This window comes from Parus major, chromosome 2, assembly GCF_001522545.3.
Source record: "Parus major isolate Abel chromosome 2, Parus_major1.1, whole genome shotgun sequence".
In the NCBI taxonomy this organism is placed as follows: Eukaryota; Metazoa; Chordata; class Aves; order Passeriformes; family Paridae; genus Parus; species Parus major.
This window is the reverse complement of record NC_031769.1, coordinates 51,780,910-51,839,921: the sequence shown is the minus strand read 5'-3', so window position 1 is coordinate 51,839,921 and position 59,012 is coordinate 51,780,910. Positions and strand designations below refer to the sequence as shown.

General features: G+C 42.9%; 1 protein-coding gene across 8 annotated transcripts; it reads left to right on the top strand.

The window, feature by feature from the left end:
* Positions 1 to 2,995: 2,995 nt before the first annotated feature.
* Positions 2,996 to 54,936, top strand: LOC107200204 (cytochrome c oxidase assembly factor 1 homolog). 8 transcript variants are annotated; one of them, XM_033511983.1, is made up of 9 exons: positions 3,502 to 3,627; positions 23,800 to 23,998; positions 24,083 to 24,233; positions 31,059 to 31,262; positions 40,290 to 40,368; positions 47,113 to 47,215; positions 49,963 to 50,114; positions 51,994 to 52,070; positions 54,601 to 54,936. In XM_033511983.1, the coding sequence occupies exons 6-9, from the start codon at positions 47,122 to 47,124 to the stop codon at positions 54,695 to 54,697; spliced, it is 420 nt and encodes a 139-aa protein (XP_033367874.1). In that variant the 5' UTR covers positions 3,502 to 3,627; positions 23,800 to 23,998; positions 24,083 to 24,233; positions 31,059 to 31,262; positions 40,290 to 40,368; positions 47,113 to 47,121; the 3' UTR covers positions 54,698 to 54,936. The 8 variants fall into 8 exon arrangements, with proteins under 8 accessions (XP_015473835.1, XP_015473831.1, XP_015473829.1 ...); XM_015618343.3 differs by lacking the exons at positions 3,502 to 3,627; positions 40,290 to 40,368 and adding an exon at positions 3,009 to 3,088; XM_015618342.3 differs by lacking the exon at positions 40,290 to 40,368 and having other exon boundaries at positions 3,503 to 3,627.
* Positions 54,937 to 59,012: the final 4,076 nt, after the last annotated feature.

The following is a 59,012-nucleotide window of genomic DNA, read 5'->3' as shown; positions in this document are numbered from 1 at the left end:
CTGGGAGTCTGGGCTTGTGAGCAGTCTCCTTAAACTCATCCAGACTTACAGGGCTGAATTGGTTCTCATCAGAAATTAGGCCCAGCCACCCCGAGCCCCTCTGATTCCAAAGTCATGGAATGGATTGGCTTGGATGGGTCCTTAGAAATTGTCTTGTTGCAACCCTGGTGCCAAGGGCAGGAACCTGTTCCACCAGGCCAGGTTGCTCCAAGCCCCATCCAACGTGGCCTGAAACACTTCTTGGGATGGGTCAGCCACAGTTTCTATTTGGGAGCATGGGCCAGGGCCTCACCAGCCTCAGAGGCCAGAAGTTCTTCCACATCTCTAGCCTAAGCCTGCCCTCTGTCAATGGGTAGCCACTGGCCCTGGTGCTGTCCCTCCAGGCCCTTATAAACAGCCCCTTTGCACACCTCTTCTGGGCCCTGTGCAGGTACTTCCCATACAGGGGGGTGCCTCAGGAGAAGCATTGGAGAGCCCTGGGGGCCAGTAGCCCCACCATCAGGGCATCAAGTGTCTCCTGGCACGGCCATCAAGGGAGGAGGGCACAGGACAGGCGCTGAGGCCCTGCCTGCTGGAGCTGGAAGCTCTGGTGTGCAGCCAGCAGAGAGCCACGGGCCCTGCAGCTCTGCATCCCTCAATGCTGAGGGCACTGCCCTGGGACAGCTGGTGGCCAGCCCTGTGCCACCCTCAGGATAGTTCCTGCTCTGGGGCCAGAGTTATTTGTGGCTGTGAGATGAGTGGCCAGCATGACTTGGGTCCCCAGGGTGTTGCCAAGTGCACAGGGGAAAATTCCAGCACAGGAAGAAGCAACAGCAAATAGGCCCCAGCATAGCCATAGTAATACTGGCATTTTACACCAGCTGTCTCTCCTTCCATGTGGAAATAGCAGAGGGGGCATCTATAAATAATAAGTACCTTTCAGTACCAGTAAAGCTTCATCAATATTAGATGCGTACTGCACAGTTTTCATAATTTCAAAATTACCAGGAAAAAGGGCCAGCTGGGGTAGATAGGCCCACACAGGCACAGCTGGGAACTGAAGACAAGATTTTGGCACAGAATCTTTCTTCAGGTCTGAAATGTATGAAATAGATCTTTCAGAGTATAATTAGGTATGTAGGAGTCAGACCACCCTGACAACTGATTTAAAGGCAACTGATTTCCACAAAGAAGGGACAGTTGCGGAAAGGCAGGAGGAGAGAAAAAAACCTGCAGCTTTGCGTACAAAACAGTCTCTTAACAGGGCTCTTCAGGAATGTAAGAAGAGGCTGGCTTATTCACTCCTTTTTTGTTCTCTATTTCTCATTGTCTCTTTTTTGGTTATATCTGCCTGTCCTTTTCTTCCACTGATTGTCTTTCCATACCACGTTTCTCCCTATTTCATGTTCCACAATTCCAGCAGTGTTACAAGTCCTAGGAAGCAGATCTGTTAATTAATTCAGCTACAATGTAGAAATCTCTCACTTTTCAGTTTTTTTTTGTCAGGAAAAACTAAGAAATGCAATAGTGTAATCAGCTCCTGATGGTAGAAGTTGCCTGGAAACTGCTAGAAGCATGTCATGGGAAAAAGCATTTTTATTTTGGAGAATGAAATAGCAGATAGTATTTCACTTAATCACAACAGTAAGGCAAAAGGTGTAAATAAAAAGCTGGAAGCTACTTGGATAACAGAACAAACTGGCTTCGCAACAGCCCTGAGAATAATGTCCAACTCAACTCAGCCAGGAAACACATACAATAAATATCAAAGCAGGTAGGGTACACTAAGGAACAGCAGCAGAACACACTCTGATGTTATCGGTACACTCATAATTTAATTTCAGATGAATCAAAACTGTGAGCCAAGTCTGGGGACCATGTAATCCAGCACTGCTAACACACACACTTTACAAGCACCACAGCCTAAGTGCTGAGCTCAGGGACAGTGCTGGACAGCTCGCTTAAATAAACTCCAACAGGGACACCAGCTTACATGGAACAATGGAGAGGGATAAATCTGTTATGAAGAAGATGAGCTAAAGACAGCAGCAATTAAATTAAATTAAATATTAATATCACTATGTGGAATCAGATAGCCAAATTAGAGCCGGAATTTTCTTTGGGAATTACTGGACAGACGCTGTTATTTTTTTCAATTTTATTTGACTGCACAAGAGTTAAAAATAATAAAGCACCACAAAAGAGAGTGGTTCTCTGGCAGCAAGCTCAGGTGTGGCCTGGATGACCAGCATGGAGCTGAGGGAATGTGGGTTGTGGGGAAGCCTGTGCAGCAACGCTGCCTGGGGACTGCACCTGTCTCTTCACAGGCTCCCCCCAACACACCCCGCAGCCGAGGCCACGATTGCAGGACATCTGGCACCTCCGGTGAGGCACAGACTAAGGAAAGTCTAAACCCTGTCACTGAGAAAAGGGACCCTTGGAAAATGCTGCTTGAGACACAGGCAGCCCCAGCACTGCCATGACACGATACCACAATATAAGAAAGATATTAAACTATTAAAGACAGTCCAAAGGAGACACAAAATGGCGTGACAAGACACAAGACACGCAACCAAGATGGCGGAGGGCTGTGAGGGGAAGCAATAGGAGGCGGAGGAGTGGCTGAGTTCACTTGGTCTGTCCAACTTGGAGGAGACTGAGAGGAGACCTCATCAGAATCTACAATTTCTTCTTGAAGGAAAGAGGAGGGACAGGCACTGAACTCTTTTCTCTGGTTACACGATCCGAGGGACTGGCCTGGAGTTGTATCACGGGAGGTTTAGACTGGATATTAGATAAAAGTTCTTCCCCCAGAGGGTGGGTAGGCACTGAACAGGCTCCCCAGGGAAGTGGCCACAGCACCAAGTCTGACAGAGTGCAAGAAGCGGCTGGACAACGATCTCAAGCACAGGGACTCTTGGGTGTCCTGTGCAGGGCGAGGAGCTGCACTCGATGATCCTTGCGGGTCCCTTCCGAGTCAGGAGGTGCTCTAACACAGTCCCCTCCCCTCAGCCGCTCGCGGCGCCTCCCGCCATCGCCCCCTGCCGCGTCCCGCCGGCACCGCAGCAATGGCGGCCCCCACGTGAGCCCGACGCCGACCGCGGCTGCCGTGAGTGGAGACGGGCGGCCGAGTCCGGGGCGCGGCCAGGGCGGGCACCGCAGCCGGTCCCGCCGGTACCGCCGCACCCCCTGGCGAGCTCGGCACAAAATGGCCGCGGGGGGCGGTCGGGGCCGCGCGGGGGAAGGAAAGAGGCGAGGGTGGGGATCGGCACCGGGGGAATCCCGCCGCGGCAGAAGCTGCTCCGCAGCGACTGCGGACAGCGGCGGGGCGCCTGCAAGGGCGGCGGGGGTCAAACCGGGGCCTCTGAGCCGTGGCATCACGGCGAGGGCGAGCAGAGAATCGTTCAGTGACCCCGAGAGCCTGGACACATTTCCCCTCGGGCCCTGTTAGTGGTATTTGCACTTAGGATACCTCTGTCCGCCTCCAGAAGAGCGGTGTGAGGTAAACTTATCTAGCAAGCTACAAAGAAAGCGTGAGAGTAAGAGAGCCTTACACAGAGAGTAATCAGAATTGCGGCAGAAAACATCTCTTATTGCTGAAAACAGGCAACACGGTGGCAGGAGCACAGCCGGAGGAGATGTGAAGAGGTAGGGCGAACATAAAGCAAGTTGGTTGCAGTAACTAATTTGCATAGTAAGGAATCTACAGTCAGATTTCCTTTTTTATTCGGATACAGCTGGTGAAGCAATCAGGTAGTCTTGAACAGATTTAATGTTCAAACATTGCAGAGGAAAGTGATTGCTGTGTTTATTTCTTTATAAAAGTTGGAACTTCCCTTTTTAAATCTACTCTGATCATTGAAGCTAACAAGATTTCCCTTACCCTTCTTATCGGCGAGGCTAGTTGCTCCTGCTTTCCAGCCTAGTTGGTTTCTTTTTGCTCGTTCACACGAACTCTAAGTGCAAGAAAGAGAACATGTAACTTGAAGTGTAGGAGTTGCCTGCATTTCTTGTTTTAGAGTCAGTTTTTTATGAATTGAAGTGTTGAAACAAATTTCAAGAACTCTGACTATGGCCTCAAAAGGCTGGAGTAATAGCAGGCTGCGACAGCAAGGTGGCCCTGTTCCACCAGCCCAGCTGAACATCGTATTGTAGCTCTTGCATCAGCTGGCTTTTTGAAAGTTGTTTTCTCTAGTGCATCAAGGCTTTCTGGGCATGGCATGCACTGCAGCTGCACAGCCCAGCAGTAGGACGGGAAAAGTGGCATGAGCACTCCCGTTCCAGCAGCAACTCTTCAGACCTGCACTTAAATCCAGTGTTAAACTACAACTGCTCTTTGTTTTGAGTCTAAGCTTTGACTCAAATTTGAACAGTAAACCGGTGTTTCGTATCATGCAGTAGCCCGTGTCAGGGGTTCTCAAACTTGATTAGGGGTGTGGTAGAGAAAGATGCATGCATGTTGACAGATAACAAAATACTGCCTTTCTGCCTAGAGATACTTGTGTTATTTAAGACTTGGCAAAAATTGCTGCCCTCACTATCTCAATTATTTAAGTGCCAAAATCTCCTAGGTCAGCCAAATTCCATTAAACTCAGAGGAAAGTTATCTTAAATAAGCAGTGTACCAATTGTGAAGTTGTTGCATTTACTCCCCAAGGAAGAAAGGATTCTCATCAAGAGGGGGGTGAAGAGGTTAGCCAAACTTAATGTGTCATTTTTTTATTAGATGAGCTTTAACTTAGACTACTGAAAATTGAATGAAAAAACATGGAGAAGGGAGATAAGGAGCTTTTGGGATTAAAAAATAAAAATAAACCCCAAAGCCTTCATTACTATCTTACAGCTTTTTCTAAGTAGTACTTTGCTGTTGCAGTTCTGAAATTAATGAAGTGTGCATGGATTATTGCTGAGTGTATTTTACTTCAAAGCTGGTTATTCCCCAGAGGTCAGAGGTTTTGCATGTCTGTTAATACAGTACTTTCCAGACTACTTTTCTAATACAAACTTCTGGGTTTTGACTCATTGCCAGAAGAGCAAAATAACATCCTTACCTTTGCAGCTGTGACCACAATATAAAATCAAGCAGGAAGAAGAGCTGACGCTGAGGGTTGTTTTCACTGCACTTAAGGCACCTTGAGAGTGGGAGCTCCCACAAAGAGACAAACCCACTCATACCTTCCCTAAGCAACATAGCTGATAGGGTACTTGGCCTTTCTTTTATACCTGCCCCAGTTCAGCCAGCACAGGTGAATGCATCATGTCTGTTGAACAGCCCAGCTCCCTCTATGTGAGCATTGCTGTTGCACAACAGCTTCCCCCATCTGCCTGTGCCGCCTTACCCAGGCTGCAGCACAGCCCTCAGAGCAGCTCTGAGGATGGTTTGGTGGCAGCCCAGCTTGGGGTTGTTCTGGGAATTAGGAGGCGGCTTTAGACATAGGTCTGAAGGGTGGCAGCATCCGCTCTAGACAACCTTTGTCTGTAGACCTCTCTGCTTGTCCAACTCCCATCTGTACAAGTGCCACTAAAACAGATGTCAACAAGTGATGTGTGTGAATACCTACCTTGAAATGCTTGCATTTCAATAATGGGGAGAGGGGAAAGAAAGGCACTTAGCTGGATTTTTCTGTACAGTCACTCTGTTTGTGACTCAGTCTACAGTTTTGAGCTGTGATTTTGCATAACTGAGGAGGTTGCAGAAGGCTATATTATGTCTCAGTTTCTGGGAGGAGCAGTTATATGACCATCAGGCTAGTATGGGAGCTAACAAGATGCAGTTTTACTTTTTTCCTCTGGGCATATTGTAAGGAATGGGAAGTTCTTGAGAGTGTACTTCTGAAAGTATACCTGATACACAAGAATATTGGATTATGTTAGTAAAATTTCAGATTATCGGTTCAGCATTACTTCTTAGTCTTTTCCCTGTGGTGAGCAACTTGAAAAAGCATCACCAGGTACTTTATCCTGACATTTGTCTTTTAGCATGTTTAGGTGATCCTTTCTGGTATTAGAATGTTGTAAATGACAGAATCCTTTCATCTGCTTTGGTGCAGTGGTGGTTTTTTAACAGCTGCACAGCAGTAATAGCAGTTGAATTTAACCACCCCTTCCACCAGGGCAGAGTAATTTGCTTTTCTTGGTGTTCAAGTGTTTTCAGTAAGTGTTTGCATAGCATACCACTAACTAAAATACATCGTCCCTATTTCCAGAGCTCTCTGAGAGTACACTTCATATCTTCAGTACACAGCAGATGATAGGGGCTTTCCCCTGCCCTTCTTACCCCTCCCTACACCAAATAAAAAGTCAGTCCTGCTATTAATTTGATCACTACACTAAACATAGTAAGCCAAATTATCCATTACATCAAAATGTATTCTGCCATCATGTTATTAGACCTCTTATAGATCAAACTGGAGGCAAGCGAAGAGGGAATGTTTTCTCTTTTTCCTATCTGTAGCTGTATCTGCTTTGAAGATTGGCTTTGTAAGCTTCTCCCATTAACTAACAAAGAGATAGAAATCTTCCACATCCCTGTGTGCCTTCTCCAGATGTGGATTAAGTTCATTAATGGCAACAGTAATCTCCCAGACTGTCTGACAGGTGTTGATCTGTGCACAAGCACTAGTGCAGATTCTCACTTTGATGGTGCTAAATGAGTGAGAGCCAAGAGTGTGGGTTTGAAGCATTGTCTCCATGTACTGCAATTTGACTTGAACATGAGGTTCTCAGATGGATCACCAGAGGCTGCACCACCAGTGAATGCTCAGCACTCTCCACAGCTCATAGGTGGGAAAGTCCACGAGGGCAGGCAAGGGCTGACCTAAACCAGCCACACACACAGAACCCATAGTGGGAACACAACCCTCAGCATCAGGTATTTTCATTTGCAGACTCATGCTTATTCCTGATGTAGACATAGCCAGCAATAATTATAAAAATCCAGTCTAGATTTAAAATAATTAAAATTTACATATTAAACTCCTCCAGAAAGAAGACCCTTAAGAAATTGGAATATCTGTAAGGAAATTTGATCCAACAGAAGTCTAAAACTGTCCCATAGACCTCACACCATTCCTTTTCAGTCTTTTAGCACTCTACAGGAACCTCTACAACTGGTTGTATGGTATTGGTGAACACCAGAAATTGAAGGTGTAAACACAGGGTGATACACCAAGATCTGGACTACTCGAAAAGACATAGTCATCTGAACACCATTCATTTTAATTTAACATGAAGGATCCATCACTTGAGGCTGGGAAATGTATGTGGGGTGCTTGGGAGGTAGGAGTAAATTAAAAAATAGACTACAGAGGCATTTGTGGATGCAGATAGGTCCATTTGGCAGGTTATAAGTAAGTAGAAGGAATGCAAGTCTTACCAGAGATAAAAATAAATAGATTTGTCCTGTTCATCACATAAGAGAACCATGAAAGAAGTTTTAACATTAAAACCAGGCACAGAAACAAAAGTTAAAAAGGTTAGAGAACTGCAAGAACCTGCTCTGGAAAGCATGTGAGATAAGAGTGATTATGATTCATTTGACATGCTTAGAGGAAATTCAGTTACTTTCCATACAGGTGTGGTTTTATTAGAGATTGCTGCTGGGCTGCTGTTCATCCTGAGGGGGGGAAAAAGTGTAAGCCAGTAGGGGAAAGAGACCTTGTCAGGTAAAGAGTCAAGGATAATTTAGATGGAGGCACAGTGAGGAAAATAAGCCATGAAATACCTTATTTAGCAGGATGGTGTTTTTTTCCTGAGGTCTAAAAATGAGGAACACTATTATCTTGATAAATCTTTCATGTCTTGTAAGCACAATGCAGATGTCACTAAGTCTTATATATAGCCTTGCTTACTCTGATTTCTGGTATAATTTTCTTCTGGCCCCTCCACAAAATTAAAACCTCTTCAAAACACATAGTTAGTATCCCTTCAGTGCCCTTCCCTGTCAGTACCCATATCAAGCAGATGACAGAATGATTTTTCCCCTGTACTACCTCTGCACCATTATCTCCAGCCGTAATAAAGGCAGACTTTGGAGAAATGTTTGCCATATTTGGTGCTACTGGTTGTCCAGTAAATATCTTACCAATGCACAGTCTAAGGAAGGAGACACAGCCTACCTGTTTACACAAGTGACACTGCATTGTTTTTGCGTGACTTAAGTATGACACATTTAACTTCTAGTCAATAAAATTTTTAGGCTTGGATTTTTGCTTTGGCACCTTAATATCATCTCTCCTGAAGATCCTGAGAGCAGCAACATGATGTAGTTCATACACCAACACATTGTGACTACAGAGTTTAGATGGAAGAATGATGTTGCTTATTCCAATAGGACTGGAAAGCAACTGTCAGCACTTAGAACTACAATGTGAGCTGCATGTGATTTATTAGAGCTGCAGCTATCTAAGCTTAATCCTGGCATCCAGGAACATTTCCTTGGGTTTTGAATGGACACATACATTTGTAGACACAGCTGTACAAGCACTGAGAGAGAAAACTACAAGCCTACGTGCTTCAGAGCCTGCACTAAGTTAAAAACATAGAGTATACTAGCACAAGTGAAAGGGAGAGCTGCTGTGTGCAACTTGATCATTACATTCGGTCTAGCTGTTGCATAGACACAAAACTGCTCTACAAGTGCTGGTTTGCTGTAGTACAACATTTCTACACGTAGCATGGTTAAGAGAGCCCACCTTAACAGATGCTTTAGAATAAATAGTTCTTCTAAGATTTCCTGTGCTGAATAGAAGTACATTAAGAAGATGGAAGCCATTGCATACCACTTGGAAAAGGGTAATTAATAGCTTACCAAGACGCCCATATGCACCACATAACAGTCATCAATCCTTGTCAAAAATAAAAATATGTCAAAATATGAAGCCTAGGGCATTTTCACTTAGTTTCCTACCTAAAGTAGCTGTAGGGTCCTGTGACTCTTCTTAACATTAGAAGCTCACAGGTACCTTCTCTCAAATTTTGTTGCCTCTCTCTTGCTACTCTTTTTAACCTTTCTTCTTTGAGTCTCACAGGTGCAAAGTTTTCAGTTGAATTAACTCTGCCTTATCCAGAAGTGGTGAGGAAGGTGTTTCTCTGAATATTAGTCTTGCTAGATATAAAGGACTAATGCTTAAAAAACCAAGTTGCCTGAATTTCTGTTACTTCAGGAGTTTGGGGATTGTTTTGTTTTGATTTGTTTTCCAGTCAGAATTCTACAGACTTCTGAGCAAATGAGTTAACTCCAGGGGTGTACACTGTTAAACACAGGATGTTTGCTTCCCATATTTATTACAAAATCTACAGTGATCTCCACAGAGCTTCCATTTAATTGGAGTTTTGCCACCAGCTTAAATAGGTAGCTCAGGTCCAAATTCATTAACAGAATGGAAAGGTTTACTCCAAGTGTGTGATGTAGTAGAAAGATTAGAAGCTGAGCAGTTGCCTCTACATGGTGAGCATGTCTGAGCTTGATGAGGTTATTTCCTGAACCTAAACTATAAACAAGGAACCGTGCAAAATTGCAAACCTGCATATGGGATGCATCTGCTGGAAATTATGACAAAAACTAACAATCTTCACCTCGCTGAAGTCAGTGAAACATTTTCCATGTACTTGATTGGAGCCAGGATTTTGCTGTAGGCGCTTACACTTTAATTTTGCAGGAATTAATGCACATCACACAGTAAATACCTCTGAAAAATGTTTTAGCTCCTCTCCTTTCCAGTTTTCCCTTTTTCTTCAGGCTGAGTTTTAAATTGCTTTCCAAAACCTTTTCCATCTCACTCCCCTTTTTAAATCAGAAACTGAATAGATATCCTTTCAGCATTCTGCTTGAGCAACACCAATGGCATCACTTTTACACTGTATTAATCATGATGCACAATATGTCTTCCATCAGAATTGCAAAGCACTTAACAAATATTAATTAAGTACTGCGTCTCTGTGAGGTGTGTAAGTAATTAATTTTATAAGCCAATGCCATTTAAAAGAGAGAGAAGGGTGGATTCTCATCTTAGTGCATAGCTTCTTACTCGTTTACAGATATTTTCTTCTGAGGTGTCTAGACCTGAAATAAGTTCCTTATGTAGCTTTTGTAATGGCATCAGTAACAGGCACAATTGTGAAGCTGAAATGCAATCTCTCATATTTCCATTATGTGAAAACATGTCCTCTCAAATTCATTGTCAAATGTAATTGTGGTAAATCAAGTCAGTAGAGAAGACTGGGGAAGAATTTGAGACTTAAGCTCTAGCCCTGCCTTCACTTCATTAGAACAGGTGTTCCTAAGCTTTTGGTGTCCTATGTTTGCTTTTTTGCAGGTAGGAATTTACTTCCTGGATGCTACAGGCTTCCTTTTCCCAGACACATTTACTCTTTGCACCTGGAAATCACATTTAGGCAGATTTTGAGGGTTTCATAAATTTGTCTGGGCTTTCTGGATGTGTGGTAGCTGTAGAGAGCAGACCCTTCTGAACTGGTTGCTGCATGCCTGGGAACTCTGGATGTCAGCACTGTGAGCACACAGCAGTTACTGGACATGAAGCCCCTCACAGGAGCAGCTCTGTGTGTGTGCTGTGCTGTCCAGCCATGCATATGAAGTGCAACATACCAGAAGCAGCAGACTTGATGTAGACATTGCTGTGCAGTCAGGCCCACACTTTCAGGGCAGAACTGCATAGTTATTTGCATATAGATTATGCATCCCCTGTTCCAGTGTGTTGCAACTGCTGCATATGTACACAGTTTTTCCTACCTGTTAAATCCTCTGCAGACCTATGGGATTTCTACCGCTCTAGTCTGCACACTGATATAGACACACTCCTCCAAAAAAACAGAACCCTTACTTGTTCTTACTTCTCCTGTCAATTCCTTCTTCCCTTCTAATAACAAGTCCTTGAAATAAGACAGTTCTTCCATGAGACACATTCAGACAATTTCAGTTTTCACAGAAGAGAGATGTGGCAGTCCCCAGTCCTTTTTCCCTCCCCAGGAGTCCTTGGTAATTTTGCTGCTTACCATGCCCTGGTTCTGACATGTTGGATCTCTCTGTTAGCCACTTTGATCTGGAAGAAAACCAGCAGAAAGGTGGGTGGCTTTCTCTGGTGTAGTGAGGTAAATAGCTGACTAAATGACAGGTATGACGTAGAGGATCCGCACATCTGCAGACGATACCAAGCTGTGAGGTGTGGAGGGAAGTGAAGACAGTTATGACACTTGGCAGGTTTGAGAGGTAAGCCTGTGTGAACCTTGTGAAGTCCAACAAGGCCAAATGCAAGGTGCTGCAGATGGACTGGGGTAATCCCAAGCACAAATAGGCTGGGCAGAAAATGGATTGAGAGCAGCTCTGGGGTGAAGGAGTTGGGGGTGGTGGTTGACGAGAAGCTTGACATGACCCAGTAATGTGCCCTTGCAGCCCAAAAATGCCGTGTCCTGGGCTGCATCCAAAGCAGCGTGGCCAGCAGGGCCAGGGAGGGGATTCTGCCCCTCTGCTCTTTTCTCGTGAGACCCTATGTAAAATGCTTTGTCCAACATAAGGACATGGACCTGTTAGAACAAATCCAGAGGAGGGCTATAAAGAAATTCAAAGGGCTGGAGTACCTTTTCCTGTGACAGCAGGCTGAGAGAATTGGGGATGTTCTGCCTAGAGAAGAGAAGACTCCAGAGAGACCTTGAAGCAGCTTTCCTGTACCTAAGGGGGACCTTTAAAAAGCTGCAGAGAGACTTTTTACAAGGGCCTGTGATGATAGCACAAGGGGGGATAGTTTTAAACTCAGAGTAGGTTTACATTAGATATTAGGGAGAAATTCTTCACTCTGAGAATGTTAAAACATGGGAACAGGTTGTCCAGAGGAATGCCCCATCCTTGAAAGTATTCATGCCCAGGTTGGGTGGGGCTTGAGCATCCTGATCTAGTAGCACCCCTCGCCATGGCAGGAGCTTTGGAACTAGGTGATCTTTGAAGTTCCTTCCAACCCAAATGATTTATGTGATTCTATGATCAGGGGAGTACTGAGATGTTGCAAATGCAGTTGGGAGGATGGCAAAGAGATTGAGAGACCTGACCTCTCACTTTTGCAAGTGACTTGTTAGATCAGCTTAGCTGCCTGTGAAGTGGTAATTTGGTTTGGTTTTTTTACAGGAGAGAGGTCCTACATTGCCTCTTTTTCTCTTCTCCTTGGAAATGTCATTCAGTCTGGGAAAATTTGGCTGGATTCAGTTTTTCATCACAACACTACATTAGAATAATATATTTGGAAGGGTTATCAAGGATTTTCTACATTGCTTTCTTACAGGCATTTGCATATAAACTTTATTCCAGTGGCCTCACACCAGTTGGGTTGTTTTTCACTTCTATTCATATGTTGGAGGCTAAAACCATTGCTATAATCATGTTCATAAACCTCTATGATTTTTAAACATGCTTATTCTGATTCTTTGTTATCCTCAAAAATACTTTGAATCCATTATCTTGCTTTGTTGGATTCGTTTCAAAATTGTACCTAAAGCTAAATACACCTCCCATGTTGTGTGGAAACTGCTTTGAAATTAAACAGAAATTTGAAAAGCTTCTGTTGGATGCCTCTGAGAGTATCAAACACATGAAATATTCTTCCCAACCCCTTGAAAATTAAGAAATAAATAAATATTTTTTCCCCCTTCTTCCAGCTACATTTGAACTGGAAGAACATAAAATCACACCATGATGAAATTCTGATTTTTCCTTCAGTATTGTTTGAAAAATCATGGAAGACTTCAGTGCATTAATAAAGCAGTTTAGACACCCGTCTGCCACAGTGGTGGAGCTCAGAAGATCAAAAGAATATTCTCATCTGCTTGACACACACACACCCAGTGTTCATTCATTAATGGCATACTTTCAGCGTAGGTTATAACTGTACACATTGTACAACAAAGCAGTGCCATGAAGTCCCCTGTCCCTAGGGAGCAGAAAAAAAAGTAGTTGATTAAAGCATTCTCAGCAGCTGAGACTATCCCTAACGCTGACATGTTCTACTGTGAACTTTGAAAGGGTGGGAAGAATAACTGCTCACCACCATCTTCATTTGATGGTATTGTTCAGAATAAATCCCCCGCTGGCAGAATAATCCTTGATAAGAGGCGTTCTAGCTTTCAGAAGTCATTCTCTCAAAGCAAACACAGTGGGGGGATGTTGTAGTATCAGTGCTCCATGAAGTATGCCAAATTGGTTTGGGGTTGCCCATCTGTTTTGTTGACAGAAAGTGGAGGTCTAGATGTGTGTGTCTTAAACCAAATATGACCCATTTTAAGTTCTGAAGTAAAAGAGAGTTCATCCTTCCCTGACAGAGACAAGATCCATTGTGCTCTTCCTGATACTCATCCCGTAGGGTCTCTAAAGATCCAAACTTAACTGAAAAGCAAAAAGCCCATGGGGGGGTTTGGAACTAGGCAATGTTTAAGATCCCTTCCAATGCAAACCATTATACAATTCTATTTGCTTACTGGTTTTGCAATTTTAGAAAATAAATTTTCTCTTCTCTAGTTTAGGAAAATCCCAGTTGTAATGAGGTTAACTGGGTAGATTCCAGGTCATTCATTCCTTGCATAGTAGCATTGACTTAGTGGCAGAGCACCAGAAACGAATCTGGCCCTTTCTCTCCATGAAAGTGAAAGTGTGTTAGGCAGGCGTTTCAGCATGCAGGGTAACGTGCCTTTGGATTGTACACAGCTAATCCTCTTTATACTTTGCTGACTGTAACCTGCTTAGTCTTACATGAAATGTATTCGTCTTTTCCTGAGCCTGATCCAAAGCCTGTTGGAGTCAGTGGAAAGAGTCCAGATATTTTCAGTAGTTTTGGAGCTGACTCTATATGAACAGCTGGTCTAGCACTGAGTCTTCTAGTTGAAAGACAAGGAAAATAAGCAGCACCAAACCACATTGGACTTGGTGCTGTATTAAATATATAAATGAAAGTAATGTGAAACTTGTAAAACCAGACTGGACAAAACACTCTGAAACATGCTGCAGGGAACAGTCTAGTGCTAGCAGGGGGAATAAGTTAGCTATTTAGTGATTTCTTTTCCATAGCTTTTACTTTTCCACATATTCTGTAATGTAACAGTATTTTTTTCTCCTTGAGCAAATAGCTGTCAGACAGCAGCACTGGAATGAGAACATATGTAGTGTTTGCTTTTATCTTACATTACAAAAGAAGTATGAATACCTTGTGTTATTCCAAGTATAAAATTACAGGTGTCAAATCATTTGGTGCTTTAAATGCTGTGCCAGAAAAGTAATCCAGTAAAAATAGCTATGTCCTGTCAAAGCTGTGCAGTTAATATTGTTATTACAGTTTCTTGCACGGCTCCAACAGTATAAGATGGCAAAAACAAGTGTAAGAGACCAGCAACAAACTTGCCTGGAATCACCCAGAGCATGGAAAGACAAGAGGATGGAAACACAGTAAAGCTAATGACCCAAAGTGAGAATCTGGCTGGTCTGATTTATAGTTGGTTCAGACTTTAAAAATGCTGTTAAACAAAAGCTGGTTAACATCTTAGGGGCTGATTCTTACCCAGAGACCCCAAAGAGTGATTTGTGTTTGGTTCTGGGTGAGTATTTGGTTGATCCTCTGTCCTAAGATGAGTGTACCATTTAAAAAAGTAGAAGAATATTTAGTTGGAAAGGTTGAAGAATTTTGTCAACTCCGTATTACAAGTGGGAGTGCAAAACAGGGGTGAAGAAGTTTCGGCTGAGTTAAACAGTTGTGGTCTGAGTTGTCTGTGGTAGAGAACCCCTAAGTCCTGTCAAGTGCTTTTCAAACAAGACCATCCATACCTAACTGTGGTATGGATATGAAGTTGTGAATGTATGTTTATGGTGAAGTTTCCTGTGGACCTGAAGTAAGATAGGAGATACAAGAACAGGTCATAGCAGAGCTATGGGTTTTGGTATGTGAATTTTTCCTCAAAAGATCATGAAGAGCCATACACACTTTATTCAGCTTCTGGAATTTAGGTTAATTTAGGTTTTGTTGTCCATTCCACAAAAGCCGGGATAGAAGAAAATTTACATGGTAGATTATGTCTACTAGGGGGCATAAGAATCACTGTATTTAGTACTCTTTTTCAGGTCTTCAGAGCTACAGTGAAACCTGGATAGAGACAGCCTGATTTGCTAAATTGGGGAACATCCTGCTTCCGTCAGTATGGATGTTAGGAAGCTAATTAAAGGACATAGCAGCTGACAAGTGAATCTTTAATCCCTGTCAAATCCCTTAAGTTTATGACCAGTGTGAAGTAGTAAGTAGTTCATATAGAAAAGAAATTTTTACTCCTGAATTCATGTGTTTCCAGATGAGATGTGTTTATTTTCATGATAATAATCAGAACACATTTTACTTCATATTTTCAGGATGAATTTTGTCTGCCTTACAAGTCACTCCCCAAATCCCAGCTCTCTTCCCCTACTTCTTGAAAACCATGGGAGTCATATTCTTTGTCCCCATTGGTATTTTAAGTAAGTGGCATGAAGGGTGTGTCAGGCTGCATAGTATGCTGCTGAACAGCAGACCAGATCCTGGTGCTTTAGAGGCTGCAGTTGTGCTGAAAGGTCAGGAACACCAAGGACATGTAGTGCACTAAAACTTGCCTGTCCTGAGATAGTGAGGAACAGTCACACATGTTGATTTACAGAAAAACTTTGTTTGGTTCTTTTTTTTTTCTCTTTGCAAACCACATGCTCTTGCTGAATGTAGATATCTCATGCTGCAATGATTAAGTCCATTTTAGGTTTGTTTCCATTAACCTGTGAAAAGACTGTGCCAAAACCCAGGATCGGCTATGAAGGATAAATTTTAGGGGTTTTTTTAATTCCTGAAAAAAAGAACTCAGCAGTAGGTTGTCAGTTAATACATCAAAGGATGCATCTGGTGTACCTCAGTATGCTGTAACGTGAGCTATTTGTTCAAAAGTTAGCTCTAGTTAACTAACATGACTATTCATTCTAAAATAAGCACTCAGGCGGTGTTTGCTCCCAGGCAAATACTTGTTCTGCTACAGTTCTTTCTCAGCTCAGCTGCCTCTGATCCCCTTTGCAAGTGCTGAAGTTGTTAGCCTTTGTAGTCATGAGAGTTAATTACCACTCATTTTGTTCACTTTTCTGCCATGGCCAAAAGCTTTTATGTCTTTTACATGATTTGGGAGTGGAAAGACTCGCCTGCATTAAGGGACTGTTTCTTATGCAATATGTGATTAATAGTTGCCAAGAAGTGGGTCTGCCACATGTGCACTGGCAGGTTGGTGGCTGTGCAGCTGCGCTAATTACGTGGCTGGGCTGGGTAAGCACAGTGCATCTGATGGTGAAGATAGGTTCCAGGGTCCCACAGGAGATTGAGGTTAGGTAAACTGGGCCACCTGGGCTGTGGTGGCTAGATGTGGCATCTGGGGACAAATGGGATGGATCTGCTGAGTTTGAAGTCTGGACATGTGGAGAGAACACCTAGGAGTTATATGAGGCAGTGAGTAAGGAGAAGAGGAAGAAGTTAAGAGCAGGCTAAAGCAATTCAAATAGCAATCAGCTGTGTACAGTGTGTCCCTTTGGTATTTGGCTGTACTCCCTTAGTTTTGGGAGTGCTTGTGTAGTAGGAGAGGAGCATCTATTATTGTTTAGCTTTCATATCAAGTCCAAGAAAACTAGTTTATCTCCCAGCTCAAAAATATTGTCCCCACAGAAATGGATATTAAAACAGTGCTCTTCAGAGGCTGTAGCCTGCAGTAGCAGGAGGCTCAGGAGAGACTGCATACTTTTAGTATGCTCTAAGCTCTGGAGCTTTTTCCTTGAATTATGTTTTTCCTTTTCAGCTAAATAAACCATAGCAAAAAGCCTTTCACTGTGTGCTAAGATATTCTCAAGTGCTCTTGTTTCCAAGGGTGACTTTACTGGGGGCAGTGATGCAGTCTTAGAACAGAGCTCTTACGTGTCCCAGTTACAGAATTACTTCCCGTGCTGCTGACAGCTTGATTTGTGAAAGAGAAAAGAATAGCAAAACAAAACTCAACCCACAGCCTATGCAAGAGAGAAAAACACAGATTTGCTGTGCTTTAGAGAGTGTCAAACACAAGCATTTGAAAGGAGGAAAGCTTGTAGTCTTCATGTTCATGATAAAAATCCTTTTACAAGGATAAGTCACATAGCTAACTATTTTTAAGCTTTAAAAGTTTCCTGTTTAGTACCTATGGGATAAGTCTGTGCAGCTAGCTGGAGGCCAGTTTTAACCTTGGACCATTGAAATCTGTTGACCTGTGGTTTGGTACAGAGCTGGCCATTGTTGTTTTTTTCCTGCTTTGAAATAAGGGATATCTGGGAAACCTCTAGCGCTGCCACCCCCCCCCAAAACAAAAAAATCCACGTCTGACTGTGTGCTTTACTTAGCTGCCAAGTGTTCAAAGTAGCCAGATATTGAAAATGCTGCTAATTGAGCAGATGTCAGACTTAGAAACTCATCATTATGCGTTTATACTGAATCTGGTAGATACTAAGAGGACTTTAGGTGCATGTATTATTCCAGAGCTGTTTTGTTCTGGTTTGAGACTAAGCAGTAGTTGAAGAAAAAGAAGACTGAAGTGTTCTGCAGTTGAACAGTCAATTTTATTTCTAAAGCAAAATCTCATGCACTACAGGGCTCATGATTCATAAATATGATACAGTGCTGAAGGAAGCTGTGTCTTGATTTGCAGCTTAAAAAACCAGGATTTTGCTAATAAATGTGTTCTTCAGAATTACAAACCAGCAGATGATTAAATATGGGGGTCATGGCTTTGTCTTGAGCAGTAGCCTCCTATGATTATTGTGTACTGTGTTTTTATGATAGGTGAGACAGCTTCTTCCTGGCCACTTAGTTATGTCACCATTAAATGGAGAAAAGGAATTGGGATGACCTAGTCTGGAGGGGGTAAAGCAAACAGCAAAGCACTGCCGTTGGTGAAACAAGCTTGCTTTAAGCAGATTCTCTAGTCAGTCTGAGTCATTAACCATCATTTAAGTTTGGTCTCTTCTTCCTCCTCTGTCTTTCCCTGAGGTGTATTATAAAGCAGTGCTGTGACTGGAATCGGGGTGCACTATCTGGGAGTGGTCCTGAGAGCAGGCAGGGATGGGGACTGTGGGTAGGGACTGAGCCAAGGCACAGAGAGATAAGCAGAGACCAGTTTGCAAGAGCTGCTTGAGTCCAGTGCTGCCTCTTAAAGATAGCTCAGTAAGGACGTATCCAACCATGGATACCATGCAAGCCATGCATTAGTCCAGTAATTTCATTGGTACCTGTTCCCTGCACTGCCTGTTCTACCTCTCAAGCCTGGAGTTGCCCCTGTTGCTTCCTCCTGATGCAGGCTTTGGTCCCAGACTGGGTGTTCCTCTCCCTGTCATTGCCCTGTCCTCAGATGTTTCACAGCTGCTCACAGTGCACAATTCCTAAAGTCAGCCAAATACACAGTTTTGAGGATGCACTTTAGCATGTGCTGAGCTCAGAAATCTGCCTTCACCAATTTAATTCCTTTATAAGACCATATCAGAAATGTTTTCTTCTCTTAGCATATCTGTATACACATGTATGTTCATCTGTGTATCTCTGTGTATATCCCGTTATTAACAGCGAGCATTAAGTGTAGGCATCAGGGATGAAATGGACTGTAAAATTTCCATGCCATCTGCCCAAACAGCACACTGGTTTCAAAAGAATGCTCAGATGTTTATAAAAGCTAGACTGAATGATGATGATGATGATGATGATGATGATGATGATGATGATGATGATGATGATGATGATGATGTCAATGTCTCTATGTGGAGGAAAACACTCATTTCTCAATTGGCAAACTTTTTTGAAACTAAGAAGTGTTTGCTGTATGATATGTCATCTTTCAGATTTGTGATTCCCGTTTTCTGCTCCGTTAGAACAGCATGTAAATCGAGCAAAACAAAGTTAATGATATGACAAAATGTTTTGATATCTTGTCCTAATTCAAGAGAGGTTTTCTCACCTCTCCATGGGAGAGAGCTGGATGGCAGTCTGGGCTGAGGCTGCAGCAACCTCAGTTTTGGTGACAGTAGCTGTGTCATTAGTTTTGTTCTTCCACAGAACCATGGGATGAAAGTAGAACCAGGGGTGGTGTTAACGTGGCAAATCTGTAGATTGAAGAATACAAATTCAGTTATAGTATTGGTTATGCTATTAGCCAAGTTCAGCCAATTGCATTTATGTTGAGCAACACCCAGAGCCTGCTGGAACCAGTGGAAGTTTTGCCATCAGCTTTCCCGAGGAGTGGGATTTTGCTTATTGTTTAAATTAGCCATATCTTCATGGGAGCATATGGGAGCAAATGCATAGGTCTTGAATTGAAGAAGCCAATAAGCAGCTTCATGCATTCACTTCGTTACTCAGGTAAAAGCTGAGACAGCAAAACCCATCTGCTAAGCCTTCAACACATGTCTATAAAATCTGTGTTAGGGTAAGAGTATTCTTTTCTATTTTATTTATGGCCTTGGCTGCCTGAATGAGTGCATCTGGAGCTCAGATGTCTGATGCCCTTATTGTAAATTAGTTAACTCAAAAAACTGCACGCGCTGTCAGATCTTTGCTGTGGAAATGCCAGGCTCTGTAGTTGAGGTGCTTTTGTGTGTGCATATGTTTTTTTTTTTTGTGAAAAGGCTCTTGAACTTTATGCATAAACACTGTTCTCTGTCTCTCTTTTTTTTTTCCCCCCCTCCCTCTTTTGTTACAGACTGTGGACTAGCACTGAATATTCAGGAAAAGCTCCCCAGGGAGATTAGGGACACGGACAGATTTTAAACAGAGCCCTAATGCATGGACACGAAAGGACAAACATTCTAGTGGGAATACTTGTACAAATTCCCTGCTTTGGGGTCAAAATGCATTGAACAGTGCTTTGCATGCTAAAGATGCTTTTAAAATCAATACAGAGCAGAAATTATAAAATTTGTAAATAGAGGTGGTGCTCAGTGAGAGTAGAATACTTCAGTTACTTTTTGTTATCAATCATACAACGGTATATAGCAGTTCTAGAGAGAAGTGCATCTATAAATCCTTTTCTGCAGGGCTCAGAATCCCAGATCACACTGAAACTTACTTAGGCAGGATTTGTCCATATCATTCCATGTTCTGTAGGGCTGTGGGAACTGAGACTTAAGAGCAGTGGGAATTAGATGCCTTGATATGAATAAACCGCTGTTATCATTAGTTACTCTGATTACACTGTTGTGGAAGATAGCTTATTGCTATATTTAATAAATCTACATTGAAAGAAAACGAACAAAGCCATTGCACAAGCAAGCAGTAACAGTACATATATTCGGGGCTGCTGTTCAGTAGCTAAACTCAAGTTTACACTCAAGGAGTGCAGTTGTAAAAACTGGGAACCCGGATGGGTCAGCATCTGAAACTGGGTTGCATAACAGGAACATGGTAATATCAAAGTTGCAGTGTGGCTTTCGTTGCCACACAGCTGGTATTTATCATATTGCTATGTGCATATTTAAGAATAAATGCAATTTAAAAAATACTTCGTTCTGAAATAAATATATTGCCTTACCACTGCTGCACATTTGCACAGGGTCCTTCAGCCTGACTCCACATTACTGCTGAGCCCTGTCCTCTGAAATGGAAACAAGTGTCATTTGCAGTGTAAAAGTGCAGCAGCATTTGTGTAATACTTAGATCATTCAAGTTCCCATTACAGACCACATTTCATTATGTGTACATTTCATAAGGCCCATTGCCACTATTGCCACTGTCTCATGTTATGGTAATCCATAAAAAAGCTGTCACTAAATTGAGGCCCTTTGTTTTACATGCTGCACATGCTTACAGCTGCTGCAAGCATTTGACAGCTTCAAAGTCCGTATTTTTTAAGTTCCATCTTAGTTTGGGACAAAAGAACAGGTTTCCAGTGTGGAGCCCTGCAGCACTGCACTCTGCAGCCGCAGCTTTTTATTGATGCCTGCCTCCTGACTGTCGCCATAGCTCTTCCTTTTTGCTTTTCCTCTTTGCTTTCTACTGGTTCAGACATTTTTTTCCAACCTCACATTTTTTTTCTTACCACTTACCACTCCTAACTGCAGTTTTTAAACCATTCCTTGGAGACATCTCTGCACTACAAGTTGTTCCCAAGCTTATTCTGCAAGCTGGTTTTGAGTACTGTGTTGGGTGGATGTATCCCATTTGCCACTTGGAACGCAGCAGTCCCACTCTGCAGCTATAAGAAAGAACTTCAGCTCCTGTACATGGGAGATACAATTTTGGATTGTTTCAGAATGAGATGGCCTCTCTAACCTTAGCCTTGCTCTCAGAAATGCCTGTGGTACATAACCACATGCAATAGTTTGTGTTTTGGATCTTAAAGGGCATAATTCTCTGTGACAACACAACTGCTGTTGGCATAAATGGCAGGATTCCATATCTAACCTAGTACATGGCCACTAAAGCTAATCAGCCACCAAGGCAAGTGAGCCCTCTCCATAGGCTGGTCCTAATGCTGCTCAAATAAATACTCTGTGAGCCCCTGAGACGGCACTTCTGGCATTAACCAGGGTGCCCTTACATACCCCTGGTTTTCATCCCTGAAATGCACAGGTGTTTCTTAAACCAGTCTTGTGTCTGCTTCTGCCAGGCTTGGCTCTTTTAGGGAAATGCTTGAAGAAAATGAAATGCTAAAGGCTGGGAACGTTTTTGTGAGCTTGTGGTATGTGCTTTCCCACAGGAGGCGGGATGCACTGTGCAGCCGGCTTGGATTCTGCTCTTGCTACCCTGTTGGGGCTGCTCCCCCTGTTATGTGCTACATGACGATGGATTCAAAGGGAGGCGGGGAGGAACCCAGAAAAGCAGGACTAGGGAGTGAAATGAAGGCGCTTTCCGTAGTGTTCTTCCATCCGAAGGGGAAGGTGAATAACGCTTGCGCTTGTGTCCAGAAGGTGGCACCGGCAGCCCGAGCCTGCCGGCAGCTCTTGCTTGTCCGGCCCAGCCGGGCGGGCACCGGCGCCCCGCTGGAAACACCCTCGCTAATCCGGGGTCTCAGCCTCCTTAAAGGCTCTCAGCCCTTTAAGCCTGTAACTAAGCCGGTGCTCTTATTGCCTGGCTCCAGGCCTCTGAGCCCACGGGTGACAGGTCTGGGGGGTGACCAGTCGTCGGTGTGACTGAGATCTTGGGACTTTGAATAAGCAGCTAAATCCTGGCAGGAGCAGAAGCTCTAAGCTGCTGGATCTTTACCTCCTCATTACAAAATCAGTTTTGCTGTTGAACTGGAGAAAAGCCTGTCTGGAGACACCATACAGGGTTATTTTTGGTTTTTTTTTAATAATGTTTTGCAACAGATGTGTTATTACACATGCTAGCAAGCATTTCTCAGGTGTCCCAGCTCCAGATACTACAAGAGGAGATAGTACTTTGTTTTCTCTGTTTTGGGGAAATCTCTATGAATGTGAAAGGTACACCTGGAAGAGGGGTTTTGTAGTGTGATCTGACACGTTTAGCTAAAGCATGAGGTGAGGTGACACCTTGGTGCTGGAGGGCTCTCAGCTCAGCATCTCTGGGCAGTAAAACTGTTCTGCTGCAAGGGAGAATAGATAAAATTTTAGAGCATGCTTGAGGAGTCAGATGAGTTAGGCTTTTCTGCAGGAGTGGTTCTGGCTATTATGTTTCCTTTCTTGAGATGGAAGATAGCTTTCTTAATTTAGGCAGTAGTTTTCCAACCTCAGAGACCACAGGATTCCATGTGAAATTTTGGAGATACCCTGCTTTCCATGCTGGCCAGTCTATTCCCACTTTCCCTCACTAGCATTATTGCTCTTGGTTATAAAAGAAAAAAAAAACCCAACATATTTTGTTCCCTCTTTCCCTATTTTCTTCACCCTGTCTCACCTCAACAGGAGTCCAAACCAGTCTCCTGTGCCTACCACTTGGAGCCAACCAGTGTGGTAAGATGGAGAAGGCATGCACCAGGCCAGCTACTGGTTGTGGTGCCTGTGCCAGCCCTCCTCTTCCAGCCACTGTCCTCTGCTCCCTGGTAGCTGTTCAGTCTTGAACACTTAGCAGGCAGGAGCAGATACTTGAGGGAAAGCAGTGGTCTGCCTACTGAACATATTGGCAACTTTTGCAAAAAAACCCAACAAAACAACTCCCAAAATATCCCCAAACTTCCAAAGCTGTCTTCTGTGCTGCTTATTAGGCACTATTAGTTTTCATCTAGTGGCATGAGATTGAAAAACTGTCTGGAATAAACTCCCCATCTCTGGGCACAGTGTGTTACTGTGTGCCTTCACTTTAAGAGTGTCCTGAAAGGACCCTTTTTCTTTAGAGGTATAAACTGAGTAGCTAGAAGTACAGGTAATTGGGTCCATTTCAATTTTAGAAAGGTTTTACCACTAGGGAAGAAATGTGTAGGTTGAAAATAAGGAGCAGAGGAGAAATTATTTCAAGTTTCACAGCTGACTTTGTGCTGGAGCAGCTTTCTTTTTCCCAGGTGCTTTTCTGCTGTTGATGGCTTTTGGCATTGTGCATATGCAGGAAGGCAGAATAGGCAGCTGGACAAGAGGGCTGCATACAGAGACAACATTTTTGACCTTGCAGCAGGTTCAGATTTTGCAGTTCCTTCTTATTTCTTCCCATGTTCTTTGTTTCTTATAGTTTCCTTGCTTAACATAATTTAGGGGTTGGGACTCTTGTTTTTTGGTGTGTTTTTTCGTTTTTTTTTCATTTTCTTTACTTTTTTTTTTTAATTTTTATTGGTTTACAGCATTTCTGATAGATTCTTTTTCTTGCCTTGTCCTTCCAGGTGAACTGCAGGGCTGCTTCCCTTCTGTAGCAGCTGTGCTGGAGTACTGCTGATGAGGAACAAAATGGGAGCTACTGAGCAGTCATTTGAAGGCTGGCTATTAAAAAGAAAAAAGCTAGCTAATTAGAGCTTAAAGGAAGAGGCAACACTTTGTGCAAAAACACCAGAAGGCAGGCCCTCCAAATCCCATACACTCCCTGTAAATACCTATAATTAACCCTACAGTATTCAATTTATTAATTAAAGTTTAATTAATATTTTCTGTCCTTGACAATCATTTTAGAGGTGGTCAGGAAAACATAGTGGCAGCTGGGTTTCCATAGAGCACCAGTGACATTCAAAAGGGCAGAGCCACAGGAGACTCACTTCAGTCTCCCGGTCATACCTGTGATAGAAGAGAACTGAAACTGGCCACTGGATTTCTGGGAAAGGAGGTGAGGATGGGAGATGGTACAAGCCCTGGTATTCTCTTGCATTCTTCCAGACATCACCTTACAAATTCAGTACTTGTCTTGATTGTGTTAAAGTGTGATAGAGCAGTGGAAAATGTGAGTCATCTTTACTTGCTCACCAATTTATACACCAACTGAGGGGTGCTGTACATCACTGTGTTTCACTTGGGTTTGATGTTCTGCTTGGTGCTCTGTCTGGGAGAGTGAGAGACCTCTCCTGAACTTCATGGACCCTGTCAAAGTAGAACACTATTACTTAAAAATGCTGTGGCTGAACTTGGTGCACTGCTGTTCTCCAGCAATGGGTTTCCTGGTCAGTCCTACTACCCCATGGTCAGTATACCCGACACCCATGGGTGTCAGAGCAGTCTTCTGGAACAAATCCTTTGGGATCCCCAATGGGGAATGTGAGTATTGTCATCTGTGTAGTGCACTCCAAGGTTTGCTTCAAAAAGATAGGATAGATGTGGAAGACACCAAATGTGTTTCCTTCAGCAAGGACAGTGCTTTATCATTATACAAGCTTAGGCAGTAGCATAATTTATGCCCTTACCCATCCTTTATCTAGAGCACACAGCAATTTTTTTCTGGCATTATGATTTTTTGACACAGCACTGCTCTGATTGCCTGCAACATGCACCTGCTAGTACTCTTCATACTTTAAATTGAGAAAACCCACCAAGCCCATGAGTTGAAAATACTGTTAACTACAGGGTCATGAGAAGAGATGCGAGCTGAGCACTGCAGCATGGCTGCAGACAGTTCACTCATGTCCTAGTTTAGGGTCAGTAGGGATCAAACTCTTAAAGAGTGTAACTCTTGAGCCATTCTGCAAAAACTAGCCTGTGAATAAGGGTCTGCAGTACAGGCCTGGTGAGAATAGCTGTGAGGTAAAGGAGGTCTTTTATTCTCCATTTGACAGAAGGGTACATACTGAATTGGCTAGAGAATGTACTCAGAACGTGTTGAAAGCAGATCTCCCAGTTCACAGGGGAAAGTCTTCCAGTACAGAACTGTTAGGAGCAACTGGGAGAGGAGGTGGGCTGCACTGACCATCATCATGAGCACCTTCTCTCTGCTTCTCTGGATGAAACATGAGGGGTTAGGCAGATTTGTGGTATACCTAGTGATTTAGGTCCTTGTGGTGGTGAAGTGGCATGACATCTCTCAATCCCAGGGAGGCAGGCACAAGCTGTGCAGTGCTGTGAGGCAGGAAGTGCTTCTGAGAACATCCGGAAGCCGAACTGGAGTTTTCCAGTGAGCATGAGCATTAGAAAAGATGATTATCACAATTTGTATTCTCTTTGACCTCCAGACTGTGGTGCATAAATGCAACTTTAGGACCATCAGAGAGCCTGCTTGTATGGTCTGTCCTACGGTCATGCAGGAAACCAGCCTCAGATCCATCAGGCTGTGAGTCACATCTCCCATCAGATGTATTTTCCCAGGTGTGGCAGCATGGGGCTAGAATGAACAAGTTCTCTACCTTTGTGTGAAAAGAAGTGTCTCTGATGCCCTGCAAAGGTGCTCACACAGAGCTGTCCCCATTCTGCCAGCAGCAAGGCCAGAAGGGTGGAGATGAAGATGCCATTGCTATTGCAGTGGTTCTGTTGGCATCAGGCTGGGACATCTGATGTGGCAATGTTGAGTCACAGCAGCATTTAATCTTGTGTTGCCACACATTATGAAGCAGGCCTGATGCATTGTTATTCTGTTGGTGATTCCAGGTAAATTTCAGGAGAACTGGGAGAGATGGAAATAGATGCTGAGAATTGCTGCAGCCTTCACCCTTGAATGAAACTCCAAAAGAGCACAGCAGTTGTCCAATGACTGTTGCAACTATTGCCTGACTTTGCATGCATCATGTAGTCTTTCTCTTCTTCCTTCTTTTCTTTCTTCCTTGCTTTCTTCCTCCCTTTCTCTCTTGTAAATAATTCTAACCAAATTTTTAGAAAAGTACTCTCTGTACCTCTCAAAAATTAATGTTTCTCTGACTTCTACAAAGAAAGTACGGGGAAAGAACAAACCCCAGGCAACTCACTGCTAAGTTTTGAATTTGACATGCAGAACAACAAATTTGTCCAAAATGAGCTTTGCTTTACTGTTAGTCATTTGTACCAACCTGCAATTAAAAGGCTCAGCATTTGTTCTCATCACTTTCTGAAATTACATTTTCCACTTCCTAGGCCCTGGCCTCGGGCAGTGGATTTTTGAAGCAATCATGCCTTGGTAATTAATGTTTAAAGATGAATGTTGCAACTTCTAAAACAGTGTTACAGAGTAAACATACAGCAAAAAGAATACAAAAACTGCAAGCTTTTTATGAAAAGCTGCAGACTTTGGAGGTGTTACCCTTACAGCTTTCAGCTACAGTGCATTTGATTACCCTTTTCTCCATTCTTTCATGCAGTGGGGACAGAAAAAGAAGAGGAAAATATCACAGCTGAACTGTCCTTTCTTTGTGTTACTGATTGATCACCCCAGAAAGCTTGCTGTAAATGATTAACTCATACAGAGGGAGAGAGAGAGGAGACAAATCTTTGGCATCGTCTGTAGCTATAACATGACCATTTTGGATTTTTGCAAGAGTGGGAGGACAAGAAATAAAGTATGAAGAGAGGAAGGGGTAAAAATGGAAGGGGAAGTTCCCATACCTGTCCCTTATGTCACATCCCTTGATTTGCCATGAGTCTGCCTTTTCTCTGTAGAAGCCACAGCTTCCAGTGTGTTACTAAGCCAGCTGGATTTACCTGTGACAGCAGCCCATCCTGCACAGGGCTTCTGTATGTGACAGAAGTGCTCCTCAATACCATTAGCTGAATCTCTCATTGCAGCATTTTTTTGTGCTGTAAAACCTAAGTTGCTGTATCACCTCTTTCTAACATAAATCCTTAGCAACTGAAAAGGCAAGTTGGGAAAATCAGCAACTTCAGCATTTCAGGACGGAGAAAAGGTAGTCTGGATTGAGACTGCCTCCCTACTTTAGGCATCTGACTTGGGCATTGCAATCCTGATTCAGACCTTTTGGAAGACACACCTCATGTCCAATGTTTCACAATAGGTTGGCATGAGGCAGCTGTCTCTTCACCTGAGACTCCTAAGACAGGAAAAGTGGGAAAGCACTTGTAGTCTTGTGAGTGATTTCTGTAAAAAGGGGCATGGGGATCCCACTCTACCATGGGAAAGGTGCTATTTTTCATACACAGAAGTATTTTCTGATCTAGCAGGAGCCAGTGACAAAATCCTAAACAGATCAACCAGAACAAGAGCAGAATTCTGCTTTGGACTAGTTTTCCTTGTTTTGGTTTTCTTTTCCCTCTTCTTTTCTTTCTTCCAGAAAAGAGAATAAAATTACCAAACCAACACAGAACTGGGAGGTTAACTAACCAAGTTTGAAGCAAGTTCTTTGGGCTTTGTTACTCTGATACTCTTTTTGCTCAGGAGAAACCAAAACCCAAAGACCTCTTCGAAGAACTCCATGTGTCTGATTCTGCATTTAAGTGGAAAAATGGAACCTCTCAAATAATCTTGCCTTTCTGGAAGTGAAGTTCAGGCTTTAAGAAAGATTAGTAAAAGACTCATTAAGCACTAGTCATACTCATTTGGGTAACAGGCAAGTTTCTGCCTGTGCTCACTTCTAGTATTCATAATGAATGTGTATTAGTGACTTCCTAAGCAGTAATTCCAGCAGAACAGTAAATGAAGTATTGTCTTCTGCTTTAATAATTTTCCTCTTTTTTTAGCATTGTTTTTATACCATCATCCATATACTGATATATTAACTGGATGCCAGTACTTGGCTGTTTTGTTATCCATTGCTTTAGTTATCTGTCTGGACCCCTGATCCTAAAAGGATTAATCTAAATTTAAAATGATTTTGCTGTTGAAGCACAGTGGTTTTGAATGGTTCTGTTTGTTTTGGTTTTTATGACCTCTTTAAAGATTTTCCAGTAAAGATGAAGGCTTATTTCTACTAAATTTATGCCTGCTTGTTCAAAATTGCTTGCTTGTGTTTTTTAATGTTGATTTTTCAGAGATCTCTTAAAAAACACAAGTCCAGAAAGCACTTCTGCAGGATGTTGGGTGCCTCAGTTACACTTTGTGTTAAACATGACACAGATCATTCAGCATTTTTCTAAAATGAAGCAAATGGAATGAAAAATGCTTTGGTATTAAAAGCATTAAAAGTGTGTCTTTCAAGAAATGTTTAATCCTAAACAGATCATTCAAATGGAGTGTAATAAAGACTACTGCAGCTAATGAAAAGGTTTTGTTCAACTCAGTGGGTTCTCAAACAGGCAGAGATAATATGCTTGCCCTTGCTAACAGTGTTCACTTAGCTGTGTTTCCCTTCCTAGACTGGAAATTAGATTTCCTTCTCCATTGTTTATATAGAAAAACTCAAACTATTCAAGAAGATCATGTGAGAGCCACTGTTTTTAGAAGAAAGAGCTGCATTTGGATAAAAGATACCTTCCAACTTCATGTTCAGCCACCTAGCAGTAGCCAGAATAAGCATCCTTACCATGTTTTTGAGCTGAAGCCCTACGACAGGCTGTACATGTCCCCTACACACACCCCATGCTGCAAGAAGGGACTGTACAAGAGCCTGCATCAATAAACAGCAAGCAGCCAGCCCCTGTGCCAGCTCACACGTGAGCCTGTGTATTAAACCACCTAAATTTATACACCTAAGGTTAGAAATGTCTACCTTTTTTCCTGTGCTTCATTCCCAGCTTATTCCAGATACTGTTTCCAGATGTAACACACTTCATTTTTACCTTGCCTACTTTGAAGGCTTTGGACCTGAATTGACTAGGCTCCCAATTATCTTCAGCTGTCTCCAGACCACACTTCAGTTGGTACATCTTTAAGTGGAGTGCATTTTGAAAGATTTATGACTGTTGATTTCCAAGGCTGTTTCATAAGGACCAAGACTGAACAAGAAGTAAGGAGAGGCACAAGAGATTGATCAGAGGCATAGTCACCCAGATATCAGGGATGAGGATGAAATGAAGGGATTTGGCTTTTTACTTGCACTACAGCATAATTTGGTCCTTGTTTGGTTTTGTCTCTTTCTTTTCCTTACTTCTTCACTTTAGAATTTAAATGGCCAAGGTAATCTATGCTCCAACTTTATTTTCTTGTTCTGAAACTGGCAGAGAGTGCTGTAGATTTTTCTTAAGGAAAACTTTCTCTAAACCTTTCTCTAAAGGTGCCACACAGAGAAAGCTTCTCTTCAAGGAGTATGGGGCAGGGAGAAAAAAGCTCTGTTAGTGACCCTTTTGCTATGTAACCTTTCCTTAAAATGCCAGCAGCTGAGAGAGAACAACAAATATTGGAAGAGGAATGTGAAGGACATTATGAAACAAGAAAGTAAGAAAAGGGATCTGCACAGACAAGTTTCTCAGGAAAGGTGATGTAATATGTACTGTAGAAAATCCTAGCAGTTGACATAACAAAGGTTCTTTCTAAATAGCTGTGGATGCCAGCAAGCTGGGAGAAGCAGAGTTTACAGCTGGGAATACAGCTGAGCAGACTGTTTTGTCCAAAAGAAATATAGTAGGTGTAAAACTTCTTTTCAGAAGATGTCATTGAAGTTTAATTGGAAAGTGTCCTTTTAAGTAAGGCTGAGTGACCACTGAATACAAGTCTCATTTCTGTTGAGGCTGTTCTTGGTGATACTCTAAGATTAACCCATGCAGGCTGGCAGTGCTCAAGAGACTGATGTTGGGATGCCATGGTACACAGTTCTGTTGCAAGTGCACAGTCCCATTCATAGACTTTGCTGATGTTTATCAAGCTTTTTAACAGCTGTCTTGAGAATTGCCCAACTTTCTATTGACTGACTTGCTCAAATATCAGCGTAGTTTCCTACATAAATGACTGTTCTCAGCGTGTTCTGCGCATACCCACATTTGTATACATAAAATCTGGGAACCTCCCTCTCTGTTATAAGAGACCTGACAGAGACACACAGGGTCTTTGAGATAATGAAAATATTAAAATCTTGTGGCTGCACGTGGCTGGATATTGGAGAACATCTAGATCTTCTCTGCAGGTGAAAGGATGGAGGGAACTATGTTCTGTGTCAGCCTTGGAGGCTCCAAAAGGCCCAGATCTGGAGTATATCAAGTGTTCTTATTCTATGCAGCTTACAAATTCTAAGGTCTTGGTTGTAGACTGAAACCTTAAAAATCACTGGTTCCTCTGCTCTGTTCGTCCTGGTAATTATAGAGCAAAATACTGCATGTGCAGAGACTGATACATACAAAGTGCCATTAGAAGTGCCATTTTCAGGTAGCTTAGTTCATAAAAGTTGAATAAACTGCCAAACAAGAAGTCCCAGCTCATGGACTATTGTGGATTTATTCATCATTGCAAACAGAGGAAGAACTGTATAGGAAGAATGTCTGTTATGAAAATAAATTTCGTTATAGGGCTGACATACATGGTTTGTTACCTCCTTTTTATGAATATTGTTAGCACCATTCAGGCAGCCAGCAGGCATGGTTTCATGCAGAAGAGTGTGTGGTTATTTTCATAAGGTTTTTATGAGTAAGGCTTGAGAAGGCTGCAGGAGATCCTTAGTGTTTTTGATGACACTGCTGTCATGTCAAAACTATCATGTACTTACTTCTCTCTTTATAATAAATTGGTAATAAGGAAAACTAAGACAGTAGGACTGACAGTGCTAGATGTCTTGGAATGGGAGGTTGAGTGACCATGTTGAATCCTTAGGAATGTTTGAATATTCTTCCCATCTCTGATACATACCCACTCCTGCATTTTCTCTTTTGTTTTTAGGTGGAGTCTGGATAAGAGCTGTAAGGAGGGCTTTTTAACCAGTTTGAGGCTGAATGATAGCAATCTTCAACTTTTGAAGGTTTAGAGGAGTGGCACCAAAAGGCCTGTTGTTAGCACTGAGTGCTTTGCAGGACAAGTAGCACTCCCTGCTTCCTCATCTGCCTGAAAATCAAGCCATAGATACTGACCTTCAATCCAAATAAGGTAAGTCAAGCCCGCATCAAGCATGACCAAGTTTAAAATATGATTATCAGGCTATCATGCAACTGTTTGAAATGAAGCCAGGGAAAAAATCATTAGAGCTCAGTGATGTGCAGAGGTCACTAATATTGCCTGATCTCTCTCCCTGTTGTGATAAAACTACAGTAAATGATGTTTTGTCAGTACAACCTAGTGCTGTGCTGAGGTCAGGCTGCATTTCAAGAGCTTCCTGAGTTAACAGCAGTGCTGAGGCTGGAAAACTGCAGTAGATCCACAGGAAAAGCCTTGCCCACTGCAAAAAACAGATATGCTTCTTGGCCATGACAAAGGTTCCAGATTTTTTTGTGCAGCTTCAGTTTATTTTCTAAAATGCAAAGTGTACTAGTCATCTAAGCTGATGACTTTTGAGAAAAAGTGGTTTTATTCAGTCTACCTTTTTTTTTTTACTGAGGTAAAAAACCCAAGGATCAGACTTGTTACCCATGAAAGGCTATTCCTAAGGACACAGTCTCCAGAAAGGTTACTGTATACCTTAAGAGACCTTCCAAAAGTAACCTTTATAAAAAACACCAAACCCATCTCTTCATCGGGGATGAAGGGTATCCCTAAGTGTCCCTAAAGTATCTCTTAAGGTTACTGTATGCCTAAAGAGAAAGGATTCCAAATCCTCACTTTGGGTTTTCCTTGTCATTTGCTGTGCTCAATTTAACAGAAAGTTTCCCCCAGCTAAGATTTGATGCAGCAGTGATGGGGTAGGAGGAGCAGAGCAGCTGGCTGCTCTCATTTGGCAGAGACGAAATCCAGGCTCCAGTTAGCCTTTAGGCCAACATTTGATAAAACTCTCATGCCACACTCACATATGAAGACCTTTTCCATTCCCACATAACCCACATGCATATTCTTGTTTCCCTATAAAAGTCCATTTGTGGCTTTAAAAGCTCATGTCAGATATGAAGCTATTCAAATCTTTCATGTTTTCGCATGTTTATTCTTTTGACATCTGAGCACAGTTGCTAAAAGTGTGAAAACAGTTGCTGCTTCTGTTTGAATTTCTTCACCTCCACTCCTCAACCAGATGACATTTTAAGCTTTAATTGTGTAGCAGGGAGCACATTAAACATCAGAATTGAGAGAAATGGGATACAACGTGATGGAACTGCAGCTTTAGCTGCTGCAAACAGCGTAAATCTCCATATTAAAAATCAAATACTTTTTTGGTTTAAAGTGTGAGCAGTCCCTCAAAAAGCTACATGAGATCCATTTTCTGGGTGATGGAATGTATGCCTGCCTAGTTTGCTTTCTATGAGGTTATTAACACTTGCTGCATCTTCCTTCAATAACTGGTGGTTATTGAAGGAAGGACTTAACTCCTTTCCAGAACCCTGGGACTAATCAAAACATTGCCATTAACATCTAATGAGAAAGTTGTTGCTTTCACCAATAAACTGACTTAGACTCTCAGTCCCCTAAAGCACAAATGGCACATACTGCATCATAGTTAACAAGCAAATTTTGGAAAAAAACACAGTCAGAGGAGTGCTTGTTGCATAAGCTCAAAATGACTGGCTAATTTCTTCTTACTTTCGCCAGCAGTAGTGGATATTATGTATGCTAACTAGTATTCATCTCTCAGTAAAGTATCCAGACCTTGTAGGGCCAGTTCTTTCTTCCAGTAAGACTTCTGCATCATAAAGCAACCCAGACAAAACATGCCCAGGGGAAAATCCCATGCATATAGGAGCTTCCAAGCCTTTTCAGCCATTTGCTCCCCTAGCTGCTTGTCTTGGGTGGAAGAGAGTGGCCTGTTAGAAAGGAATGGCCAACATAAATGGAAAAGAGCAAGTAAGACACTTGGGGGTGTGTCTAATGGATCTAAATATACAGGAGAACAAAGGAAGTATTCCCCCTTGTCTGTGCCAGACTTGCACAGAGGAGCTAAACTGGTAACTTTTAGCTCTGTCAGCCAATTCTGCTGTTTTGGAGATGGGACTGGGTTTATACTGAAGAGGCATCACACGAGGAGAGTAACATTTTCGATACTGTGGGTCCTTGTTACTACATTTAAAAATATTTTTAAAACTACCACTAAAGAGTTTCACAATGCATGTACTGAAAGAACAGTAAGAGCAGTGAATAGTGCATTTTATTGCAAATGCTTAATTTAACAAAGATTAAATATGCATCTGAACACTCACTTTGAGATACATTCCTAATCTGTCTTTGCCCCTGTTTATAGTGGTATAAATCAAGAACTATTCTGCTGAGGTCAGCAAGGTTGTTACCTGGTTTTAAACTCAAAAGAGATAAAATCTTGCTTTTTGCTTCTCCAGGAAACCCCATTCAATTCAGTATGACTACAACAGTACATTTAAGTGCAATGCAAAAACTGAGACGACTGGAAAATCCATGTCCTAAGTTCAGTACCAGGTTCTGGAGCTGAATTTCCATCTGAGCGCTCTTGAACATTGCAACATCAAACCTTTTCCTGCAGTGTAATCTAGTTTCTTTTCCCCAGAAAATATATTCTCCTTTTTGTAAACAGAAGCCACATTAAATACATGGTTCTCTTCTGAACAAATATCTCAAAGAGCATAGCTTATACGTATTAAAAAACAATAACCCACAAACTTCTGTTTTGAAGCTAAATGCATGTTTTTAGTGTATCAGCATTTTCATTCCATGCAATTTTTTTGCATAATGTGCAAAATGTGGAAAATGTGCACCCTTAGGAGAATAACAACTATGATAAGTTGTTAAAAACCAAATTGTCTAGGAAGATAATTTTCCCCATTATGAAAGTGGCTTGTCAGATATTAGTGAAATGAATTAGTCACTTAGCACACCTTTCACAACCTCTAAAAATTAGATTATGTCTTATACATTCCCATGAGTAATAGAAGCAGTTCTCTTTGTATACACAGTAGTATCACTCCACAACTTCTGATTATGTTTTATTCACATGGAAGCATAAATCGGTCATAAATCAGTCCAATGCCTAAAACTAACCAAACCAGTTCATATTTCTCATATGAGCTATTCTATTTGCATGCCCTTCCAGATTAAACATTTCTTCTTGTGATATAAAAAGATTCCAGGTACATAGTATTCGATGGAAAAAGGTGACAGCATGACATTTAGAATATGTATGCATGGGGAAAAAAAAGGAAAGTGGGAAAACAACAGGAAAAGAAAGGAACATTTGCTTATGACCTTCTTAGTAGAAGAAAGTAAATTGAGCAATACCTACCCAGTTTATCCTGTGATTTATTGATCTGATTTCTGGAACTATTCAGAGTAGAAGAGGTGAAAGCAGGACCTCATCAGTGTATGTCAATATGTGAAGAATATGGAGCCATGTTCTTTCCAGCAATACCCAGGGATGGGACCAGAGGTGATGGGCATAAGCTGAAACACAGGAGATGCAGTCTGAGCATTAGGAAATGGTTTTTCACTGGGAGGTTGACAAGGAGCTACCACAGGTTGCCCAGAGAGATTGTCGAGTCTCCATCCTTGGAGATCCTCAAAAGCTGGACACCATCCTAGACAACCACCTTTGAGCAAGGGTACTGGACAAAGTGACCTCCAGAGATCCCCTCTGGTCTCAGCCCTGTTTTGATACTGTGATGCTGCTTTGGTCTCTAGTCAGTTGGAAAGGGAAGCAGCTCATTTTCTTAGTTGACTCCCTTCAATCAGCAGCAGCAAATTTCAGAAATGCAAAGGGCACTCCAGCAGCCAGGAGATCTGGAGAAGACCCCAACAAGCACATAGAGTTTGCAGTGGGAAGGAGTGGAATGCTTGTAGGGTAGGGATAGGCAATTTTATATCTGACAAATCAATAGAAACAAACCAGGAGAGCAAGAATTGCATATTACTTCCACTTCATTCACTCTGAGAAACATTCCCATCCATTTTGTTTCAGACAGGGGGCTGTGATGTAGCTAGTAAATATACATCAAGTGTCACCTGATGACTACAGATTTGTGCCAGGGGCTTTTGGAGCACAGGAGGAATGCTGAGAATGACTGTGAAAGGACTTGTCACGTACAAAAGCAAAGCAGAGAAATCTGGATGCCTGAATTTTATGACATTTAATTTCTGTGCAGACAGCTGAGACCTTGGAGGTTTCTGGGACTATAATCACGTTCTCCTGACTGATTTACCATATCATTCTCCTGCACAGAACGAAGCTAAGCACATCAAGGGGTGCTTAGGTCCAGGAGCTATATAGTGCCAGTTGCTGGTGCTGCAACATTTAGCTCTGGCCCTAGGCAAGAATCCCAGACTTTGGGGCTGCTCTGTGTTCACACTGTTCACACAGTAAAAAGGGTCACACACCTCCCCCATCTCCTGTGACTAGCTTGTCTTCTTGAATGCCAGCTCTTCTACATGTTAAAAAATATCTGATCTGAACTTAATGCAGTGTAGGGCAGCTGAAAAAGTTAAAAGGCAAGTTCAGTGCCAGGTTAAACACTGCATCCTTTTCTTGGATCATCACCTTCCTGGTACAGCTTCCCATGAGCAGGCAAGACAATGGAGCTATTTCTTTTGCTTCCTTAACCGAACATTGCAATAGTAGTGCACCAGGAGGGCTGAAACTTACAAAAGCATGTACTTTGTAATGCTGAATTCAAGAAAAATTGCAGCACTTAGAAATCACACCTGGCACATTAAGGTAATCCTGACAAGCAAAATACAGAGGTGCAAATGCAGCTTTAATGTAGAAGTAACAGGTTTCTGTCTGAAAACGCAACATTTTGCTAAGTTCCAAAGAAGGCATTTTGTCATACTCTGCAGTAGACAATGCTGTTATCAAATAGGGTGGTGCTGTTGGAAGTGGAGGAGCTCTTTTCACATCTTTCTTTAGGCTATTTCTGCTTCTAATAAATACAAGTGCCTGCTGAAAAGCTCTGTGCTAAAGTGCCAGGGTTTCTTTAACGGGGAGCTCAGAGGAGCACTGCTAGGGTTAACGAACTGTTTTTCCCAGGCATATACAAGTGTATTTCAGAAGGCACTATGCAAATAGTGTTCACAGAGTTTATAATTTCCTGTTGGAACAGCAAAGAAAAGAAGGTCATTGATTTAAACCAGAGAATACAAATTATTTCCTGCCCACAAAGCTGCCAAATGCTTGGAGTTATTGATTTCTTTTCCTCCCTGCTGCTAACCAAACACTTCTGGTCTTGTCATGGACATCACCAGCTTATTGACTAAGTCAAACATAACCCATTAAGGTGAACATTTTAAAAATAATAGAAAATTATAGTGGCTTTGGTAAAACAAAAATAAAAAACTAGAAAGCCAAGGAGAGGAGAAACAGTTCCTGAAGTTAATTAGCTTCTACGTAGATTCAAGTTTCTGCAATACAGGTGCGTATCCAAATGAGAGAACAAGGAATAAATTGAAAGAAGACTCAGGGAAAAAAGCCCAAAAGTTCTTTCCTAAAGAAGCCAAAAAGGGGAGGGTGCAGGGAAGCATATACTTCATATTTTAAGACACCAAGTAAAAGAAAAAAATTCTGCAAAATTGAGATTGAAAGGATAAAACCATGTGGCAGCAGCATGGTGAAGGCATGTTTTTATTTATTTATTTACTTAGTAGCAGCAGGAGGTCTGTGCTATTGTCTGAATTTTTATTTCTGTTTAAGCCAGGGCTGAGCACAGCTGATGCCTGGCCTTGGAACCTGTCAGTTTGAAGATAACATGTACAGTATTAATAAATGTAGAACAATACTTGCTGTCAAGTTGGTTACAAGGCAGTAGTTCACTGAAGGGGGCCTGACAATGTCAAAAAGCATTAGACCAGAGCCAGCAAATGCTTTATACTCTACAGCTGAACCCAAAAGATGAATTGATGCCCTGAATCTGACTTTAAGGCATCTGTCTGCTCTGGAGAGCAGGGAACAAGTTGCTTTTCCCTCCTCCTCTAGCCATCTGCCTACACGAGGCAGGCAAGGACCAGGACACAAGAGAACAAATCCTAATGTGCTGTAGATAGACAGGGATACCTTACCTACAAAATAGTATTTAGAAGTAGGAGAACATACTCAGGAGAAGTGTTTAGAGGCAACTCTGAACAACAGGAAGACAGCTACCAGGCTAGGACACTGCAGAGAGGACTGGCTTTCCCGTGGGACTGGCTGTTGCAGGTGGCTTCCCTGGATAAGAGCCTTGCAGTCCTTTGGTGTGAGAGTCAGCAGTGAGAGAAGAGCCAGTGGGAAGAGACAGCAGGAGGGAAGTAAACAAGCAGATTACAAAGTGATGATATGTGAGGGGATCGGTCTTCTACAGTGGCTTAGAGGAAGGTGTGACTGTTTCCTCCACCCCCTCACCTTCATGCCTGTTGACTGAAGAACACTATTAAGGCAGGTAGTCACAGAATATTAATGACCTGTTAACAGCTTCTTTAATTTTCTAATAAGTGCCAACTGCAGCTGCTATAATTATTCTGCTGGTCCTACAACATGCCCTGTGCCAGACTGCAAAGTTGTTTTTTTTTTTGTCTGTTACACATTGTCATGCTCTTAACATGTCTACTGCACATGGGCAATTGCATGCCTAAGTAGAATGACATCTTAGGCTGTCAGAGCACTTTGCAGACATTAAATATTGGTATCTTCCAGCAAAGTAGGAACCAGGAAGTGTTTAGTCACTTATTTTTGTATGTGTGAATTGAGACACCCAAATTTTATAGTTTTAGCCACAGTGATACAGTGAGTCAGTCCCTGAGCTGCTTGTGAAACCTGGGAGCTCTGTTGTCTGTCTTCTGCTTTGTTTGTGCTGGTATCATATGAACTGCAAAAGTCACAGATAGGTTGCAGGTAACGCTGAGCAGGGGCTCTTTCTATGTAAGCAGAGGTCTCTAGGAGTAGCATTGTACAAAAGTGATGGTATCCATCATTCTTCCTAATTCCCACCACCACAGAGCTGAGTATTATGTGATGGGAAAACAAAACATGAACAAACAGAATGGATTGCAGCCCACCTATGTGTCTCACATATGCCACTTTTATCAAATTTCATTGTATTGAGCCCTTGGTAATCTAGTGTTTAATCAGCAAGCCCCACAGACAATTGGGGTTTATTACCACTTTCTGAGGAAATAGTGTGTGTTGTTAGCAGCCCTGTTTGAAAGCTGCTAGTGAGAATGTGTCTTGAAAATGTTATAAAGCAGATGCTGAATTTTTAAAGATCTTTTTGAAGACCATGATCCTGTAAAGGTGTCACCTATTGAGCACACATAAAGCACACAACATTTTGAAAGATCTCACCCATCAACAATATATAAAGGTGTGGTGTGTGCTTTTGTCCAACTTTTGGACTATCACACCTCCTTTCTGGACAAAGCCCTATGCTGTAGCTCCATAGAGGAAAGCTTGTTCCCATATCTCTAATGGTAGGTTTGCTGTAGGAAGCAGCCCTGGAGTTGTGCAAAATCTGTCTAGTCTGGCATGTTTTAGCCTAAGAGAGGGAATGGGCAGGGAACAGGGAACAAACAACTCAGGTCACTGAGAATCAAGTGCATGACCTGGTAACAGCTTCCTGTGAAGTTGTTCTGCTTTTCTGCCACAGCTCTGCAAAATGAAAAAAAAAAAACAACAAAAAACCTGCATTCCTTAACAGGAGCTATTGAAGGACTGAAGATTTAGTGAATCACATTCAACATATTAAACAGAGAAACATCTATTCCTTAAAATCTTTTCCACACATATTCTGAGGGGGAAAATACGGATTGCAGTCAGCTGTACTCTGAAATTCCTCTTGTCCTGACTCATATTTGGAATGGAATCTGAGTCATGTCCAGCTATCTTGTGAGAATCCAGTATAACTTCTCCTTTTTCCAAGGGTGGATGAATATATCAGTAGCTACTCCCCAGATGAAGTTAAAGGTCTTACTCCAGATGCTGCATGTGCAGTGTGGCAGCTCCCATCACTTCCTTTGCCCTTTTGCACTCTCCATCTTGCACAGCTCTGTGCACAAGTTAACAAGCTGGACCTCTCTGAATGGAAACCCTCAAGTACTATGGGGAAGTTACTTTGTTTCCATTATTTTTAATGGTTCCCATCATAATTATTTTTTCCCTTTTTTGTCTTTCTGATAATAGAATGTTTCTAGGTCAGAATCCCAGTTGGTCTTTGTGCTGGTTTTGGTCCCCAATGCTTATTAAAAAGTCACGAGTCTTTGAGGTTAGCTTTTCCCCAGATCCTAATTTGTGTTAGCAGATTTAGCTGATACTGAACCAGTTCTGCTCATATGGGCAAGGACCAACTTCTGGAACCGATCCAGGTGTCCAAGATATTTGAAAGTAATTAGTTTTCTTTAAAGCCTTGGGCTGTAAGTGTTGATCTGATATATTTAAAAGGGACTTGACTTTCAGAAGGGTAGAGACCTTTCCTGAGGGAGAGACCCTTCTGTGAAAGTATAAAAAAGAACATTTGAAGTAAACTTACCCCATCTGAGAGTAATTGGGGTAGCATTTTTTTTTTTTTAGTTTTTGTTTTCAGTAGGAAGTAAGAATAAGAGCAGGGTGTTTGTTAAGTGCCAAAAGTATGTGCTGCTGTATTATTATATAATAAAAAGCATTAGATCAGCAAGGTATTTGGGCACAGGACTGCAGACCTTCTCAGTTCCACCAATATTTTTAAAAGCTTTGTAAATCAGGCTCTGTGCAGACCACAGCAGAGCAAACCACATCTTTTACCTCCTCATTTCCGGAGGCAGACAACGGAGCAAACATCATATGATTTACACTATGTTGCTGCTTTAAACACTTTTTCCCTGTGACTGTCTCTCCTGACATTCATTTAATTTAGGTCACTATCTACTGCATGCCTGTTTAATGGATGCATGTGGATGATATTACTGAAGTCAGAAAGATTACAGACAAGCATAAGCCTTATCACAATTGGAGTTAGAGGTGGTAAACTTCCAGGTCGGTACGGATTTTTAACACAGCCACATAGAGTTCCTGGCCTGATGATATCTGCAGTACTTCTGTCAACTTCTGAGACCATTTTCTTTTCCTTTTACTAGGTAAAGTGTAACCTGTTAGCCAAGAAGGTTATCACAGATTCCTGGTGGTTTTTGATTCTTTCACACGTCTCAGAATTTAGTAAGTTGACTTAAAGCTAGATTGCATATTAGTTTTGGCGTTGAGATTTTGTCATTGTCTTCAGTATAATGAGTGTATTGTACATAGATAAATGCCCACAAGCTGTCAAGAAAGATAAGTAGTTATCACTGCATATCAATTGAAAACTCTTTCCATGAGAAATTATTTTGTACTCTTCCGTGCTCTCTTACCTTGCAGGTTCAGTGAACCTATTCTAGGCAATTATATATGGGAAACACACATCACACTATGGAAACCTCACTGGCTTGACAATCCCTTTCTGCTAAGCACAGAGTGCTGTTCCCTCTTACCATGACAGCTTGAGACAGTCAAAGGACTATTTGCTATTTCTTTATACAATTCATTTGTTTTAACATGTCCATTTGGAAGTTGGCCTGTATTGCAGGCTGCAGGGAGGGACAGGGACAGCATAGAGCAATTCTTTGGAAACTTGGATTGCAGCACTGATGACCTCACTCACAGCAGCAAGGAAGCCAAGAAGCTGTCCCACAGCTTTCTCAGGTAAACCACTCACTGTTAAACCCATAAACACCATTGATCTTTTCTTCTTGCACCTTGGATGCAACTTTTTCATTTACCCTACTTAGGAATTCTTAGGCTTAAATCCTTTGTAATTCACCTCTAAGATGCGGAAGATGAACATTCACACCTTCTTCCCCCCTCCATGATGTCCAATTACGGAAACATACAATTAGAGATGTTAATGACAGATTATTAGGCATTAACCTATAATGCCATCCTCCAATAGCAGCAAAAATGGGTCACACTGTAGGTATAATTATCCTGGTTCTCTAATAATATGCCCTGGTCGTGCCTTATTTCTGTGATATATCCTCTTGTATTTCAGTACAAAGTATGGACAGCTCTAGTTGTGTTGGACCATGATCTGGAGCAGGCTGTTGAACTGCTGGCCTTCAAAGAGACTGAACAAATGAGGCTTTAGCATCTTTCCAACTCAGAGAAAACCAATAAAGGATTTTGGCACCTGCCTTTGTTACCGACAGTTAGGAGAACAGGCTCTATTCACAGAGGGATAAACCAAGGGACAGCAGGAAACAGTAGGAATCCTTGGACAATAGGAATGGTGGCCCCACTGCTTCTGTCTGCTCAGCACCAGGGTGGTGGTGCAATATTCTTCAGGGAAGAGGGCACGCAGAGGGGTGAAAGGGTGTGGGCAGTAGGAGGAGAAATGCAGTGCAGGTGAGCCCACCGGATGAGATGGTGCAGCTTAAGAGCACAAAGGGAAGTTGTCTGTGATGGAAGAAAAGAAATTCTATTCTGTAAATAGAATAGAAAGATGAAAATAAGAGTGCCCAAGAGAGTAGAAAAATGAAATGAAACTAAGATATCTGAAGGCACCATGCAAGTTTTGTGCTGAGAAGGCCAGCTGCTTTGCAGCATGTGCCCAGGAGAAGTGATAGAAGAAGGCTGTTTCGAGTCCTTAATCACTTTGTTGACTACTTTCTCTTCCCTTGTTAATTAGTAGTAACAACAGAAAATAAACTTAATACTGTTTCTTGGCCTTCTTGCCAGTAGTCTTTCTCATATGTAGAGTGGCCCCCTTAAAGCATTCTTACCAGGGCCGGCTACACAAATCTAGGAACTGATCCACAAGGACATTCTGGAAGAGATTATTTCAAAGCTGTCTAAAAAGGTGTTTTACTTCCCTAAATGCCAGAATATGTGCTTTCAGTGCATCTGAAGAACAACTGAAGGGGGAAAAAAGAAGAAAAAAGTATTAATCCTGCTTTTGGTTTGACTGTGAATTAAGCAAACTTTACTATAAGTTTCTGAGGTCTTGGTGAAGACACTCTATACATGCAAAGTCTTTGATGTTTCTGAGCATGCTGGCAAGGTCAAAAATTTGTGCTGTTACCTCTCATAAATGAGGTAAATAATATGTTGAGGCTATTTCCATGAAAAAAGGGGAAAAGAATATGCTTTTTTCTGCTGACAGAAGATCCTGTCAGAGCACTTCTGCTGTACTGTCGGGTTTTTGGTGAGAATACTGGTGATGAAGGGATGTTGTAGACAGTGAGTGTCAAAAAGATGTCTCTAAAATGTTGTCCTAGCATGTTATTAGTATAGAAATTGGCGTACACCCAGATGCCTGCCTTATGGATCTTGGAAGATCAATGGATGGGCAAGAAAGCAAGAATGTGAAATACAAGTGTGTGCTCGTGTGTGGTTTCCCTGACATTCCCCTCATCTCCCGTGACTTCCTGGGTGGTTTGCTGAAAAGTTGTGCCTAAGGCAAATTAAAAACCCACCAGCCCAAGGGAGAGTTCCATTGCAGAAGGGTCAGCAGCAATTGCAGTCTTGAAGTTAGATGCTCAGGTCTGTGTTCAGGTCTAGTGATGAATTTTAATTTAATTTAATAGTAGTCTTTTGCTGCACCTATTTAGTGTGTCATTCCAGCACCTCAGGACTGCAGTGGTTCAAGGCGGTTTAAAGGCTCCCATTTGCCTTTATTGGTGGCCTGGCACTATATTGTCCTGGTCAGGTGGGTAGGCAGTGGCCCAGATTGAGATAGATAGCAGTGATCACACTGAATTTGCATTGATCAAGTTGCTTCCCTCTTGTTTCAGACCAGTATTATAGTTTGCTCTTTGGTCTGTCGTAGAACCCAGAGGCAGGAGATCCTGGTGGAGTTTGGTAGCACAAGAAGAATGAGAAGGAGGATACTTTCCCCATAGAACCACCGGCTCTCTTGCTCAGTTCCAGGGACAATAAAATTAATGTTTATGCTTCATGAAAATGCCCTTCTTCTCCAATACCTGCCTTTGGTGGAGGGGCCCGACACCAAATGCTGCCACACAAATTTCAGAGATCAAACAGAAAACCCAAATTTGCCAAAATAAGGGAGACTCTCTTAAGCCAGCCTATTTTTAGAAGATCCTCTGTGGAGAAAACAAAGTCTAATTAAAAACAGCCTTTACTGTTGCAGTAACACACCATTTCACATGTGACCCTGGGAATTGGTTAAATCTTGTTAACAGTCCGAGTCCCACTTAGCTTCAAAGTGAAGCCTTCTCCTCCATATCCTGCTATTTTCAAGGCAAAAAGTGAACATCACTATTATTAGGGTGTTCTGCTCTTTAACATTTATTTTTTGAGAACGCTACTTATAATGATTTAAGGTCTTTTCTTCTAGTAACTGTGAGTTCAGTGGTTTTCTTGGTGCTAATCTCCACTTAATCTTTCTTACTGCTGCAAATAACGTGGAGGAAATGATGCCTTTACAGAACAGCATTGCTTTTAAATTGTGCTTTTTTCATTACCAGCTGTGGAAAAGTCTATTTTTCCACCAGTTGACTTGCATACTCTGTTAGTGATATAACTGGTTCTCAGGGGAGATCACCACATATAGCAGCATGAACTTCCTCCTTAGGAGGCAGTTGCATGTTGCATCTATAAAATTCTTTCAGTTGATCCCTTTGTGGCAAATGAAGTGGAGGGGATTAGATCCTTCCCTGTGACAGCCGCTACAGTTCGCAAGTTGTACGTCATGTTCGCAAAGGCTCAGGACAGGAGGCACACCTCTGGGCAGGACTCTGCTTCCCTTCCTTAGGGAACCACTCCCATGGCACTTCAGCAGCACAGCCAATGGAGCAGCAAACACAGCTGGCCAAAGGACGAAAATCCAACTGACAAGTCCTTGCAGACCACAGATCCTTATTACGTTTTGGTCTTTGCAAGCTGTCACCATTCAGAAGTCAGCAGCAACTGTGCGCCAAAGGATGCTCAAGACTGCAATACTCAAGCATCCATTCCACAGGGGACCAGGATGGCAGGGAAGAGAAGCAGCAGCCCTCTGTGAGGGGTGCTCTGGGCTCCAAGGACACTCCTGTCTTTGGTTTTGGAGGCTGGCAAGGAATTATGAGATTGATGGGAGGGTTTGCAGTCTTGAGAGGCTTGTTAAAATGCATAGCTCTGAACCTTTTCCCACAGTGTTCTGTCATAAGACTGGCTTGGGGAAACAGCTGAGAAACAAGTGGGACCAGAACATTAAGGGCTAGACAGGGATGGGGTGTTCCAGCCTATGGGCTTCCAACTGTGACTGAAAATGAGCAATGGAGATGTTCTGTTACCATGATGAGGGCTTTAGTGAACAGCTTGGATGCACCTCAGCTCTCCACATCTCTGCCTCAGCAGGAGCAGCAATAGAAGACAGCTGTGGGCAGGGGCAGCACCTCAGGAGCAGCCAGGCGTGCTGCACGGGGCAGCAGTGCTTAATGGGATCACCATTGCTCAGCTGCCAAGCTCCCTTGCCAGATGGCACCGTCTCTACACTGCAGCACTGGAGCGGAGGCGGTGATGAGAGTGTGTGTGAGCATGTGACTGATCAGCAATAAGCCTTTCTTACTTTCAATCCGTCACCTTTGTCTGGGTGTGAGCAGACCGTGAGGCCTAACAAACCTCAAACCCACTGACAGCAAGTTGCAGAGGCTCTAATTTCTGCTGTTTTCTAGGCAGGTCCCCCGAGCCTCAGTCAAAACCTCACTGGTGCAAGAGCTCCCTGTCTTCCCACCCTTACTCAGCAAGCTGCCAGCAGCACCCTCTACCCCCAGACAGTTGCATTCAATTACCCTGAATTTAATCACAGAAAGCAATTTTTTCCTGGCCACAACTTTGAAAGGGGCAAAAACAAATGCTGCAGGTCATAAACTGTTATATCTGATCCTCCCTCCAGATTTACCACGGGGTTTTTTGTCCCGTCCCTGTTATGTGGTGTTGGTGTCAGAGCCTCCTCCTGGCCAGATGAATCTTATAAGAAACTTGGTTATTAATCAGATTTTGCGGGGATTTAAGGAAAGTTGCAAACACAAGCAGGCGAGCAGGAAGTTCTCACTGTCCTTGTGAAATGACTACCACTGTTTCTCTGTAAAACCACACTTACACATTTCCTCTGCTGTAACTCCTCATGCCATTCAAGTTCCCCAGGGGAAGTGAGAAGAAAAAACTTGTCAGAGAAACAGACCAGGAGTGAGAGAGATGATAGCTAACTATGCTAATGGCACAGTTTAGGCACTTTGGGGCATAAAATAGGCATAATATCATATGCATCTGTGGGTTGCTGTCACTATCAGCCATCCACAAATCTGAAATAATTTAAAAAATACTAAGTGTTATTAAAAATCAACTTGTTATTAAAAATCAATCAATAACAAGGAAAGTATTCAACCTAGGAATAGCAAACATAACTGAGTGCTAGTGCCAGCAGGGCAGGAGATGAAATTTATACTCAAGTTGCATTCAAAGTTTGGTAGAATCATAGAATATGCTGAGTTGAAAGGGATCCACAAGGATCATGGAGTCCAATTCCTGTCTCTGCATAGAACACCCCAAGAATCACACCAGGTGCCCAAGAACATCGCCTGTACTCCTCTTGAACTCAGACAGGCAGTGCTGTGACCACTTCCTTGGAGAGTCAGTTTCCCTCAGTTTAGAGCATGTGTCAGTATGAGGGCATGTCAGCAGAGTGGTGAGCAGAGGGAGGCTGCCCATGTCACCCTGACCTGGCCATGATGGGAAGAAGTTGGGACACTTGACTCTCCACCCTTGCTGAGCTGTGGTTGTCAGCTGAACAATACCTGACTAACACATACCTGAGGGATGCTAGAGGTGGTTTCCACAGCAGGGCTCAAACGGCCTTGCCCAGGTCACATTTCTGTAACTGGCTTGGGCCTTGGTTTATTAATCAGCTCTCATTGAGCGTAGCACTTAAGCCACAATGTCGTGTGACAAGTATTGGTGTGTGAAGCCTTTGGGATTGGAAGTCCCGTACAACTCCCCCAGTTACTCATATACTTGTGTGCCCATTGAAAAATAAAATATTTTTGCTATTTTTTTTAATTGCTGTCAAGACCCTTCCTCTCTCCCATCCCAGCTCCAAGAGAATCAAGAGCAGAAGCCAATACTCAGATGCTTGTTCAAGTCCCGTCCTGCCACAGCCTGAAGCAAAGTGCTACGCCCCTACTGACAACTCAGCTTGACTCCTACTAACCTGCTGTGGGCAGGAGCATTAGCTCAGGCTCTTCAGTACCCCTCTTACCCAAACTGTGGAAGTGTTTCTTATTCTGCTGGGTCATGCATTCAAATGTCAAAATTGTGACTCATTAAAAGGGCAAGTTTCGGGGATGGCACAGGAAAGAAGAAAAACAGCTTGCAAGAGACTTCCTGTTTATCCACAGCTTGGGAAAAAAATTGACACAACAGAATACACGCACCCTGGCTCCATTATCTTTGCTGGCACAATGCTGGCTTGGCTCTGTCCCTTACCACTCAAGGCCAGATCCATCCCTGCCATGAGCATGTTTACTTTAGAGGAGTTTACTCGAGAGAGAAATCCGGCCCCTGGAGCCTGAATGCTCACAGTGTGCGAGCAAACACACGGGCACTGGGAGCCCCTGCCACAATGCCACGGCACTGGCCCCTGGCCACACCAGGGAGGTCATTTTCTTCTCGGCAATTAGCAAAGTGGTGGCATCTCTAAAAGAAGTTGAATAAACACATTCAACCCAGCTGGGTTCCCAGTTTGCTCTGTTCTCACCACTCTTCCTTCTGGGCGCACGGTGGGGCCCCAGCAAGCAAGAGCTCGATGCCTGTGCACTGCGCTTTCATTCAGGCCTTGTTGGAAAGGGCTTTTAGGAAAGAGGAGGAGGGGGGAAGTAACCCTTTGGCTTTCTTTCTTTTACAACTGTCCTCTCTTTTTCTTTTCAGGGAGGAAAAATGCCAGCTTCTCTAAGAAAACTGCAGCAAATGGCTGTTTTCATGGGACTGTTCAGCAGCGGGGGATGCATCGTGATGTATAATCTTATGCAAAGTAAGTCTTGGGTGTTGTTAGCAACCTTATTTCTCCTCTGCCCCTTTGACTAGCTTTTGTGCAGTGGGGAAAATAGCAGCATGCAAGTTGTGAAAAGCAGATGAAGTTAAGGGAAATGTGTCTGAGCTTCTGGGTTCTGCCTCTCTGGGCTCTACTTTTTTCATCCCCAGGGCTTTTGCTCTCTCGGGTGCTGCTGTGTGCATTTCCGGAGGCGCATTATTGTATAGGGAACAGGCTGTTGTGGTCAGAAGAAAATCTGGTTTTTGGGGATTTCCTGGGGGTGATGGTGAAGCAAAAGCTTCACCTGCAGTAATGCAGGTTTCATTTCTTAACTGAGATTTTGTAACTGGGAAGTAGAAGAGGACCATCTGTGAGAAGGTGTTAAAGTCTAGCAGTTCTATCTGTCAATCTCTGCGTGGTGCTGGCCCTTAAACACAAAACACCTGTGAAATGCTAAGAAATCGTAAGTTTCTCCTGAATGAAGTACAGGTAAGAGCAGTCAGCACTGAGAAGACATGGACAAAGAGAAGAACTAGACAGGTGATGTTGCTGTTTATAGACATCTCTAATTGCTATGTGTCTTTGGCCAAGAATTCACATTATTAGTCCAAATTATAGATGTTTATGTTTTCTAAAACTGCTTTTAGATATTTAGCATCAGAGCAGAAGTAAGCTTTGCCTCTCTCTCAGGGGGTGCCATAGGCCTCTTGGCCCCATGCCTCTCCCTTGTTAGTGCTATCAAATGCTATTGCTTTTCACCTACCCTGATACCAAAGGATGCTGCCAAAAAAAAAAAGTGCAGCCAAGCCTGTTTCTCAAGCCCTCAGATAAGCTCTGAAACCTGCCCTTCATTTTACACATATTAATAACAAATCAGACAGGGCTGGAAAGCAGGCTTTAATTTTAGGCAGCTCATGCCCCCAAGCTCTGGAGTACATGATAGAAATATGATCCTTATGCTTTAAAATACTGAATTTGGCTTTAACAAGGACATTAACATTTTCTTAATTTTCAGCTTCAGCACTGTTATCTAGAAATCTCGTGGGGTACTCACCCCCTGTGCTACACAGCAAGCCCGAGGGCTTGTTCCCCACATGCCTTGGCTGTGCAGTCAAGTGGCACATTGCAATGGCTACTTCTGGCTCTCTTGCAATTTCAGTGGCCACAGAGCAGCTGCCTGATGACTCGGCCAGGCTCTCTTGGCTCATGCCTGGGGCTGTCCCAGTGCCTTCTGCCCAGTGGACAGAACTGGCCCATACATGGGCTAGTGAGGAACCAGTAGCCTCCATAGTGGTGGGAGCAGTGGGAGAGGCTTCCTTCCCTTCCTTCAGGCTGAAGGGAAGTTTGCATGCACGTGGTCTCTGTGCAAGCTTGTACAAATACTCAGGTAATCCTATTTCTACTTATTCTCATCACCTCCACACCCTTCTCATGGAAGCAGTCTGCTCAGCCAACTCCAGCATGCTTTCAGCTCCCCTACCAAAAGATGTGGGGACAAATGGATTATTTGGGCATTTACTGTCTAATGCATGAGATGCTAACAAGGAACAGCTGAGAAGGAGCACCAGGAAATTAGAATCCATTTCTTCTCCAACCTGCAGGATGAACACAACATACTTTTCACATTGTCTAGGTGGCTGTTCACCATGATTTATAGGTACCAAAGGGTGGGCATGCTGCAACCCCTTTGGCTGGAGCATCCTTAAGATGCTCTGGGGAGACACAGGAGGAACAACACAGGTGACAGCCTAGCAAAGCTGTTTCTATGCCAACTGGATGCTGCTGGCTCAAAAGGGATGCCTTTAATTAGGGAGAGGGGGCAGCATGCTTCTGCCTCAAGCTCTAAGATTGATACTGACAGGCAAGAGACTAAGAAACAAACCTTGCACTTTATTTTAAGCCCTTTGAAAGGTGAGGGCAAAGTTGCCAAAGTAAGATTTAACTACACACTCTTAGCTTAACTCTGCTTTTCTTGATGTCAAAAAACCCCAGCAAGACAGCCTTAACACTGTTAATAAGCAAATCTGTCTCCATAAGGAGGGTGTGGAGGTCTCCAGCTCCTCAGCTGTGCCCTTCCCATTGACAACCACGACAGAGCGTTTCACAGCCATACAGACCAACCAGACATTGATAAATAGCAGTTTGCCACAACTGTCCTCCATGTGCCAACACTGCAGCATCCATTTACAGTGCTTGTGGCTGCTTGACCAGTAACTTGAGTGGTGCCTCCCTTCTAAGGCCTCTGTCAGCAGAATTGTAGCTTCATGGCTGCCACTCGGAAAGCTGTACCAAGACCACAGCTAGAGTTCTACAGCAGCAGCAATTCCCCTCTCAGTGTGTGCAGGATATTCCCCGTTCTTAAAATATTTTATGTACCTCCAACAGAAAAAAATAAAAATAGAATTTTTATCAGAACATTTCAGATATTCATCTTTGTACCTTTTTTTTCCCTTCCTTTTAGATAATCTACAAATGCATGAAAAGTGGGGAGACACAGCCGTAAGCTGAGCTGTATATCAGAATGGAACAGGCTATGTTCAGAGCCCTCTTCACTTAAATGAGCTGAATAAACATTTGCTTCTCTGATGTAAGGGTGTGTTTCCTCCTTTAGCCAAATTTCTCCTAATTAATAGTTTTGGACTGTATTTCAGGGAGGGTGTGGTAGTCTGGAGAAAATGTCTTTTTCTTTTTTTTAAGCTTATGTTTTAAGTGAACAGTCTCCTCACTACCCTGCTTCTCTCACCTAGAAAGTTTTGCCAGGACCCAGTATTACCAGCAAGCTTTGGAGCAACTGAACAGCAATCCTGATGCCCTGGAAGCCCTGGGTGCCCCCCCTCTTAAGGTTCACAACATCCGCCTGACAGATGGGAGCAATCGTGTGGACACAGAAAGAGCACGGGTAACACCGGGCAGGCGGTGTCACAGGGTGGCTTCCCGAGATGTCAGGTGACAAGAGATCAGCCAGGGGATTTTCAGCGGGTCACGAGTCACCTGGGGTTACTGGAAGGAAGTAGGATTGAATACCAACTGATCTGGAAGAGGAATGGATTTCCAGAGCATAAATCTACTAGCCTAGAAACAGCAAGAGCAGCATCTCCATGTTGTGCTATATGGGCCCATCACAGAATGCCGAGGAACCTCTCAAAACAGTCAGCCCCAACCCCCACACTGTAAGCCACAAAATCATTTTTAGAGATGTATCAGATCCAGCTTTAAAATAGCACCTGCCTTCCTTTACCCTCCAGATAGGTCCCATGCTAGTTTTTAGAGCTTTATTCAGAGCAGTTTTACAGCCTCTTACAGGCTATGCTGTGGAACAGCATAAATGGTGTGTTTTTTAAGAGCACCTGTAAGTTTGTGTCATTGGGAATGGCTGCCCAGCCTGAGACTCAGCATGAGGGTTACTCAGTGACTGGAGAATGCCGTGCTGGGTGCTGAAGTATTGCACAAGGCTGCCTTATATCAGCCAAGGGCTGGGCCCAGGCAAACCTTGCAAGTACACTTCCACTTGGCATTGATGCCTCAAAAGTACTTTCCATCAGTGTTTTTATCCCTTAATCCAGGACTGGCTGCCTTTCCCTTATTTTGCTAGTAACACTGAGTGCCCTTAGGAACCTCTCCAGGTCCTTCACTAAGGTAACTCATCACATGGGACTAATTTTGTTTTTATGGGTGAGTAGTTATGAATGCCAGGGACCAAGCAAGGGCATTAAGGAATGGGTCAGATCTTACAATGAGGGAGTGCGGCTATCAGGGTAAGATAAAAGAAAACTCAACCTTTAACCAGCTCACATAAAATTACTTTCCATTTCACTTCAGCCAGGCTGCACTTACCTGATACCCTGGACCAAAACATTTCCTGTGTTTTATAGATGACACCAGGGAACATATCTAAGGAAAAAAATCATGCAAAACCCCACACAATCTCATATACTGACTGAAAAGAAGATAGCCTTTCCCACGGATGTTTTCCTATGTCACTGTTTAAGAATGCTGGTCGCTTGGGTGACTCAGGGTGAAGTCAAACCCTGTCTTCTACTGACCTCACCCAAGACACAAATCACCAACTTTCTTCATGCTCCTGAGTATTCATGTTCTCATTAAATAAGCTGGTTAATCATCACTATACCACAGGTCAATTTACTGATTTTAGAACATTCCCAGCTCCTGGGTCTGTTGGCAAACACCTGGAATTTTCTCTGTGATTGCATCACCACCAACAAATGCTACACCTGAAACATTTATTTTATTCAGACATTAGACCCAGTGTAATTGGCTGCTGCTGCTGCTGCAGCTGCAGCTTTGTTTGTTAAACAGACAAGTGATAAAATTTGTCACACTGAAAATAAAAGATCATTGAACATCTCATTGCCTCAGTGTATATTAAGGGACTGATATGCAGAGGATCTCAACCTACAGGCTGGTAATAGTTACGGGAAGCTCTGACAGTTCAGGTCACCTCTGGATGACCATGTATTCTGGTAAGGAAAGGTGTTTGATCATAAATATTTCAGGGAGCCAGTGGTTTTCCCTGGGGGTTGCAGCTGTAGCACAGTACATTCTTTCAGCAGAGAGAGATTAATGCACGGCAGAGCAGACATACTTGTGTCGCCACACACGTGTTAGCAGTTAGAATAGCTTAGTACAACTCTGAAATACAGAAAAAAAAATAAATAAAATTATAGTGTTAAAAAGGTGTGAGCTCTTTGACTAGAAGGAGTAAATGTCTGTTTCATAATATACTTTGTTGAATCTTTAATGTGCTTTTGCATTTGCAGATAAAGTTACCGGTGTCTGGAACAAAATCAGCAGGCTACCTGTACATTAACTCGGAGATGGACCACTCCCATCAGTGGTGCGTACTGGGGGAGGTAACAGGAGAAATGGGAAAGAAGTGGTAGGAGAAAAGAGTAGAGGAGGATATTTACTTTAGTCATCCATGTTGCTGAGGTCAAGCAGAAACTTCTGTCTGAAAGTCTTGTGAAAGATTATTATTTTCATTAGGACAAAAAGGTAAGTTAGTTGAGAAATATTTTTTAATCCATCTCTCTGAATGTGAATAGAAGAGCAACATGAGCCATTCCTTTAAGTGTGTTCTGCAAAATGTAGCTCAGTACATAAAGAAATATTGTGAGCCAAGGTAAAGTATTGTCCCCTCCCACCCTGCATCCCCACAGAGGTGCAGGGGCTCTTGAACAGCAGTCCTAACTCTGGTAATTATGGATTGCAGTAAGAGAATCACACATTATATCATTTATTATTATTGCGCAGCTATATTATAATAGTTCTGCAAGCTGAGCTAAAAACAGAGGATTTGTATTTTTAGGCTATCCAGGAAGTGTGGTCCTTATTGTTAAAGAAAAAAAGGTGCAAGAACTGATACATTATAGCAGAAGGATACTCTGATACCATATCATATGGAAGTGACTTTATATTTTCATAGTACTGAAGCCTGAAAACCTTCTTTGTCAACAGTAAACTGGTTTCTGGAACTGAACAAAGAATTACTACATGAACTCAAAAGTTTAACTAGATGCAAACCTCTTGTTAGTTACTTCTGTTAGCTCTGTTTAGAAACCAAAAGCTACAAAACTTTTACTCAGCTGCCACCAGCCATATGGTGATGCTTTCTATTCATAACTAGATGAGCATGACTGACTGGATTTCTCTTCTGAGTAAGTATGGGAAGGGAAGTGTAAAAGGATGTGAGAAAGGCACTAGGCTGGGACTTGAGAAACTCAGTACTGGACCTGGCCTCCTTCCTAATGACCAGAACAACCCCAGAGGTCCCCAGCCCCATTTCTTGCATACCTCACTTCCCTGGTGCCTGAGCTCTCATCTCCTCACTCCTCCTTAGCCCCTCTTCACAGACAGTTCCCTGTTATTCCTGGTTCACAATTACTGTGAAGGCAACTGGAGATGGCAAAATGTTAAACTACGGTAGTGCATGCACATCTCTTGGAGTTTTGTTTTAAAACAAAAAAGAGCTTGTGAGCTCTTTTTACATTTCTGCAAACCTAAGAAAAAGAAAAGACATCTGCTTGTAAAAGGATCTGTGGCAGATAAATCTGTCTCCACTAAATCCACCCATGTGCAGGGTGCTGAGCACAGCTTCACATGGGGCTGAGACAGGACTTGGTGCCCTTGCATCCCACTAAGGAACTAACAGTAAAATGGCTGGGAGTAAGGAGCAAGTAAGCAGGCCACCCTGGTGGGATGCTGCAGAGTGTGTGTGTGCTTTTCCAGGGGAGACTGGGGCAGCTCTCACACCGATACAGACAGAGCTAAATGACACCAGGAGTTGAGTGCTCTGTGCAAGAGTAGCTGAGGCACCGGAGCCACTGGAATGCATCTGACTCTGGGTGTACAGACTGTCCATAGTGGTTTGTTTATTTTATAAAAGAGAAGACAACTGAAAAATAAAATTCGGAGTCTGTGAGCTCTTTTTGTCCAGGAGGAAGTGGCATTCACCCAGAGGCAGGCAGTACAGGGATGGGGAGGGTGTCCAGGGGCAAGGGCAGCCAAGGCACTGTAAAATTACTCTTGCCTGCCCTGGGGTGACCAAGAGAAGAGCTGAGCCCCCAGGCCACACTATGGGGAATGAGCAGGTGACCTCCAAGCCTGGTTGCTTGGCCTGAGTTGGGGGTGGGAGCAGAGGGCTACTGAGCAGAGGCCTACTGCAGACCCATTGCACAGAGGTGCAGCAGCCTAATTACCTAATTGTATGTACTCAACACTGACTCCAGCAAAAGCAGAGCTGGGCCAGTGCCAGAAGCTTTTGAAAAAATCCTATTTTAGTACCCCAAAATAATAGTCCTTTCCAGCTGGAAAAGCAGCATGAGGAGTTTCTCAGAAGTGGGTTTGGAGCAGAGCTTAGAGGAAGGAAAATACTCCCCCTCAGTCTCCAACAAATGCAATTTTCCTTCTTTGAGTAACCACTGTCGTACCCTGTCAGGTTTTCAGCAGTCACATTGAGCGATCACACAGTGTTCAAACTCTTCCAAGCCAGAATAATTCCTTAGCAACACTGTCTGGCTCCAAGGCTGGAGAGGAGTGGAGCAAGGAATGCAGCCGCAGGATGGAGAGGAAAAAAGGCACCGGGTCGGGGGAGGAATGTCCTAAGAAGAGCTGGCAGGTTTTTATTTGAATTGCAGCAAATAGGAACATGCATACCAGACCTTTAAATCTGGGCTGTGCTACAGTATTAGGGAAAACAGCTTTCAGAAGCTGGCGCTCACAAACCAAGTTTTAAAACACTTGAGAGAATTTTTAAAAGCAATGAATGTGTAGAATGATTCGTTACTCAGTGCCAGCTGTTTCTACACTGACTTTGCCACGTTAAAAATGATTGCTACAAGTTAAAAATCTTCTTTGGTTTGTGTCAGCTGGTGCCTTCAGGATGTCACCTTGAAACTGCAGGATGGTCAGAATATTCCCGTTTACCAGTCTCCGGTGGAAAGCATTGGTGTGCAAGAAGGCTAAAAATCAGGGACAGCTGCATCTCCGCCTCCCATTGAGCCCAAGTAGCCATTAATCGATTGCATCCTGCTGTGTCTGTGAATGTACACAGTTGTCACAAGTGACAGTTTCACTTAAGCGGGTGCTCTCGAGACAGTTTTCTCTCTAAGATTGACCTCATCATTGTTGGAATTGTAATTTCTTTCTTTTGCTGGTTTATTCATGTGTTTAACAGAAGACTAAAATAAATATCTTGCAAAAGAGTTGCTGTTGCAGAGAAGTCATGTGTTATGCCCTGTGTGTGCTGGTAATATGAATTTGAAATAAATAAACACAGTGCCAGGAAACTGAGCTTTGTTTTACAGTAGCAGACCAATGTCAGGACAAGTCAGTTTCTCAAAGCTTTGAGTAGCCTTGCTGCCTCAGTTTCTCCCCATTTATTAACAAGATCTTGCCTAAACCAGAAAGGATGAAGCAACAAAGGTGAAGCTCAGCAGCAGCACCCTCAACTTCATTTTTCAGGTGGATTTGCACCCTCAGAGTTATCATTACAAAGCTTATGAGATAGCTGGGGCCACTCAACTTAAAAATTCCAGGAAGAGGCTCACTGCTCATGCTGAAGGTTACCCAGAAGAAGCCACTTCTTCACACCAGCACTGCCTGACAAGTTCTGGAGAGGATATTTAAGGAGAAAAACACATAGGAGGGTGCAGAACAGATGAAGGCACTGGCATGATTTCCTCTGACTACCACAAGAGATTTTGACTGTGCCATCAGGTAGAGAATTCATCACCAAGCAAGTTGAGGAATAAGAAAAGCACCCCAAACCCAAACAATTTCAACTTCCACCTGACACTGCCAATGCAAACAATTGCAAAGCTTGAGGCACAGTCTAAAGCTGAAATAGAAAAATAGAAATAACTGTCCTGTCTGTAGTAGAAAGTAACAGGGGAGCCCTTAAGAACATCCAGACAAAAGAGTTTTTTGAATTCACTGTAAGAGAGATGCTTAATCAGGCTGCAGCTAGGGAGAACCCAGAGCTTATACCGCTCTATTCCCTGTTCCTCACCCCTCCATCTCTTCTTCCAAATCTGAGTCCAAGAAATTCACCAAGGACATAGGCACTGCAAAGCTTTTCAAGAGCCATGACTATTGCATATAGAAGGGAGAGCTAGAGCAAAGAATTTAAAGAGAACAGTGTGCATTTTCTTGTTCAACAATGTCCCAACAAACTGTGCAAGGTGCCTTTTGAACAAACCTGAAAAACAAATCCTAATTAGAAAGGAGATGCTAAAGGGCCACAGCAAAGGCATCTTGGATAAACAATTTTAGAATGAAACAATACACGTGTGCTTTAGTTTGAACTTCACAGAGAGTGAATGTTGATTCATTCACTTTTAGGATGAACAGCACTTGTGAGACCTGATCCAATTCACATAAAAGCCCAGCACACCAGGGAGAGGATTAGAATTATTCAGAAAAAGACAGCATTGTCCAGCTTTAAAATTGAAATTGCTGTTTACTGGGTTCACAAAACAAAATACAAACCAAATCAAATTTCATATGATATGAAAACATTAGCCTTGCACTACCACTAGCAGGAACAACACCTCAGGGATATGGAGATCTGCTGGCCACCTGGTGCCACAGAGCTTGATTGACTCAAGATTTTGATCACTGAAGAAGTTTGGTGGGAAATCAAACAGCTGAAAAGAAAAAGCCAAATCAACCACTTCCCATCCATCAATTACCACTTCCTTGGATGCAGCTTTGATTTGTTGCTAATCTGCAGATACCATGGCTGTGGAGAGGAACCCCAGCCTGTTCAGTCCCTCCCTGTGACTGCACTGGGAGCATCTGGCACACATTGCCGTCATCTGCCTTTTGTCACCTCTGCGTGCTCAGTAAGCCTGGGACCTGCAGCGGCTGCAAAGTGCTCAAGTGTCCAAGAAATCTGGCCACAGCCACCCAAGCCTACAGCACAGCATTTGCTCACCACCTCCCCGTCCCTTGAGCTGGCACACACAGCGTCCCCATGCTGGCTTCACAAGCTGCTGCACCACAACACCACTGCCTGGCCCAGCTCCAACCCGGCTCCTTTTCCAGGCCTGGAGGAGTTTTCCCCACACAAACCTTACAAGTAACACTGGAGATTTTATTACCTTGCTTGGGGAAAGCAGAGCTTGCAAAGACATTCCATCTCTCATTTTCTCTCCTGAGCACCCCCTTAACTTTGAGGGCTCTCAGTCACCTCAACTAACCCACTGGTTCCCCAGAGCTATGAGAATGGGCAGTATCATCATATCATACCAATGGGTCTCTCAATCAAATCTTAAAGCCCAGAGAAGGAAGAAAGCAATGGGTGGAGCTGGAAGCCAGCAAAACAATGGAAGGGGACACGAGGGAAATCACAAATAATTCCCTGCCTTTGTTTTACTACCTAGTAGCCAGCAAACACAGAATTTCTTGCCTCATGACCTTGAAGAACCTCAGAAGTTAATTCCTCTCCATGCTTGAGCTCTTTTAGGATGTACATATTCAAAACGAGAAAAAAGCATCAGGCTGTGTGTTCAGTGCCAAGAAGCTTTGGCCATGTGGCTCCCATTAAATACATCACAGCCGAAGGCAGCTGCTTTCCTAGAGGACACAGGTGCAGCAGTAGCAGCCAAGGGAGCTGGAACATGCCAGGAAAACAGGGAGAGCAAAGGTCTCAGAACCACCTCCAGCAGCTGAAAACCCAAATAACTTCAAAAGGGCACCTGGGCACTCCTCTTGCAGTCTTTTCTTCTAAGGAGCACTGGAGCAAGATTAGGTTGTCTTTAGCTTCATCATGTCACTGAAACACTGTTTTGTCGTTGTTTGGTTGGTTTTTTTGTTTTGGGTTTGTGGGTTTTCTTAAGAAAATCTTTACCTTTTAAGAAAAGACCCTGGATCCCACAAAACACTTAAGGTTGGGAGGAACCTTGGGAGATCATCTACTCCAACTGCTTCACTCCTACCAGAGTCAGCTTGAACAGATGCCTGAAATCACATCCAGTCCGGTTTTAAAGATCACCAAGGGTGGAGACTCCACAGCGTCTGGACAAGCTGTTCCAGTGTTCAACCATTCTCACAGTAAAAAAAGCTTTTTCTTAAATTTAAACAGAATTTTGTATGCTTGAGGGTGTGCTCACTGTCTCGTCCTGATACTAGACACTGCCAAGACATATCTGTCTCCATTCTCTTTACTCTGCCCCCACACTGATCCTCCCCAAGCCTTCTCCAATTCCACATCTCTCAGCTTCATTAACAGGTGCTACAATCCTTTAACCATCTTAATCATGTTCAGTATGCTAAAAATTTTCTTTTTAATTGGCTTGAAAATTTGTGCGGTTCCTTTTCCAGTTGTTGATGTGGTTAAAACAAACGTCCTCTTCATGACCTTTGCTGGATTGCCTGTTTGTTTCTTATTCTCTGGTTTGATTTTAATCATTTCTGCCAGGCAGTAATCACCCTCAAGGAAACTACCAAGGTGGCAGACTGTTCAGGGCAAGAATTTAATTTACAGCTGAGGGACAGCAGATACTGCTCAGCACTGTTGCAACACTTGCACCTATTTGAGTTGGAGATGATGGGCACACAGGGGCCATGTAAGGCTAGATGTTTTGAAAGCATTGCCTTCAGAAAGGCTAAGTGGGCTTACATGTTCTCTTTGAAGTATGTTTCTTCAAGGAGTGATAGAATTTTGTCCAAGTTATGGGCCAGTCAGTTCACTTCCTATTTGGGGCAGATGTCTTGCATTGCACAGCTTGTTTGGATTCACCTCCAATTTAGAAGTGAGGATACATCCAGTTCTTTCCTACCATGTGTTTGACAAGCATCTTTCCTGCTTCTAAGTTCCCTGAGTTTTCCACAAAATTTACTGCAAAGTTTCCTGCAGCAGGGCCTGTGCAGTCCTGTCATATCAGGAACAATGGAGACCTGCCTGCTCGTGGTGTTACTTTGGAAAATATATCACACCTGGCCAAACACCTTTGGTTCATTTTAAGTAGCACTAATTGTATAAAAATACTAGACTAATGTAATTTCTTGACCAATCTAAGGCAGTTTCTACTAATTTGCATTCCTAGAAGATTTATGAGCAAAGGACCTTCATTTAATAACTTCTGAGAAACAATCTTTGCCTCTCCTTGCTTGATAAGGCCCACAAGACCTTCCATGCAGCAGCCAGATCAACTGGACCTTACAAGATGCTACTGGAAAGTGGCAGATGGTAAGTGATATCCTGGCAGCTCAGGAGATTTCTCTGTGAGGATTAGTTAAAAAGCACCTGTGCAATTCAGTCTGTATGCTGGCATTA

Bases quoted from the DNA above. Each gene is read 5' to 3' on its own strand.
- LOC107200204 (XM_033511982.1), top strand. From the start codon at position 46,758: ATGCTCACAGTGTGCGAGCAAACACACGGGCACTGGGAGCCCCTGCCA. The intron at 47,216-49,962 runs GTAAGTCTTGGG...TCTCTCACCTAG, and splicing joins GATGTATAATCTTATGCAAA to AAAGTTTTGCCAGGACCCAG. The intron at 50,115-51,993 runs GTAACACCGGGC...TTGCATTTGCAG, and splicing joins TGGACACAGAAAGAGCACGG to ATAAAGTTACCGGTGTCTGG.